Source organism: Leucoraja erinacea, chromosome 19 (genome assembly GCF_028641065.1).
Source record: "Leucoraja erinacea ecotype New England chromosome 19, Leri_hhj_1, whole genome shotgun sequence".
NCBI lineage: Eukaryota > Metazoa > Chordata > Chondrichthyes > Rajiformes > Rajidae > Leucoraja > Leucoraja erinaceus.
In genome coordinates, this window is record NC_073395.1 from 30251967 (window position 1) to 30316674 (window position 64708).

General features: G+C 41.3%; 1 protein-coding gene across 1 annotated transcript; it reads right to left on the reverse strand.

Moving 5' to 3' along the window:
- Positions 1-20086: 20086 nt before the first annotated feature.
- nts (neurotensin) lies at positions 20087-36033 on the reverse strand. Its single transcript, XM_055650753.1, has 3 exons — positions 35547-36033; positions 27997-28064; positions 20087-20862 (listed from the first exon to the last, which is right to left on the reverse strand). Exons 1-3 carry the CDS (start codon positions 35602-35604, stop codon positions 20698-20700), a joined length of 291 nt encoding a protein of 96 aa, XP_055506728.1. The 5' UTR covers positions 35605-36033; the 3' UTR covers positions 20087-20697.
- Positions 36034-64708: the final 28675 nt, after the last annotated feature.

The window sequence follows — 64708 nt, forward strand, 5'->3', positions numbered from 1 at the left end:
TGTGGATAAATGTGAGGTTATCCACTTTGGAGGCAAAAACAGGAAAGTAAATTATTATCTGAATGGTGGCCGATTAAGAAAGGGGGAGATGCAATGAGACCTGGGTGTCATGGTACACCAGTCATTAAAAGTAGGCATGCAGGTGCAGCAGGCAGTGAAGAAGGCGAATGGTATGTTAGCATTCATAGCAAAAGGATTTGAGTATAGGAGCAGGGAGGTTCTACTGCAGTTGTACAGGGTCTTGGTGAGACCACACCTGGAGTATTGCGTACAGTTTTGGTCTCCTAATCTGAGGAAAGACATTCTTGCCATAGAGGGAGTACAGAGAAGGTTTACCAGAATGATTCCTGGGATGTCAGGACTTTCATATGAAGAAAGACTGGATAGACTCGGTTTGTACTCACTAGAATTTAGAAGATTGAGGGGGGGGATCTTATAGAAACTTACAAAATTCTTAAGGGGTTGGACAGGCTAGATGCAGGAAGATTGTTCCCGATGTTGGGGAAGTCCAGAACAAGGGGTCACAGTTTAAGGATAAGGGGGAAATCTTTTAGGACCAAGATGAGGAAAGCTGTTTTTACACAGAGAGTGGTGAATCTCTGGAATTCTCTGCCGCAGAAGGTAGTTGAGGCCAGTTCATTGGCTATATTTAAGAGGGAGTTAGGTGTGGCCCTTGTGGCTTAAAGGGATCAGGGGGTATGGAGAGAAGGCAGGTACAGGATACTGAGTTGGATGATCGGCCATGATCATATTAAATGGCGGTGCAGGCTCGAAGGGCCGAATGGCCTACTCCTGCACCTATTTTCTATGTTTCTATGTTTCTATGTTTCTATGATTGAGCTCCACCAATCAGAACCATAATCAATAATTTATAATTTATTTCTGTATATTATAATCAAACGAATGCTGTATTTATCCTCTTACTATCAGCTTTTGGTTTGCAAGAACCTATTAAATAAGAAATATACGATGCCACTGGTAAATAGTATTGGTATATTATTGTCACAGTGTGCCAAGATAGTGAAGAACTTTATTTGTATGCTATCTGGTCAAATCATAATATACATCAGTACATTCAACCCGTACATATGTACAATAGGTACTGCAAAGAGAAATATACTGGAGTGTAGAATATAATATCATTGTTTTATTGAGTTACAGCTATGGAGAAAGTGCAGACAAACAAAAGTGCAAGGCTTCAATGAGGTAGTTTGGGAGATCAAGTATACACCCTTAGTTTATTAGAGGACCATTCAATAGTCCAAAACCAGCAGGAAAAAAACAGTTGGTGAATCTAGTGGTACATGCTATCAAGCATTTGTGTATTCTGCACGATGAAAGAGGGAAAATGAGGGGATGACCAGGGTGTAAATAGTTGTTGATTATGTTGATGGATTTCCTGAGGAAGGATGAAGTGCAGATGGAGTTGATGGGCGAGGGGTGGGGGGACTGGGAGGCAGTTTTTTGTGATGGACTGGGCTACATCCACAAAATTGCTGCGAAAGACAGTGAAAAGTTGCTTCTGTTGAAGAAAGGCAAAAGCAAGAACGAACTGAGATTTCTTCCAGCAAGAATTTTCTTTTGACTTACTTTCACTCCGCATCACCCATCCTCTGAGGAATCGAATCATCACTTCATTTTCAGAGTTTGTGCAATAAATATGAAGTGAAGCTTGAGCAGGAGATGGATTTCAGCCTTGCATGGCTGGTCCCAGGCTACACTTGCGATAAAGCATCAAAAAGACCTTTGAGGCCTTTTGGAAGGCAAGGCTAGATTGGCTGGATGTTTATCAAACAGCCCAACTGCAACATGAATTACCATAACCTCACAAAAATCCACCACAGATGAAATAATGTTGCCACTCTCACAGGGGTCCTTCTGTCGTGAAAGCAGAATATATATATATCTATGGAGAGAACAACATTCTCAACACCATTAGCGATTATCTGAACGTGACACCTATAGCACCAAATTCCAGTCTCACCCTGACATAAACTCATGTACACGTTTCTGGAATAAATAGCTGGCACTCTGTGTGATATTTCACAAGAGATTTTTATTCTAACTATAACTTTCTCACTGTTGCCTCGTTCATGATTCAGTGACTGCATTTCCCCCTTTTCGATACAGCTTAGAGTTTCAATTAATGTGTTGACTGCATCAATTAATATGTTGAATGCAATTAACATTGACTGCATCATTGCAGTGGTTAATTAATTAATTGCCGCAGCAATAAATAATTCCCTAGATTAGGTTTATTTCATGCAAGGCTATAAATTATTCTACAGATGAAAACCATTACAATATAAACTGTTGTTTATTTTCTCTTAGCTCGGTTTCTTATTATTAAAGTTCGTTGAATGGTCTCTTCTTCATTTTAGATACAGAATCAGAACATTTTTAACTTAGAGTTAATTGAGTTTATTTCTCCATCTAAATTTGTTTTTGAATTTAAAATAATAGTACTTAGTCTCAAAACATTACCATTTTAATTCGTTTTTGCTCTCACGCTAAATATTCCACAAGCATTCCCTCTCTTTCCTACAATTCTTACCTAAGATACAAAGGATACAAAGGACATTTATTATCACATACACCAATTGGTGTAGTGAAATTTGACTTGCCATTGCAGCACACGAATAAAGATAAGACACAACATTAAAGAATTTAACAATCAACATAATAATAATAAAATAATAAACTTTATTACGGACTCAAGGTCCAGACAAGGGGCAACATTACATAAAAAATGCAATGCATATTAAATATCATAAAATACATATAAAATCTTAGTATATCACATAAAAACATCATAATTTATATATTAAATAAAACCCACAATACATAAGTTAAAAATCCAGATTAAAAGAATGATCAATGTCCTACAAGGAGACAATGATACCAGTGTCTCCACAGCTGGGATTCGTAGCGTGTAGTGCTAACCCTTATGTTTGACAAGGCCACAATAAGCACATTTTTAGAGTTATTTATCCTGCAAATGAATAAAAACATCCCCCCACAATGGTTCCCACTGTGGAGGAAGGCAGCAAAGTCCAGTCATGTCTCCTGTTCACCCATAGTCGGGCCTATTGTGGCCTCCGTAGTCGCCGCTACGGCAGCCCGATGCTTCAAGCCCTCTTGCCAGGAAGATGGAACTCCGGCGTTGGGTGAACACTCGGGTGAACACTCCTCAGCGGCTTGGAATCTCTGCAGCGGCTGCTTCCTCCCCGGAGACCTCCCCGAAGTCCTCAGGCCGCGCTGGTTGGAGCTCCGACTCTGGTGAACTCGGATCCCAGGCTCCGTGGTGTTTTAAATCCAGCCCCGCCCGTGGCTGGACACTCGCAGCCACAGCTCCTCGATGTTGGAGTCGGTGGTCACAGTCGGAGCCTACCGCACAGCGACCCAGGTAAGGCATCGCCCGCTCCACGATGGTGTTTCAGCACTGTGCCGCCACCGGACCTGGGGTTCTGGACAGTCCCGACAGGAAACGCCGCTCCAGTCCGATGGTAGGCCGCGAGACAACACTTTATTACAGAGAATGTCCATTTGTGTTCAATAATTAGCAAGTTTCACAAATAGTAAGACGACTGGATTTTAATCCAAAGGACATGAATAATGAACCAACAGCATGAGTTTGAATCCCACCCTGACCTTTAAGAAAATTATGTTCATATTTTAATAAATCTGGGGAAAAAACTGGCATCAGTGATAGTAACGATGAAACTACTCATCTTATGTAAAAACCCAATTTGTTCCCTGACAAAATATATGACAAAGGAATATACTATCTGTATCCAAGATGTCTTATATGGGACTTGGGCCCCACTAATGTAATTAACTGCTCTTTGAAGTGGCCACTCATTCCAGTATGCATTTAGGGATAGACACCAGCTTTTCACATCCTCTTATGTTTCTAGAATACACTCGCTGCTATTTCATTTATGCTGCTTTTACCACATGTAGCTAAAGGTCATTTTTTGATTGCTTAAATTAATTACAAATAAACAATTAATTTTCCATTATATCTCTCTCTACATTTATTAACGTGTACAGAGAGAGTGCAGGAAAGTTTGTAAATAGATTAGCAAAGAGCTTTCTAATTAATGTTTCAAACTAATAATAAGTTTGTAACATTTTCGGGTTTGCAGCCAACAAGATTCAATGTCATGTGGTAACAGATAGTCCATTATGCAGGTTGTAATATTCTTTCTTTTAAAAATATTACATTTTCATGAGTAGAAAAGGTCTGGCATTGCCTTCTGGATTCAAAACCAATCTTACAACAATCTTACAAATGTCATAGATTCATAGATTAATACAGTGTGGAAACAGGTCCTTCACTCTAATTTGCCCACACCAGTCAACATGTCCCAGCTACACTAGTCCCGCCTGCCGGTGTTTGATCCATATCCCTCCAAACCTGTCCTATCCATGTAGCTGTCCAACTGTTTCTTAAATGTTGGGATAGTCCCAGCCTCAACTACCTCCTCTGACAGCTTGTTCCATACCCCCAACACCCTTTGTGGTGGTGCCCCTCAGCTACTTCTCAGATTCCAATTCAATCATTTCCCCTTCACAAACCTAGCTCTGGTCTTCGATTCACCTTCTCTGGGCAAGAGACTGTGCATCTATCTACCTGATCTATTCCTCTCATGATTTGATACACCTCTATAAGATCACCCCTCATCCTCCTGTGCTCCAGGGAATAGAGTCCCAGCCTACTCAAACTCTCCCTATAGCTCAGACCCTCTAGTCCTGGCAACATTCTTGTAAATCTTCTCTGTGCCCTTTCCAGCTTGACAACATCTTTCCTATAACATGGTGCCCAGAACTGAACACAAATGTCTCAAGAATGACTGCAATATCTGAACTGTAATTGACATTTTAATTACAAGCATCTGTCAAGCCACAGATGGAGATTAAGCAATTCGTAACGAGTAGAATTGGCTTTGAATTGTGTGTGAAAGCTGTTCCAATGTTCATTAAATGCCAGGCAATGAAATTCTTCAGAATTTCATTACAAGTAGACAATAATTTTATTATAACCTAAGTGCTAAATTGTTTAGTTAATTGTTTGTGAACACAAGTGCTGTCATTTGTTTTTCATCCTGAAGTGTTATTTTAATTTTTGTAATGGTGTAGAGATTTTGATATTGGCAATAAATCAGAAAGACATAAAACGGAGAAATTTATGACATAGAATAATTTATAGAGATAATATTTGAGTTAGGTAAGTTGGAAAGGTATTCAGGTATTGGAGCATAGTCTAATACCCTCCAATTTTTAAGTTTTACAAGATGAAGTTTCTTAAGAAAAAATGTTTTTATTTGCCCATGTATTTTGGCAATGGTGCGTAAATGAGTTAAGAAGTGTTTCTACAAATCTTTTATTGGATGTGTTAATCTGTTTAAAATTATTCTGACATAAAATTTACTAATGGCATTAAAGTCCCAACAAATCTTTCCCAGGCAAGTTCATTAAGTTAATAAACAGCTTTCCCTCCAGCTCTTCATCATTACCACCTTAAACCGAGTAGTGAGATGTGGGGTAAGAACATTTTCACTGAATTAGCTATTCAATTTATAGCTGAACTGTGTCTTCAGTACTTATATAGAATGGAATTATGGAGCTAGAGATTCAGCAGTTTAGAGAAAATCTAGGATTAGTAATGGATCAGTGCAGAAAATAACCAGTGTATATTGGACTGTGAGGGACCAATAAGATCAGAAATCTCTCCATGTGAGAATATTTCAGAAATAAAATGTTTCATTGTAGGCAACAACAGATGAGGCGCAGCAAGGGATGGAAAAACCAAGATCAGGGGTTCTGAAGGAGGAGTACCTTTGCCCACGGAGAACACTGCACTTGCCTTTTAGACTTTGGACTTTAGATTTTAGAGATACAACACAGAACCAGGCCCTTCGCACCATAGAGTCCGCACCGACCAGCGATCACCCCACAAACTAACACTATCCCACACACTGAGGCCAATTTACAATTTTTACCCAAGTCAATGATCCTGCAAATCTGTACATCTTTGGAGTGTGGGAGGAAACCGGAGCACCCGGAGAAAATGCACGCAGACATGGGGAGAACAGAAAAACTCTGTACAGACAGCAACCGTGGTCAGGATTGAATCTGGATTTCTGGCGCTGTAAGGCAGCAATTTTACCGCTGCACCATTGTGCTGCCATGGCCCCAGGGTACACTGACCTCAAGACTGTTGAGAGTTGGCATTGTTGTTGACCCAGAGGCTTACTGCTACTGTGCCAGATATTAGTTGAACAAATGGCACGGTGACAGAAATACTAATTGCCTGATCGATGGAAACACTTGCCATTCTCCTGCTTCATTACAACACCTTTACATCACGGAGCAGCATTATAATGCTTTCAGAGATCTGAGTGACAGCTGACAGTCAGTGCACAATGTTTCAGAGGCCATTTCTTATTTGTGCCACATATCTCTCCAAAGTAGGGCACATGTTTCCACAGAGAATCAACAAGGCAGTTAAATGAAACCTGTTTTGAGTTTTGGTCAATACTTGTGTTAATTCTGGCCAAATTGGAGATGCCAGAACACTAAAATTGAGTAAAGGCTTCTGGGCTGCTCAGCCATTTGGTCAACTTAAATGTGCCTTCTGCAGAAATGGGACAAGCTGCAGAATGGTGCAAGTTTGTCTAGAGACTAGATAAGAGCTGCAGGAAGAGAATGGAACATTTGCAGATTCTGACATTTAGGTGTAAATTGCATGGATCGGATTGGGTGAATGCAAACTGGACTTATAAATTGTAAATATTGTTGCAAAGCATTACTTTGCTAGATGTTGATTGGGTTAAATGTTGAGCCTTGTCTGGGTTGCATGAATATCTAGGCACATGTTGCATAATTCATCTCTCTTAAGTTGCATCTCAAAACTTTGTCAGATACATCGTATTAGTCACTGTATTATTCGGTTAGGGAAATGTCTATCATGTACTGTGTTAATCAATATCTGTTATTGGACTGCATAGAGACCACTCCCATGTGGTTCGGCCTCTCAAGGTTCGGGGATCTATAAAAGGCCGCACCAATGAGGTCCTGTGTCGATCTTTTGGGAGAACGCTTAGGACTGTGTGACCTTCTGGAGTGCCTCTGCTTGAACGAGGCTAGGAGGGCTTGGCCGGGCAGATATGAGGATTGAACCCACGGTGGTTAGGTATAGTAGTGGGAAGTGTTAGTGTGTTTTCCAAAATAAAGTTTAGATGCACAAGTGCTTGACTCAGTATTTTATTGACAGAAACTAGACTGGGGGGAAGTTTAGAACGAGCTATTTACATTGGGGGCTCATCCGGGATCTCAACTGACCCCCAAATACAAGTTTGCGATCAATGAGTGTTGAGCTGTTTTGATCGCGAGTGCAGAAATCAGGCTCACTGTGCAGTTTTCGCATTGATTTTCGGCACTTCGCTAGTCGGAGCAGATCGATCATTCACTGGGCTTGGGAAAGAGTCCCAGCGAGATCATAGAACAGAGTCTAGCTAGCACGGGTTTGTGGATAGCACTCCTTTGGGATAGGGCCCATAAAACAGGGCGAGAATTGGCCCAAAAACTAGGTCGTAGTTGGCAGGCTGCAGCTACTTAACGAGAGCCTCACGTGCTTCGAGGGCGAGGGGTGGCCCACTGATGCAGATTTGGTATCCAATTGGTGGGGTATTGAAATACAAGTCTGGCTTACATACTAAGCAGTGAAGCATTTGACTTGTCGTTGCTGAGAGCGCTAATTGGAAAGATGCGTTCCGATAACCGGCATCGACTGCCAGCGTGAAGAGGCTAGGCGCTGAACCCCCGGTGCCAAGCAGAGAGAGGTGTCTGTGTGAAGATATCTGAGTCCCAAGTGATGGACGAGAAATCTCGTAAAGGCAGTGGGCTCAGTGACTAGCGTATAAATTGGTTGGGAATACTCTAGACCATTCGAGATTTCATTGGGTAATTTAATTTGAATTCGAGAGCCCGCATATGTGGTGGGATACGCACCAAAACTAATTGGTCTGAGAACGAGTCTAGATTTGCAGAATCAAATGTCTAAATACAAAATTTCACATTGAAGTTCAGCCCGTACGGTAGAATTTGAATGCTGTGTAGATAGAACTTCTGATTTTGTGCATGTTTGAGTTTGATTCCGAAAAGTGGCTGATCAACAGTGAATAGTAACCCTCTGATTGTTGATTAGTACCTGTTAGCGAAGAGTAACTGAGAGATGGGAGGTACACAAAAATACTGGAGAAACTCAGCGGGTGCAACAGCATCTATGCAGCAAAGGAAATAGGTGACGTTTCAGGCCAAAACCCTTCTTGAGAGATGGGAACCTGGTTTACTTGGTGAAAAGTACCCGGATGTGAGAGGTACCCCTAATTCTGTAGAACTTAGAGAGGAGGGATAGAGGTCCCCCTATAGAAGCCCACTTAGCAGGGGAAAGTAACATTTAGGAGGAAAAGTAGTCCGTTTAAGAATTAGTTCCCCTCAGCAAAGAGTACCTTAGGAAGGGGAAAATCTTCGGTATCAGAGGGAGAGGTCCACTGATTGATACCAACGTGAAGCGACATTAAGATCGAGTGTTTGTAAACTGTGTGCTAGCGTGTAGGAAGATGAAGTCGCTAAACTTGGAACAGAACTGAAAGAAGATCGACCTCCAGGCAGTAGGAAGGGCAGGAATGGAGATGAAGGGAAACACACGGAACAGGGAAAAATATTTGGCAGATCTAGTGCAACCGCTAGAGTATTTCTGTGAGCCACAACCTAGACAGATTACATGAGTAATAAGAAAGAGGAACAATTTATTTGGACAGTATCGGGAAACCCCTAGCGAAAGGGAAATTCATCTGAGGGTGAGACAGTGATTGATGATACTGAGATAGATTTTGATGTAACTGAAAGTTTACAAATTAAACAGATATTCCATAGGCAGTTCCCAGTAAGGGAAGGGCTGTGTACGGCAGATGTGATCAGCGCAGTAAGTATGAATAATTCCCATGCCACAGACATCCATACTCCGTGGAAGCCCCATGAAATAATGGCAGTACTAAACAGAATCCCTGATAGGAAGAAGTCACCTGCTGCTTTTATAGATTATTTAAGAACCACAATGCGTGCATATCATGCAGATTCCCGGGATTTGTGGGAGACCATACAACAGATAATTACTCCAGCTGAAAATACCAAATTTCTAGTAGCCCTAGGACACCCAACTTACGAAGCCTTGGCAAACGTAGTAACATATAACATATAACAATTACAGCACGGAAACAGGCCATCTCGGCCCTACAAGTCCGTGCCGACTAGTGGGTGACAGTACAATAGAAGAGGCTGTTTTAATGGCCCTTGCAAACACGTTTCAGAAACCAAGTGATTTAAAACGAATTCTGAAAATAAAACCAGAAAAGGGTGAGGGAGCAGACAAATTTTTAGACCGTTTTTCAAAATTATATATGGACCAATCAGGTGACTTAGACTATCAGGAGCAAGTTCCCCACAGTATTGTGCTATCTTATTGATATTGTCTCCCCAATAAAGTAGCGGATTCAATTAAGACTGATAAAGGGCCCGTCCCACATACGTGTCCTTGGCATGCAAATTGCGAGACCTCGTCGTCGCGTTGAGGCGCACGGGCATCGTGTGGCCGTGCGGGGCCGGTCCCACTGAGAAGAGCGGAGGGGTATGTAGTTGTGCGCGATATCGCGTGGCGCTCTGAAATTTTGTACCAAACTAAATCTTTGCGCGCCAACGGCCTGTCGCATAACTGACGGCCAAAGTGGGACACGCGCAAGACACTGGTGCGACGCAACGTCTCACCTCCAACAGCAGCAGAAGCAGGCTAACGATCGCCGAACTCGGCCTGGGGCTCACGGCTGTTGCGGTCCGGTTCCGCCCCCATTCCTACTCGCAGAGCGGGGGCAAGAAAATTGAAGATAGACACAAAATGCTGGAGTAACTCAGCGGGACCGGCAGCATCTCTGGGGAGAAGCAATGGGTGACTTTTCGGGTCAAGCCCCTTCTTTCAGACCGAAGAAGAGTCTCGACACGAAACATCACCCATTCCTTCTCTCCAGAGATGCTGCCGGTCCCACTGAGTTACTCCAGCATTTTGTGTCCATCTTCAAATGATGTCACGTGCTCCAGACAGCTGTGCAGGCGCATGAAATCGCGCACAACCTTCGCGGCACCGTTGCGCCACAACGCGACCATGAGGTCGCGTAATTAGCATGCCAAGGACACATAAGTGGGACAGGGGCTTAACAGGGACTGGTCTGAGAACCAAGTCAGTCAAATGGCCAGAGCTGTAAGGCATTATTGGAATGAGGGTAGGAAACAGGAAAATTATCGTGTAACTAGAAGAGAAATTGAACGTATAGCCAAGAAAGGTGCCAAAATCTAACTCTGAACCATGGACCCCCAGAGTCATATCTGTACACAATTAGGTAATTGGAGCAAGGAGTGCCCAGCGAGAAGACAGAATATAGCTGAACGGTAGAAAAATCAAGGGGCAATAAAGAAAGTAAGAAAAGGAATCCAGTAGCTGATGTCAGAAGAAATGGGAACTAAGGAGAACTGAAATGGCACCTGGAAGAGGTTTGTAACAGGATGGACTCGAAAAGGAGAGGCTAGGGTGAGAAAAAACAAACTTATTGTGCATGAAATACGGGAGTGGGGAAAGGAGCTATTGTACTAACTTGTTACTAAGTTTGTGCCTGCCAGACAGTATAATTGACAACATATTATCTGAGTAGTGAGGTAAAGAATATACAGGTCCCTCGAAGACGGGTAGATAATTACAGCTCAGGTAATGTAGCTCCCCAGAAACAGAGACCAACAACAAGGAGGAAATGATAGTCATTTGGAAATGGTACTTTAAGACACATCTGGGAAGGCCAACAGATAGAAAAGGCTGCTCCTCAGTATCCCTACTCCTTTGAAACTAACATCAAGGAAGAAGAAGACACATACCATAGTGCCCAACTTTAATATCATCTAGCTTTTGACACCAGTGAAGGAAAGGAAGCTAAAACCATCCAATCTTTCCTAAGAAAAGGCACTGACAACCTACGACAACCATTGGGCGAGCTCCACTTTAAAGAATTGAATTTGAATTTGAAAATAGACATTCCTCTGTGGTTTGGTGCAAAACACCTACTTTGTGTCTAAATTATGATTATTAGAAATAAATTGATAACATTTTGAATTCGGTCTCTAAATTGTATGGTAATGAATTGGGGGAACTTTAAAGTTTGAGATTTGGAACCGCGTGAGATTTAGTTTAGGAATATTTAAAGTTTGATTATTACTTTGGTATTGTTATTGTCTCATCCACAGAGAGGCAGCCAAAGATGGGAAGGATTATTCGAGAACATCAGGAAAGGATGAAACTTGGGAACATCTGGTAACATGGAAATTATTCAGGGTACATGAGAGTTGGAATTGGAAATAGTCAAAAGAGGAACTGTGAACAGCAAGACTTCCCTTTAAGAGGCTGGGAAAATACTCAGTATTTAGGAAACTAGTTATAAGAGAGAACCCCTATGGACTGAGAGCTAAGCCAACATACTAAGGAATAAGTACTGGGGGAGTAGTCTATTGAATTAGAAGGAGACACTTAAATGGGTGCTGAGATATCAGAGTCGATGTATTTGACAGATGGATCTAAATTATTTAACCCTTGATAGTAAAGTGGCTTATATTATCTAGGTAGAAAGAAATTGTCCCTAGATTTGTCATTCTTAATTTGATTTATGATAAAATTGACAAAATATGGAAATCGATTAAATTTGAACAGCTGGGAATTCCACGGGAATTGGAATGGAATTGTGTTATCGACCATAAAGCTGTGGAATGAGAAGGGTGAGACGGACCCTGAAATTCAAAATATTAAATTAAAAGACTGAGACTGAATTTGGTTGAATTTTTCATGGTTTGCTCTAAATAAGAGTCATGCCTGTAGGGAAATTTGGACTGAACCAAGCTGAAATTTGTATGAGAAACCGTCATCAGATATACATTAAGGAACATTGTGTGAAGACGAAGAGAGCTGATTAGTGTTGATCCTAGGATAGTAAAGAGTATGTTATAGAACAGAATAGTAATAGGAATACAATGATAGAGCAGAATATAGTAGAGATAGTTATAGTTAAATGGAAAAGGGATAGTATTAACAGAACAGAAATACAGTGAATTTATGGGAAAGTATTAGTACATGAATGGTAACTTGCTTTGTCCCAAGTTTTTCAGGAATTACAGGTTATAGTTTTGACTATGGAAAGGGATGAAAGAATGGGCAACAACACAGATGGAGGGAATTCGTGCACACAAAAACTCGGGAGGTGAAGACTCATCAGACGGAAATTGTGAAACTACACCCATGAAAACACGGGAAGCTTGATAAGATTCTGGGAAGAAACATCATCATCTTGTTGTTGTTAATAGATGGAGAATATAATAGACACAAATGTATATCTAGTTATCTGATTATCTGATTATTGGGTTATAATAAATGATGGTTTATCATATATGATAAAAGGAAGGAATGTTAATTCTGGCCAAATTGGAGATGCCAGGCCACTAAAATTGAGTAAAGGCTTCTGGGCTGCTAGGCCATTTGGTCAATTTAAATGTGCTTTCTGCAGAAATGGGACAAGCTGCAGAATGGTGCCAGTTTGTCTAGAGCCTAGATAAGAACTGCAGGAAGAGAATTGAACATCTGCAGATTCTGACAATTAGCTGCATGAAATGGATTGGGTGAATGCAAACCAGACATATACATTGCAAAGCTTTACTTTGCTAGATGTTGATTGGGTTAAATGTTGAACCTTGTCTGGGTTTCCTGAATATCTAGGCACATGTTGCATAATTCATCTCTGTTAAGTTGCATCTAAAAACTTCGGCAGATTAGTCACTGTATTATTGGGTTAGAGAAATGTCTATCGTGTACTGTGTAAATCAATATCTGTTATTGGACTGTATAGAGACCACCCTCATGTGGTTCAGCCCCTCAAGGTTCGGGGACCTATAAAAGGTCGCTCCCATGAGGTCCTTTGTCGATCTTCTGGGGGAACGCTTAGGACAGCGTGACCTTCTGGCGTGTCTCTGCTTGAACGAGGCCTAGAAGGGCTTGGCCAGGCAGATACAAGGATCGAACCCGCGGTGGTTAGGTATAGTAGTGGGAACTGTTATTGTGTTTTTCCAAAATAAAGTTTAGATGTGCAAGTGCTTGACTCAGTATTTTATTGACTGAAACTAGACTGGGCGGGAAGCTTAGAATGAGCTATTTACACTTGAACATTAAAATAATCTGGAAATATTTCTTTGAATGATGGTAAATTTCTATTCTCACTACGCTAACAAAAGTACACAGGGTAAAGAATGGAGAATGAGAGCCTCCAGGGAGAATTATACCAGAGGTGGTAAAAATGTTATACCATGGAAATTAAACCATTGATTTCAGCTACTGAAAATATTTGCTGTAAGTCATGGATATATTGTCTTTGAGTCATACAGCGTAGAAACAGGCCCTTCAGTCCAACTTGTCCTTACTGACCAGGATACCCCTTCTAAACTAGTCCCATTTGACTGCATTTGGACCATATCCCTCTAAACCTTTCCTATCCATGCACTTGTCTAAGTGTATTTTAAATGTTCTTATTGTACTTGCTGCAACTACCTCCACTGGCAGCACATTCCATATACACACACCTCCCTTTCAGTGAAAATGTTGCCCCTCAGGTTCCTATTAAATCTTTATCTGCTCACCTTAAACCTATGTCATCTGGTTCCTGATCCCCTTCCCTGGGTAAAAGACTGTGCATTCACCCTGGCAATTGCCCTCATGATTTTATACACCTTTATAAGATCGGTCAGTGTCCATACTGACCCTATTGCTGGGAAATTACTTGAGGCATTATCCCTTCACTTCTAACCATAAAGATCATGCAACAGAACTGTGCAAGAACCTGCCCAAAGAACCTCATGGCACATATTTGTTGTAGGAATCACAAAATCACCTGCAGATGTAGGGTAAAATGTCCATTTTACTTCGGAGTCACGTGAGTGACTACGTGAAGACCCCGTCCAGTACGCATGCATGACATATCGTCTATCACATTGCGTGACGACTGGCAAGGTGAACGTGATTCCCCTGCCAGCAACAGACCTGAGGTAAGTTTTTTTTTTTTTAACTTTCAGGTTAAATCTTCTTGCAGGAACCTCTACTTAGAGGTCCTGCTAAAAGTCCGGGGCTAAGTCGTGATGGAGGGGAAACCCCAGTCTCGAACTTCAGGGAACCCCGGTCATGGGGAATCCGGCCCAAGCACAGAATGCGGGTAGCGAGTGGCGGCAAATTCACCTTTGAGCCGCTGGCAGTAGAACCAGCGGCTTCATATTGGTGGAGAACCCGCTCGGGAGACCGCGGGAAGCGGAGCGGACGGCGGTAGATTCGCCTTCGAGCCGCTGGCTGTGGAGCCAACGGCTTCATATTGGTGCCGGGGGCACCTGGACAGCCGCTCCGGAGACCGTGGAATACGGGGAGCGACCTGAGAACCCGCTCCGTAGACTGCGGGATGCGAGGAGCGGACGGCAGTAAGTACTGTGCCGCTGGCAGTTAAACCAGCGGCTTCATATACACCCCCCCACCCCCCCCGACTTTGTAAATCGTGGCTATCCCTTTGATAGGGAATGTGGGGATATCCCGGCAGCAGATACTGCGGGGTACCCAAATCGGGGGGAGGGGGGGAAAGAAAGCCCCGACTGGAGAACACCATGGAGAAGCCCTGTGATAAGGGACCGCGGAGAAAAAGCTCGGGGGAGAAATAACCCGCAATGGAAGTGTTTCTATCAAGGACCACAGAGGAACCCCAGCTGTAACAAACCACGACCACGTGACCAGGCTCGGGAGGAGCATTGCCCCGCAGCAGAAGGTTTAAAAAGGACATGCAGGTAAATTCTTTACTCGAAGGCCGGTTTGTGCTATTTTGTGAGAATATGTTACAGGAATGGACCGCATCCAGACTGACTGCGGAGGACCGTGGAATTACGGGCAGTCAGCAGTTGTAGACTGCACCTGGATCGCTATTGATCAGCAGTCTCCGACCTGGCACCTGCACAGTCGGAATCAACACTTCAGACTGGTGAGAAAGCCAAGCAGAAGTCGGACAGGCCGAAGACTTGGACGGCTCAGGCTGTGAAGACTCACCGCCGGCGGGAGCAACTGTGATCGCATATCCCGCATGGAGCGGTTGATGGATCAGAAGCTCCAATGTGACATGCTCTGGTATATGGAGCCTAGTCACCAGGGTGTCCTGGGACGCCCATGGCAGCACCTTATTGAGGGCTGCATAATGCATCTCCCTCAACAGAGGGGAGCATTAGGAGTCACTTCTGGGCTGACTCTGAAGACAGGGGTTTGGCTGAAGAAACCACGTGTGCAGGGGGTGCAGGAACAACACTACCAGTAGCAGGAGCTCGACGAGTGGCCGTCAGTTTCAGGAAGGCCACATCATCATGCAAGAACTCACATCTTCGACGGCAGCACCCCTACGCACCCACCAGCAAACCACGATGAACTGAAGCTGATGAAAGCTTGAAGGCCGTATAACCAGGCCAAAGGTCTTTTTTTAGGCCACAGCCCAGAACGGCCTTGCTGGAAGATGCATCAACCTTGTACTTGAGCTTCTCTACCTCCCAGGAGCAGATGTAAAATCATGCGCACATGTTTGAGGCAGCTCCTGGGTCGGGTTGCATTAATCCTCCCATTCGGATAAAGGTATGGAACCTCATCGATGATGTCTCCTATCATGGATACAAGTTGGTAATATTAAACTGGTTTGAATATTTACACTGGTTTGGGATAACACTAGATTAGTTTATACTGCGCACAGGTATGGTTGAGTTGCCTTTCAAGACAAGGCTCACAAGAATGGGATGTGGACTGATCATTGTCAACAGCCTCAACCCGCATGTGCAGTATAGACATTTCTGAATAACTTCCATGTGATCATTTCCGCTCACAGGGTTGAAGATATTTGAAATTTAACTGGATGAGGCAACAATACACTCAGTAGCGTTGCAAAATGTGCTAACTCCAGTTTCCAGATTATTTACCAAATCACTACTATCAGTGCTCAGCTACACAGAGCTAACAAATAAGTAGCATGACCAATCTGGATGATATTGAACATACTCTATTTTACTAAATTAGCCTTATCAGCCACATAGCTATATTTGAGGAATTGGTTCTCACCCGTCCAGTTAAATTTAAATTAAGTTGATACCAACTGAAACTATAGATTGTTGGGATACAATCATCCATTTATTGGTCTGGGATCAGCTCTGAGACAAAAAATTAGACCTCTGCTATTTTTAGCTGAAACAATCAAAGTCACAAGGATGGACAGCTTTGCTCCACTAAAACCTCTTATCCGTAAATCTTCAGTCATTTCCAAACTAATGCTATTGCCCAAAGATGGGTAATTTACAAATACCATCTCTAGTTATGGAGGCAGATGGGATTAGCATGAGTTATCAAGTGTTCAGTCATGGTATCAACTGCCAATGGACACCAGGTGCATTCTGTGCATTAAAGGGTGTGTGGATATGCATATACGGCATGCACAAGTCCAAGGTGATACACTTTGGTGGTGGTGGTATATGTTAATCACAAAGGTACAATCAAATCAAAGTATCCGGTGATAGTTTTACCAAACCGCATTTAGCACTGGTGTATTATTATGCAAAATCAATGACAACACAGAATGAATGTGTGATCACAAAGTATTTAATGACAATGGATTGATAGAACACTAACTATTGAGTTGCTTGCATCCAGTTTCAACCAACAGTGAATGAGGCATACAGTGGCGAAGGGTGCATTCTCGCTACACTAGGAAGGAATGTTCTTTTATGTCCATCCATTTGGCCTCAATAGACGGGTCTTGCAAAATTCAGCAAGATTCCCGCTTCCGGGTTTTCATAGTGCCTGCCTGGGTTATACACCTATGGCTCCTGCTGAGGCGAAGAATGAACATAAAACCTTACATGGTTAATTCCAGATAAAAAGATGCTGGTTCAGTTGTGATGTTGAAACCACCCTCTGCATGATATAATCAATCATAGACTTACAGACTCTGAGAGATCGTTTCTGCGGCTCGGGCTGTCAAACCATAAGCGTTAAGAGTGCTCACTACAGATTGCAGGGATAGCACCAAATAGCAGCAATCTGCATAGGAGATGGGAAGCATTGTTTATGCCTCCTTACGTTTAACTCGGCATGGATGACTGACACATTAAAGTTCAGTTTTATGGGATTATAACATTAAGTTGCTATTCCATTACTGTGCCTTAAGTACCTCCTAATCATTTGGCTGATGAGTACATAAACCACTCTGTCCGGTCTCACCCTCTGATATCCAGAGAATGAAGGTATCGTCAGCTTAAAACCTCCCAGGCTTAGGGACGCAGAGATATGGGTTGTTAACATTGTACTACGTCACTTCACCGATAGGCACTAGCAACATCCCTGCCCATGGTCATACTCACGTACTAGTGATTACGCCATGGCACTGAGTACAGCGCTATGGGTCCAGTCATTGCAACACTGGATAGGATGATCATATCTGCGGGCTATAATAACATGTTTTGTTTATGATTAATCAAGCAGATTAGACAGGGACACAAGACCAAACTAGAGTTGCATATCCCATGGACCTTGGGTTGCGTGTGATCACGCATTTACACCAGTATGTCAAGGTTCCTAAGAGCCTTATAGACTGACAGCAATATTATTAGTTACATAAAATCTTGTTAGAAGGAATCACTACGAACCTTCTCCAGATGGTTATATGGGTCTGGCATATACAGGAGTGTACATTGACATTGAGTCTCACTCCACCAGGACCGCTATACCTCAGCAGCAGGGATGGACCACACCCTAGTCGTTGCAGGATGGTCAAACTATTGATCTGTCCAAATATTCAGTATAAACCTATTGCCAGATCTGGGGTATTTGCCAACTCTATGTTAGGTATGGTTCATACTTCCTCCAGGTTGAGGGAGGTTACTATTGCCACTATTATTCATTAATAGCATCAACATGTCTATATCTATTTCATGTCTGAATGCATTCTTAATGTTCACTCATCATTTGCCTACTGATGCAGTGTATGACGCCTGGACTCGGTTCCTCGGCATGAAATCACAGAGCTTTAAAATCTTCACGTAGTCACTCACGTGACTGCGAAGTAAAATAGTAAGATTAAACGAGAAATTACCAGTTTGAAGTTTGATCTTTACTTTATGAGGAGTAACGTTGAGGGATTACGTGCCCTCCGCTCCCAGCTCTCTATCATAAAGTTCAACTGGTATTATGGTTCTCTTATCTTACTATGTTCAGTTCAACAACTGTTATCTGTGATTTCACACCGCTGCTTTGAAGATTGACACACATGCGTACTGGACGGGGTCTTCACGTAATCCCTCAACGTTACTCCTCATAAAATAAAGATCAAACTTCAAACTGGTAAGTTCTCGTTTAATCTTGCTATTTTTACCTAGAATTGGCATGTTCAGAAATACTTATGCTTTGGATTCTAGCTCATTGGGTACTGTTTACCACAGTGCCTTGAAACTTACCAGGACTGCTTTCTGTGCTCCCTTCACACTGATTAGCATCTTACATACTGCACTCCCTTTAAACCCACTGGCACCCTGTTACAACACTGCCTTTAATCTCACTGTTCCTGTGTCCCATGCTCCCTTTGAACTCCAAGGCATTTTTTCCTTCTCTCCCTGTAAATTTAACAGGTTCAGCAGTGTTGGAGTAATATCCAATGGTCCAGGAAATCGGCCTGTCTTATACCACCAAAGTCTAGTGGAGCTAAGTTATTGTTTCACCCTAGTCAATATTAAAATTAATATTTATTCGGATGTTATTTTAACAATGATAATGGTTAATCTTACTATTGTTATTCTGAAAGTATAATGACACACTTTGAAATGCAATCCAATTTCTTCACTTTAAATGGTTATTACAGAATCTTCATCTATAGAAATGGAAAGATATCCAGGCATGTTAGTGTGGCACAGTGGCACAATGGTAGGGTTGCTGCATTACAGCGCCAGAGACCGAGGTTCAATCCTGCTACTGAAAACAGCGTGAACATTGAATTCTCAAATTTTAGGTAACTTCCACAAATACCTCCCTCCGTCCTCCCCCCTCCCCCGTTTTTTTTCCCACTTTCCCCCACCTTCCCCCACTCGTAGGGGCAGCATGGTGTTGTAGTGGTAGAACTACTGTCTTACAGCGCCAGAGACCCATGTCCGGTCCTGTCTGCATGGAGTTTGTACGTTTTCCCCGTGACCAGTGTCGGTTTTCTCTGAGAACTTCGGTTTCCTCCCACTCTCCAAAGATGTACATCTTTGTAGATTAATTGGCTTGGTATAAATGTAAAATTGTCCCTAGTGTGTGTAGGGTAGTGGTAGTGTGCGGGGATCACTAGTTGGTGTGGACACGGTGGGCTGAAAGGCCTGTTTCCGTGCTGTATCTCTAAGCTAAACTAAACTAAACTATACTAAACTAAACTAAAAGCCAGTTAACTAGTTCCAGAGTTTGCACCGATGTAACCCTCTTGTTCTCACACTTGTCTCTAGCCAAGAGGCAACCTACCAGGGAACCTCCTTGCCTGAGGCCATCAGTCGTCCGCCCCGATTTGTCCTCCACTTTTTAATTGCGGTTTTCTCCACACTACCCAATCAGTCTGAAGGAGGGTCTCGGCCTGAAAAGTCATCTTTCCATTTTCTCCAGAGAAGCTGCCTGACCCACTGAGTTATTCCAGCATTTTGTGTCTATCTTTAGTTTAGTGTTGCCATACACTGCGGGAACAACCTCAAACCCTAGCCTTGTATATTCAATGTTTAGCAAGCCTTGAGTAACCTCGCATTTACTACAAAGTATTGAGGAGGAAACTTTCCAGTTTGTATGATGTAGTTGAAAAGATAACTGCAGGGACAAAAAAAACATTTTCACTAAATGCAAAACAGCAAAGGAACATTGGACCACCCATGCAAGTTAATGGAAGTTTATTTAATATTTTCAAAGTATTTGACATAGATTTACGATAATGTTGTTGAGTACAATTTGATGTTAGAAAATATGGAAAAGATTAGGTAAACACATTACATTCTGGCCCTAAACTGAGATGAATATCATGCAGAATATTGAGATGTTCACAGTTGACTTTCATATCATTGATTGTGCAAGTTACTCTATTAGGATACCAAATTACATTAATGGAAATGCTGCAATATCTAGCTTACTGTGAATTTGTGTTGAGAAATGCATTCTTTAATCCTCTCCATGTCCTCCATTTTTTACTTTGATGGCAAAAGACTCCAGGACAAGGATCCTCACTTACACTCTAAGAAGCGCAGTATGTAAAGTTCTAAAAACTCTCCAACTAAAAATAGAATTGGAGTACCTATGCTATGGAAACATAAATTATCTTTTGATATACTGAAAAATCTAGGAATCAAGTTAAACCTGTTTCTGTAGAGTTTTGATATTCTTTGCACTAAGATATTAAATTCATTGAACATTTGATATGACACATGCTAATCTATGTGGGACTGTAGGCAGAAGGATTCATACGTTTACTTGAAAAGTTGTCAATTGATGAGATATCAATTCATTAAGAAGACAGAATTCCGCTTAAGTATATAAGGCCTTCGAGATTTTCCAACACGTGCTTGTCTCTTCAAAATGTATGGGTATCTTCTTTTCATTTGATTCTCTTTCTCGTATTTTGAATCTTCATAGTCAGCATAATCTTGGTCTGCCTGAAACAACTGCAAAACAAGTCCTCATTACTATTACAGTTCAGACAGTATGTGTCAGGCAAACATTTAAAATAATAAATTGTCTATAGGCTTGCGTTAATGAATGTGCTACCCTTCGGATTCACCATTACGTAAATACTAATCCAAACTTACAACACAATCCTCACAAAAAAAACAAGTACATCAAAACTATAAACAGAAACTGGTTAGCACTGGGCAGGAAAGAGGAGATTGTAATATGTGAAAACTCAAAAGAATGGTGAAGGTGGTGTCATTAGAATGGGACCAAAATTGGCACCTTCTGCAACAGACTGGTTCCAACCAAGATGCAGCACAGAACGCCCCTGGTGATTCTTCTTCCCTGTAGCTATCAAACTGTACAACTCCTTCTCCTTCTGTCATGGGGTAGACTGACTACCCCCGCCCCCCTGATCTTTGTGCATCCTAAATCCTGGACTTTCCACTCGTCACTTTAATTTCATGTTTCATGTATTAGGTATGTTACAAAACCTACCTGAATCGTCCTTGAGAATCTGTCCCAGCCCCGTGTGTGTGATTTTGGAGCTGTTTAGAGGGGGCGGGTTTAAAACGCGATTTTTACTAGCCTGTTGCAATCGAAAATGTTCAGCCTAGTAAATCATTAATGGAGAATCGCTGAAAGACCCTGTCGCAAAAGGTATTATTAGTTTTTATGGCCTTGTATAATAGTTATAGTAGTTTAAAAATCATTCTCTAAACCCGCGACCTCTCGCAGCCCCAGGGTTTTATAAAGCAAACAATTAAAGGTATGTGCCTTATTTTTACATTAAAATGGGCTTCTTAAGAACCCTGTATATAAAGTTTTCTATAGCAAATAGTTCATTTTGGGCTCTTTATATCCCGCAGTATTTTTCTGGGCATTTGGGGGCACAAATCCACTGCAATGTGAACGTTCTAAACCAGCGCGTTCACAGGAACCCACTAGAAAGCCGATTTAAATTGACTTTAATTTACAGCAATTGAACACTAAATTCCTTCCATTTGGCCTATAAATTGATGTAAATGAGATTTTAAAATCATGTTTTATTGTGAATTATTTGTGAATATTATTTGGACACTTATGCTATTTAAAAATGTTAATCATTTATTAAGAAATGGATAAATGTTTAGATCTAGTAATTGAAGTTTGAAATTAGCTACAATTGGGTAACTAACTAATTATATGCTTTAATTTCAGGTCCTCCAAGTAAGATTATTTTATATTTATTTCAGAATGGTTCAATCTATGATAACTGAAAATTTCATTCAGTTCTCTTAATTTTTAAGAAGGTTATGGGCTTTTGACTGTCCTCGATCACAGCTTTTTTGTTATGTCCATAGAAAATCAATAGGGAACAAGATGCTAATTTCCGAGTATGAAAATGGCCATAACTTTTTTATTACTTGAGATATGAAAGTGAATTAGGTGTCAAATTAAACTTATTGTTATGCTTTATCTGATGGGATAAATTGCAGACTTGATTTTTTAAATCTCAAAATTTTGTAACATTGCTACATGTAACTTGTGTTTTATGACTGCTGGTAGACCAATTTCCTCTTGGGATGAATAAAGTTCTATTGTATCATATCATAAAAATCCTTTCATGTAGTGTTGGAATAATATTTTTAATTCAGATCTGAAAACAGGTATACCGTTTGCTGTTAAGGCTTGGGTTGCATTAAGAAATAAAGAAAATGTCAAATTTACCAGCAAAGAGATTTTATTACATACTGGACCAAGTGGGACCCGTTGGGTCCCTGTCACAAAGGAGGCCTGGTCCCCCAATGCCACCCATTCCCCTAACGCAATATTCAACCACTCACCCATTGCCGCAACGGGAGGCCTGGTCCTCCAACGCAACCCATTCCACAATGTAACATTCCACCACTCACCTGTTCCCACAATGCAACCTGTTGCCCCAACGCAATATTCCACCACTCAGCTATGGCCCCCAACTGTGCAGGCCGGCTTATTTCCCCCTATTCACCCTCGCTCATTTTAAACATTTTTTTTTAAATGCAATTGCACTTGCTAAAGGACTCAGTGTACTGGGATAGCAACATTGTAGCAGGTAGTGATACAATCCAATTGTGACTTCAAAGCTGGCAACTGCAAGTGCAGATTGGAAACAATGTTTCTCAAAGTGGGGTTTTGTAAACTTAAAAATGTGATTACTTGTAAATTATAACATCATTCTGAATGAAACATGTTGAAAACACACCACAGGACTATTGTGCGAAAGGTGGTGAAAAAATTGTTGCGCTATCGTGTACCGTTTTGGCGTAATTTCAGGATCTCACTCACTCGCTCACTCACTCACAGACAGACAGACATCCAAACAAACAAGATGAGAGCTTTAGTAATATACTAGACTAAGTGGGACCCGTTGGATCCCAAATTAAAACACGGGAGGGCTGGTCACCAACGCAATATTCCACCTCTCTACCAAATCCAATATTGCTCGCCAGTGGGGGGGGGCTGTCTGTTGCGCTGGAATGGGTGTTGCGGGCCGAAGGTACTGGTTTCCAGAGGGCTAGTATAGGCATTGTGGGCCGAATGGATCCTAGGGCTGGCATCCAACTGTTGCAATAATTTTAAAAGAAAAGGCGAGGCAAACAATTGGGCAGCAGCCACTTTGCAGCCACATCGAGGGGACTCACCGTGGAGTAGACGTGCGTTCAGTGTTATTTGCAGCTCAGAGAGCCATGACCCTCTCACTTCCTAGGTCTGGCAGAGACTGAGTGAGGGACTACCCTTCCTGGTTTTATAGTCCCTCCCTCCTGCCGCCAGCGGGGGCAGCAGAGAGAATGGCAAATTTTTTAAAAACATTAATATCTCTCTGATTTTTCATCGATGGGAAAAATCCTCTGGTCCCGGAAGGCGGAGGGGGGCTGTGAGTGAGGTGGCCAAAAATGACGGCTGTAGGTGGCGCCGTTCTCTCAGAAATCGCAGCACAGTGGGCCAAAAGATCAGATCAGACTTTTAGTAATATAGATAGACAGCAGCATTGCCTCATTCTGGAATTATGAATTCAAAACTTGAATTTATAACCAGCTATTGATTATTCCTGACTTGATCATTAGAGGGAATCTTTATCTGTAGATTCACTGTACATTCACAGCTAGATTAAATGCTTATCGGCAAAGGAATATTCCAAGTCTTAATTGTTTATGGGTTTGTAGGTTAATTAGCTTGGTATAAGTTTAAATTGTCCCTAGTTTGTGTAGGATAGTGTTAATATGCGGGGATCACTGTTCAATGCAGACTCGGTGAGCTGAAGGGCCTGTTTCTGCACTGTATCTTTAAACTAAACTAAACTAAATCACATTTACATTGAAACCCTGTACAGGGTTTACTGCCCAAAATGTCTACACACTTCAAAACCTCTATTATATGTATTTAAGAATCTGGGAGATCTTCCTACACTTTGACTTGCACATGTGTGGGTGCGGAAAGATCAGAATTTATTGACCATACTTACTTGCCACAACAGTGCGTCTGGAAATGCATAAAGACAGGTAATGGTACTGGAAGACATTAGTTCAGATTTTACAACAATTTCTGGTTTTCTGGTCTCTGTAGTTGAGATCAGCATTTGATATGATTCCAGGAGCATTTATTTATTTATATTTAAATACCCTGGTAACTGAGGTAAGGTTCAAAGGCACAGATTTACTGTTCACTGGGAAGTGCTGATCTTCCACTGTCACTCCTGTCCCCATTTCCGACCAGATTCCTACTTTTTCAGACATCTTATATGAACTTTTGCTGGTCAAATTGACCTTTTTTTAAGTAGAAACACTCTTTTTCACATACGGTAACTCAGTTGTGGTGTTAATATGCCTACTGTCTTTTTCAGTATTGCTAATGAGGGAGATGAGAGGAATGTTTTGTTTATGAACCAGGGGAAGTCTAGCAGTGACAGAATCAAAATCAATAACCCTACTCTCACCATCGACGGCACCACTGTCTCCCCATCTGCCCAGGCCCGCAACCTTGGCGTGATCTTTGATTCCACCCTCTCCCTTGAGCCTCACATCCGTCATGTCATTAAAACCTCCTTCTTTCATCTCCGCAACATCGCCAAACTCAGACCCTCTCTCACATCGCCCGCTGCTGAAAGACTCATCCATGCCTTAATCTCCTCCACCTACATCAACCGACTCCAACTGGTCCAGAACGCAGCTGCCCGACTCATCACCCACACCAAATCCTGGCATCACATCACTCCAGTCCTCAAACAACTTCACTGGCTTCCCATCTCCCACCGGATCACCTACAAAATCCTGATCCTCACCTACAAAGCCCTCCACCATCTGCCCCCCCCCCCCCCCCCCCCCCCCATATTTCACTGACCTCCTCTCCCCCTACCAACCCTCACGGTCCCTCAGATCCACATCAGCCGGTCTCCTCTCCATCCACAAGTCCAACCTCCGTAGTTTTGTGGACAGAGCCTTCTCCAGGGCAGCTCCCAGGCTCTGGAACTCCCTCCCCCAACTGATCCACAATTCCGTGTCCCTCACCATCTTCCAGTCCCGCCTCAAGACCCATCTCTTCACCTCTGCCTATCCTTAGCCCCACGTCCCCCTCCCTTTTCATCTGTGCATTAATTGCCTCGTATTGTGTTTTGTATTGAATTCTGTCTTTACTTTGTATACTAGTCATGACTCTACTATTTATTTCATTCCCCTTACATGTTTTTCCTCTACCTGCTAAATTTTTGTAAGGTGTCCTTGAGACTCTTGAAAGGAGCCCATAAATAAAATGTATTATTATTATTATTATTAGAATAACCCAGTCCATCAAGTTCAAGTCAGAGATTTAGATACAAATGGAGGAAAGACTTGCTGGCAACCTTCTCAATTCCTGCAATAGTGTCATCCAATTTCCTTTCTGCTGCAATTTCTTGTGATGAAACGAGTACAAAAGAAGGATCATGGATCTCTGGTTGCATTTTGATCTCCAATTATCTGACAAGGTCTTTTGAAAGTTGTCCTCCAGCTTTTCTTAATATTACTTGGAAAAAAAGCAAAAGCATGAAAGTTGACCAAATTATCAAAGGGAAATACCAAAGGTTCATTTGGATGTGCCAACATTCAGTTTTCAAAATGTTCCAGCAATTTGCTGAGTTGTGATTCTGGCCACAGGCATTAACGTGAATCATAAGCTTTCTACTTAAAGGAAAGCCAGAGACTTTATTATCTGTAACCATCTATTATCTCCTAACCACTCAAAGACCCTCTACCATCAATAGGGTTCAGATCAACAGTGAGCTGTGCTGGTAGTAAACTACAAGTAGAACTTGATGAATACCTAAACATAAATAACTTTACAATCATACTTAAAAGGTAGACAAAAATGCTGGAGAAACTCAGCGGTTGAGGCAGCATCTATGGAGCGAAGGAATAGGTGATGTTTCGGGTCGAGACCCTTCTTCAGACTGATCAGTCTGATTACAATCTTGCTTTATGACCATTCAACCTGTTTTTCACTGATTGAGAATCAAATGACTGCAAATGCTGGAATATGGTGTAAAGAAATGCTGGGGGAACTCAGTGGGACAAGCAGCATCTATGGAGGGAAAGGATTATCAACATTTCAGGTCAAAAGCCTTCATCGAGACTAAAGGAGTAAGGCAGAGATGGTTAGTATAAAAAGGTGAGCGGAGGTGGGCCGAGAGCTGACAAGTGCTGGGTGGATCCAGATGAGGAGGGGTGGATCAGCAGGTAGAAACTATTTGGAGTATTTTTTACCCTTGGAAGTCCATGTTTTGAAGGTGCTCACACAATGTTGTTAGAGAGATACCATATTTTGGCTGAAAGACTACAAAGAAAAGAGTGCTCCAGTCATGTTAGGACGGTGTCTTGGAGAATAGGTTGTTGGTGACGGTTTCCCCATGCAACTAGTGCCTGCATTCTTCAAGGTAGTGCAATTAGCAGGTGTATGATGTATTCTGTTATCTTAGTGCTGTTAATGTGTTTTTTCTCCTCACATACACCTTGTGTTCAATCCACATTGTAAAGCCTATTCAAAAATGTATCTTTTCCACCAAGCTTGCATCCTCCTTCTAATCTCCTCCTTGAACTATTGATCGAAACTTTACATTGTTATGAGCCCAGGAATTATTTTATTTTGGTAAATGGAGTAACTAAATGCAAGGTGTATTTGAGTAGTTTGCTACTGATACCAAATGTAAATGTCATCCAATGTCTACTGGTAATAGCGAAGACATTTTCTTTGCTGTTATTCTTTCTGTGTCAGAACCTACAATACAGAGGGTTTACAATCTGCTATATCAGCCATGGCTCAATAGCAATGGTCTGAAGAAGGGTCTCGAACTGAAACATCACCTATTCCTTTGCTCCATAGGTGCTGTCAGACCCGCTGAATTACTTGAGCTCTTTATGTCAATCTGCGATTCCTTCCTGCACATAAGCAAAACTAACACATTGGATATGAAGAGTCATACACTTCAATTCAACTTCAAAGAATTGATTGCAAAATTGTGGTCGTAGATTAGGTTTTGAACTGAGGTTCAAGCAATTCTCTAAGGGAGACATAAATAATACCAGTGCATAGTTTTGAAGGAAACCATGAGAGATATCCCGAGAACAAAAACCAACTTGTATCTTTTATTCAACATCATTAGAACAGATTGTCCGGTTATTTTTTCATAGCTATTTGTTGGAGCTCAGTGTAGGAAAGTTAGCTGCCACAGGTCTTAGGTAAAAATTGTAAATTGTCCCTAGTTTGTGTAGGATAGTGTTGATGTGTGGAGATCGCTGTTCGGCGTGTACTCGGTGGTCCAAAGTGCCTATTTCCACGCTGTTTCTCCAAGTTAAACTAAACTAAACTGTACACCTATTTAAAAAGAGGCATAAATGTTCCACATCGAAAGGCAATGGCCAATACAGCCTTCGTAAAGAGTCAGCACCATCCCAAAGGAACTGTTGCATCTTCCTACTTATTCCCTCCTCAGTGATCGATGCTTTTAAATTTACCCCCATGTTGATGCAAGGCACATTAAGATTACATGTCTGCTTCAAGAAAAGTTTGCATTGCAGGAGTATAAGAACAGAAGAAATAAGAGGAGCATAACATTACTTTTAACACAGCTGTCCTACCTTCAAGGTGTACAGGTGATCCAGAAGTTCGCCATCTAATGGGATTATTTCTGTGTCCTCCGAAGATGCTGAAAACCAATCATTGCAAAAATGTTAGCATTCTCTCACGTAAAAAGCTGGCCCTTTAAACTTCGTATCATTTTCTTTCACACATCTGCTTTTCACCGCAATCTCTGTTATTTTAATATCTGAACGCATCCTGTCATTTTGGACTATATCTTGTAAATATGTGTCCCTCATAGAGGTATGAAAACTGAAATGGGGAATGGGGAAGTGGCTAAAATATTAAACAATCTTTGCATCTGGAGTCATGGTCAAAAGTACAAATCATTCTCAAAACTTGAGGAATCAATGGCCTATCGAGAATGACGAAAGTGAGAATAATAAATGTCGTAGGTAATTTGAAATATTCATGGAGAAATAAATGGGAATAAAAGATGACCAAACCCTTTATATGATGCATTATATCCATTCCAGAATGTAGACTGGATGTCCCAGACGCCAGCAGAGGAAAAAATATGATTCAGATTGGGATTATTTTATGATTTAGAGACATAATAATAGAAGTTTACAATTTAGAGATGCTGCTCGTCCCATTCAATCCCCCAAACCAGCAATCACGCCATACACTAGCATTATCCTACATGCTAGGGACAATTTACAATAATACTGAAGCCAATTAACCTACAATACTGTATGTCTTTGGAATGTGGAATCAGAGCACATGGAGAAAACCTACATGGTCACAGGAAAAATGTATATACTTTGTATAGACAACACCTGTAGGTTTGTTCAGGATCGAACCTTGGTCTCTCGTGTTGTAAAGCAACAACCATACCAAATATCATTTGGAAAATCATATTTTATTTGGACATGATTTTTCTTTAGTTATACTATGTGGTCATTAGTTTAATTAAACATATGATGCTTAACAAATCTGTTTGATAAGGAAGAATCACAGAAATGGTTCATTTGGATTATCAAAACAAATTTGATAAAGTGTTGCATATGAAGTAATTGGATAAGACTAGTCGTTTAACATGGTTTGAGGTTAGATTTAGTAGGATAGAAAAAAAATGTAATAAAAAGGTAGTTTTTAGACCAGGCAGAATTATGGAAGGAAGTATGGCAAGGATTATTACATGGACATTTGCTAATATAATTGCCATCAGTGACATAGGTCAGAAAACCAAATGCAGCTTAGTTTTCTGACTACCCATAGTTGTGAGGCAAAGAAAATTGTAATGAGATCTTATGTGTCTGCAAAGGAACACCAACAGATTAAGTCAGTGATAAAGGAACATAACATGGAAAATTGTTGAATTAACGACTCTTGTGAAGATCGGAGTAGTAGAATACATTTTAACAGACTTCAAATGGTGCCAATTTTTGGATTTCTCCCTGCAATCAATAGACATGCTTAGATGATACAGGAGAGAATGCATTAGCTCTTCGGGATAAAGGAATCAAGAATATGGGGAAAAAGCAGGAACGGGGTACTGATTTTAGATGTTCAGCCATGATCATATTGAATATGAAAGCTGGCTCGAAGGGCCAAATGGCCTACTCCTGCACCTATTTTTCTATGTTTCGATGTCTTGAGGTATTGGGACTAATTTTGAAAGAATTAGACCTGATAAGATTGCACGTGGCACGAGCATAAGACAGTCACGGTGGCGCAGCAGTAGAGTTGTTGCCTTATAGCGAATGCAGCGCTGTAGACCCGGGTGTTGTCTGTACGTTCACCCCGTGACCTGAATGGGTTTTCTCCGAGATCTTCGGTTTCCTCCCACACTCCAAAGACGTACAGGTTTGTAGCTTAATTGGCTTGGTAAATGTAAAAAATGTCCCTAGTGGGTGTAGGATAGTGTTAATGTGTGGGGGTCGCTGGTCGGCGCGGACTCGGTGGGCTAGAGGGCCTGTTTCTGCGCTGTATCTCTAAAACTAAAATTAAAACCATAACAGGCTAAGGCAATGTCAGCACAGGGAGATTTATTCATACAAGTTTGCTCGTGAAGGGTTTGTTAGCTTGGAAAGTGGATCAGAAACTGGCTTTAAAATCATAAGGAAGGGAAACAAGGCTCTTAAAGAGAAGACTGGGATCCAGTAACCAAATTTAGCAATCTATATAGAAAAAATCTATATAGAAAATATATTGCCGGAGTTTAATGCAAGCAATTGAGTAAATAAGTTAGAAAACTAAATGTACTGATATAGATACATGAATGTCTCATGTCAGTGCAATTATTGAAACATGGGTTACGGATGAACAGGAGTGAATGTTCATGGTCACAGGTTTTCATATGACATAGAGGAAGGATTCAGAACAAAAGTAGACAGGGTTACTGCATAAGGAAACAATCATAGTTGTGAGAACAGATGAGGCACTTGGGGAATCATTAGTTGTGGACCTATGAGTTAAACTGATGAAAATAAAATAATAATTGTGCCTCTGAGAGTTTTCTATAGATCCTTAAATAGTCAAGGAGACAGAAGAGCTAATATGTACACTAATTTCTGAGGTGCAAAATCAATAGGGAAGTGATGGGAAAGGATTTCAACAATCCATATTAACTAGGAAATAATCAGCATGAAAAGTGCAGGGAACATTAAATATTTCAAATGCACTGAGGGGGAATATTTCAAACGCACTGAATGTTGTGAGTCTGTATGAGGCAAAGCCAACAAGCAAATCATCAGTTCTGGGCACGATTTCAGGGAATGAAGCTAGCAGTTGGAAGCTGCATGAGATGGATTCAATTCAATTTTAGAAATCTTGGAAATTAGGGAGAAAGACAGAGATAGACCAGCAATAAAATTTCTGGACTGGGGAGCAGCCAGTTTTATCAAGTTGTGAAGTGATTTACCAATATTGGATCAGAAAAAGTTCTGCGAATATAAATCAATTTTAGGCATTTAAGGAACAAGTAAAAACAACTTCCCATAAAAAAAAATGATGGTGTCTCCTGGATGTCAAAAGGAACATACATGGCAAGGCTAAAAAGAAAATCTCGCATCAGATGTAAAGAGCTTAAAACTACACAGAGGCCAACGAGGCATAAACACATATAAATGGAAAATGGCAAAAATGGACTGAGGAAAAATATTGGTAAATAAAATTAGGGAAGATCCAATGATGTTTTATAATATATAGTAAGGTTCCCCCACCACCCACACCCCCCCTCCCCGCTTCCACACCCCTACCGCCCAACCCCACACTCCACCCCTGCCCACACACCCCCCTCCCACCACCCACACCCCCTCCCCCCCACCCACACACACCCTCCCCCACGCCCACACGCATCCCCTCCCCCACACACCCCACTTACCTCCTCCTCTCCCACACATGAAGAGGAGGGGGAGGGCGTGCTGTGGTTGAGGGGAAATGAGCCATACCTGTACAGTTACGGGCTATGGGTGAGTGGTGGAATATTGCGTTGGGGGAACGGGTTGCGTTGAGGGAATGGGTGAGTGGTAGAATATTGCATTGTGGAATGGGTTGCGTTGGGGGACCAGGCCTCCCATGTGACAGGGACCCAACGGGTCCCAGTTAGTCTAGTATATACTATATATATAAAATAACCTATATATAGGTGTACAAAATTGTGAGGGATAGGTAGGGTGGGCAGTCAGAAGCATAGCTTTACGGTCAAATTGGGAAAGTTTACATGGGATGTGAGGGACAAGTTTTTTATACTGAGGGGGGTAGATGCCTGAATTCACTGCCAGTGGTGGTGGATGCAGATGTGATAGTGGTGTTTAAGAGGTTTTAGACATGCACAATGTAATGCTGGGAATGGAGGGATATTGATCACATGCAGGCAGAAGAGATTAGTTTAATTTATACATCAGGTTCAGCACAGACATTATGGGCTGAAGGACCCGTGTGTGCAGTACTGTTTCCTGGTCTAAATACAATCTAAAGAGCAAGAGAATGACCAGGGATAATGCTGATGCTATCACAGACCATAAAAGTAAACTGATGCAAAAAGAGAAACAACTTTGTACCTGTCAGGATGAGATAGTGAGATCAATACAGACCCTGTGGGTGAGACCAGAGCACAAGAAAGAGAAAGGAATAGACTAGCAATTCCATCAGGTCTGCCTTGCCATTCAATATGAATTTGGTTTAGCTATGCTGGCCTCAACTCCTCCTACATGCCAGTTCCCCATGAACTTCAAATCCTCGATCTTCCAAATATTCTCAACCATAAATATATCTAATGATCTGGCTTCCATCACCCTCTGAGGGATAGACTTTCAGAGATTGACCATTTTTTGAACTCTATGCACCTCAGTTTTAAATGACCAGCCCTTCATAATGTAGCTGTGTTCCCTTATTTGTGTCTCTCCCCTTCAGTGAAAACATCTCAACATCTATCCTAAGTCCCCTGAGAATCTTGTATGTTTAGATAAAGTCACACCTCATTCTTCTAAACTCTATGGAGTACAAACCCTGAACATCTAGCCTCAGTTAATGGGACAAACCTCTCATCCAACGAATGACTGCAATGTTAATATGTCTTTTTTTTGGTTAGGTGGGCGAAAAGTGTGCAACATATTAGAAACAGAGAAACATAGAAAATAGGTGCAGGAGTAGGCCATTTGGCCCTTCGAGCCATTCAATATGATCATGGCTGGTCATCGAAAATCAGTAACCCGTTCTTGCTTTTTCCCCATATCCCTTGATTCCATTATCCCTTTGAGCTAAATTAACAGTGTGACCTCATGAATTAGGTCCAGTTACCTAATATAACTGATAATTTTTTGCATTCTTGTTTATTGTATATTTTTTGTTGTGTTGTTGCATTAACGTGCTTGTAAAGCAGCAATAAATAAGTATCTCATTGGTTCTTTTCCGGTGCATATGACAATCAAATACGTGCGACTCTCTTAACTAGCACCTGTAAAAACTCCCTATTCTTAATATGAAACACTTTTGCAATAAAAGCCAAAATGTTTGACAAAATAACTTTATAATCCCAATTCAAATACTAGAGAGCCTCGGTTTAAATTGAGAGAGGCAAAGTTTGAAGGAGATGTGGGGGACAAGATATATAGATCTAGAGTGGTGAATGCCTGGAACACACTGACAGGATTGGTGGTTCAGCATTGAGGAGGCTTTTAAACTGGCGTATGGATCTGCAGGGAATGAAGGGTTATACATTTTAGAATCCAGCATTGAAAATCAAAAAAGCTCATGAGAAGGGAGAGTTGAGTTTTCTCAATTAAGCACAGGTCTTTGCGTGGTTCTCCACGATATGGCAAAGGACCTGTCCTTGTGGTTGTAATGTACTGTGTTCTATAGACGATATTCCATGTTAATCAATTAAAAATCAACGTGGATTCACAATCCATTGGATAATATGTGTAAATATAGTGTGATCCTCAATAGGCAAAGAAATAGGCTTCCATTTCCATAGGACCTTTCATGATTTCAGAATATCTCAAACTGCTTCACAATCAATGAACTAATTTAGAGATTGTTATAGTTTAGTGCAGACCACCAAGTCCCAGCTATTTGTCTGCTTAGAAACCCTTGATTTTCTTTTATACTCCTTGCGATTGGGACATTTACAAGTTCCTCTCTGTTGTTTGAAATTAGCTGGCGTGTTATCGCAGTGATATTTTCAGTGCCTGCCACTATGAAAACCAATACAAATCATTGATTAAACATATCTGCCTTTTATTTTGTTTCTTGTGATTGATTCACCAGTCTCGTTCCATAACGCTGGCAGACTTAACTTACACACCCTTTTCCAATTTATATCTTCATGGAGATTCTTGCCGCAGGCATTGATATTGCATGCTAACTTTCTGTCAAAACTCAATTACTTCCCTTCTCATCAGCTTTTTTGTTTTTCACTGCTGGATCTTAAAATGTTCCCTGTCCACTGGCCCATCACCAGCCTTTGTCAGTTTTCAGTTCTACTTTTCAGCTCTAGTTTTCAGTTTGGCATTGGGCTTGAACAACAGATTATGTCGTTTTCTGATGGAATTTTGTAAGTGTTATTAGTACTTTGTTATTGGCATACATTCTTGCTGAATATGATCATTAAGGAAAAAACGCTTCTTTTGTTTGGATCTCATCCATTCATCCTCATTTAATCACAGATCCCCATCAAAGCACACTGCAATTAGAGTCATAGAGTCATACAGCACAGAATCAGGCCCTTCGGCCCAACTTGTCTATACTGACCAAGATACCCATCTGCATTAGTCTCCTTTGCCCATATTTGACCCATATCTTTCCTACCTATATTCCTGCCCAAATGACAGTTAACTGTTTTTAATGTACCTGCCACAACCATTTCCTCTGTTGCCAAACCTATTTTGGCAGTATCCACGCAGTCCATAGAGGAGATTCCAATTTAGAAAGTTCCCAGGACTGGAAAACTTTTAAATCTAATGAAAGGTTACGACTGGATTAATTTTGTTTAAATCAAAGGACATTGAGGAATTCAAATGAGATGGATGGAATTAGAAAGAGGTAAAGATAGGATAGATAGGAAATTAAAAAAAAATCAATGAACAGTGGTCAAAGGATTAAAGTAATTTCAATCAGGGCTACAATAAAGATGGAAAACGTTCCATCCAAGGGTGGAAAAGGCTCTATCACTCCCAAGTAGAGTGGGAGTGATAGAGCCTTTTAAAACAAGATTTGAAATATCATAACCAACAAAGCAATTGACCTAGACCTCGAAATGGGGATACCCCTAAAAACACCATTCCTAACGGCATGTTCTGCTATACATTTACAACAGACAAAAAAAACCCATGGGAATTAAGCCATATAAACTGTCTTTTTTTAAATATATTTTCCTAGTTAACCTGCCATAATTTCAAACTGAACCCATTTCTTTCCAGTTTAATTGTTTAGTGGATTATTTTGCAGTCGATAGATTGATATGAAGTAGTTAACTCCAGTAGCGCACTGCACTTCTGCAGACAAACTTTGAAAGAACCTTTTCAGGATCTTACGATCAGAAATCTAGCCACTGCATCAAAGTGGAACATTGGATACCCCGTTCGATATTAAATAAATCGTAATTCAATAATTAATTAATTGATTCTAATTAAACATCAGTTACTTGTGTATTTTTGCCAGGTTTATTGTTCCAGTGGGGAAAATTGTTACTTTCTGTATTAATTGGTTTTTTTTTCTTTAAACGATTCCTTATGATCATTACTTGTAGAATCGATGATTAGTGTTGCTCAGCCTCGGATCAAAACCTGCTGAGGAGAAGGCATACTTTCAGCAACAAACACGATGGGCTAATTTGAAAATTCGGGTATGTTTTTACATTGCTGAACATACTTGCCAACAAACCCACTAATCCATTTCGCCACAAACAGTGTGACTCTTAGATCTTGCTCGCTGTAAACGTCTCCCGTTAATTTACGCACAGTGAAAGAAATAAGTTTCCTAATCCCGTTGCTTGAAATTTAAGCAGTAAATGAAATAAATAGTTGACGTCAAACAAAACAAAATATGAACTTTCTTGGCTATTTCCGATGTGTGAGTGTGTTGGTTAAATGGCCCTACTCACCTGAACATATGTTGTAATAACTGAGGAGCAGTAGCAAAGATATCGTCTGACTTTTCATTCTTCCAGCGTTGAATGCTCACTCCACTACAATCGAGAGTCCATGAAAATTGGAAACGATCGGGCAGCTGGGCTGTAATGCTCCTCGGTGGGTCTTGTCTTTGCTCTCTGTCTGTCACACAAGTGTCAGCGCTGACTTTAATATTTCCAGGCTGCCTTGACGTCAAGAGAGCTCTTTCCCTCCACTTCACTGAAGTGTGTGAGACAGCGGAGCCCGTGTCCCAACGGTGCATCAATTATTGACGCTGCTTTGGGACTGCTGCGTCTTGATCTGATGCTGCCATCCTTTAGAGTATTCGGATAATTAATTTTAAATCGTTATTTCAAAGGCGTTCAGAAGTTAAAATGATCAGAGGCTTCATCCTTTTGCTTACGTATCAGTGAGATATTCGCAATGAAATGCAAATTCTCTCACTGTTCGCAGATCCTGTCTCTATGCCGTTCTTAGCAAGTCACACTGTGTGTGTATTGAGATTTGATTTATCTGTCCAGTGAATGTACAACTATCAGCTAAAAAGAAAGCCTCGGGAGCTTAATAAAGCAAGAATAGAACTTGAGCAGTTTCTTTAAGCCCAGATACAGTTTCCTGATCTTTAAAAGTTTCACTGGTCTATAGGTTACTCAGTAATTTAGGCGTTTTATGACTGACTCAATACCAGTATCTCTCTCCTAGACAGCAGTTCATGGGTTCAAGCTGCATTCCAAGATTTGAGAATAAGATATAGCTTGAAGAGAATATTTAAGGGCCTGTCCCACTTAGGTGACTTTTTAGGAGACTCTTCTCCCCCCCTTCTCCCCTCTCCTCCCCCCCCCGCCTTTTTTTTAAAGGACTTACCATACTAGCCGTCTTAACCTTCCTGTTCATCGCGGTGTGTGTCTGTAACACCTTGGCTTTGCACCATGTGAATTTCAGACAACGCTCCCCCGCTTTCCCTGGCCCCTGCCTTTGCGATGTGTTTGTGTGTGTGTTCCACTCTGACAGTCGCCATTTCAGTTCCCGGTTTTTCAGGCGAGTGCCGCGTACTTGACAGATGCCGACAGTCCGCTGAATAATTGCCTAAGTAGGACATGCCCTAGGATTGTCCAAATGTGTGCTTTTAGACAAGGATTGGAATTCAGATTTGAAGGGTACAAGATGGTGCCTAAAACTTGGCGACTCTTCTGTACAAACTCGGTGTGGTCCACTGTCTTACACTCTTATAATTAGTGTGATTGCACCTCATGAGATTGTCACTGACCTGTATGCAAAAGTTTTTTTAAATAATTGTGCATGTGACAATACAGTATAATTGAACATTTAGACCATTGAACAATTCCTCTCTCACAGTATATGCCAAAGCTTGTTTGATAAAGTATCCCCCAATTTGGTAACAATTATGCCATTGTTGATTAGACAGTGTTTTGCAGTTTATTAGAAGGGGGAGTTACAACCCATTCTCAGGGATACATTTTTAAAAATGGCGCAGTCTGGGTATGGGGACTGCAGAATCCTCGTTGCAATCCCTGCCTCAGGAAATCTTTGAAAATAACCCTAGTAAATCTGTTGCAGTACCAAGATTAGCAAACAGATAGTGGTTTTCCCAGTCCAGAGTGTCTCTCAACCATCATTTTGGCATCATTATACCCAACTAGATTCTTGCAGCACATTTTGGATATCATACCAAGGCAAAAGTACGACCAACTTCTCAGATGAAGATCTAGCAACATGTTATGGAAAATAAATTCAGCCTCCTGAATCACAATCTTTCTTTTTGTCAAAATGAACACCAGCATTGGTCATGCTGTCTGCAGGGAGCTGATACTGTCAATATGATTCGTAGCAAACTGGACCAATTAGTATTGCCAAATGACAACAGTTGCATAGTAAATAGTAGGGCCCAGTGAATGTTGTGGAACATAATTTGACACATAATTCGATGAACTGCTAATATATGTAGAGTAATGAAGAAGACATTTGACACACTGGTCTTAATGAAGTACAAGAGTTGAGACATCATATTAGAGCTGTACAGTCGTTGGTAAGGCCACATTATGTGAAGTTCACCATGTGAAGTTCTGCTCCTCCTGCTATAGGAAGGATTCCATTGCAGAAAAGATTTCCAAACATGTTACCAAGTGTGGAGGATTTCAGTTGGACGGAGATAGTGGATAGGCTGGGACTTCTTTCCCTGGAACACAGGAGCTGAGGTGCTGAGATACAGAGGTTTATAAAATCATGGTGGACATAGGTAAGGTCTTAGAGAAGATTGGTTTAAATGAGCGAGGAAAGATTTAAAAGGGACCTAACAGGGAAGTTTTCCACACAGAGGGTGGTGCATATTAGGAACAACCTGCCAGAGGAAATGGTGGAACCGGGTATAATTATGACTTTGAGAAGACATTTGCACATATAAATGGATAGGAATGGGTTGGAGGGATATGGACTATGATTAGCTAAGTGAGATTAGCTTAGTTAGAAAATGGTGTGCATGGATGAAATTGATGAAAGGCTTGTTAACATCACTATTCTAGTACCCACATTCCATTTCCATTTCTCCTGCCTCATCTCTCCTTTTACAATTGCCATAAACATTTTCATTGATGACTTTTTAATTAACATCCATTGTATTAATTTTGTAAAAAAATGAATGTTTGGTTTCAAATAAAGTATCATTGAAACGTTAACTCTATTTCTTGCTCCCTACCTACTCCCTGACATGCTGAGTATTTAACAATGTTTTTTTTATTTCACCTTTTCAATGAAGATCAAATATGGATCATGCATTAATGATTCATTATTTTGAGGGAATGTTTTAAAGATACTTCCCTACATACATGATCACCACCAATCCACCAATCCTCACTTACTGGAGGAGCTCAGTGGAGGAGCCAGGGGGAGCTGTCAGACCACGTTGTATGTTTATTCCAACTGAGGGAATAACATTACCTAAGAAACCTCAATACACTTGTTCCCGAGAATGTTATGAATATGCATCAATAATTCATGGCAGAATGCTTCAAATGTGAAAAGTTTTTGTTTGCGAACTTTAAGTATGTTTCCATGGCTGTTTAAACTGGCAGCTTCTTATTAGTTCTCATCAATATGGGTTTTACAAGTACTCTTTAAACAGGAAATTTGCCATGGATTCGGTACAGAGTGAACTTGGTTCAAGCATGGAGGAACGATCTTCATTATCAAATATGGATTCTTTTTGGATTTACATTTGTTAATTAAAGCTGATCATTTCTAACAGAAACCCAGAGGCCATCTGGTATTTAAACAGAAAAGTTGTAATATGTATCTAAAAGGGAGAGATTACTGATTGGCCTTCAAACAATTTCTTTGCAGATGATTAAAACTGAATTCAGCTAAGAAGACTTGTTTATTTTTGTCAAGACGATACAGCATGCCTAATAAGCATTGATCGCCAAACAGTTACCATAGATACTTGGCTTCATTTTGTTTGAGGAGAGCATTTGGGGAATCTATTACAGCCTATCAGTTGTTGAGGGGAATGGATTGATCTTTGCAAGTTGCAGGAAGCTGGCTAAATGCAAATCAAAAATATGTCACACACACTGATTTATATTTCTTTTGAAATCAATTAAAAAGTAAATCAGACACTTTGCAAAATGGTCAAGGAAACAATTTGAGCAGCCCTTTCCTCGACTCGTTTTATTTGCAGAATTCATTCAATCATCATGATCGTGTTTGTTTCTGAGAATGTTGGAAACAATCCAGACAATGGGATGATTATAAATCAAATGGACACAGGACAATTTGGATCAGAATAAAATTGCGTACAGCAGTATCACTGGATGCAGATTTTCAATCAATTGACATCCAAGAAACAAACTATGCCGCAGCAATAACATACAAGGTCGCAAATAGTGTAAATTCATTGACTAATTTTGAACAGTACAAATTATTGTTGCCAACTTTTCAATTAAACTAACAATTATGAAAACAATGATGTATTTATATTACGTGAAAATAATTGGTTTTCTGAGAACATTTGCTTATATATTCTTTAATGACCCAAAGAGAGCTAACTTCTATTTTTACGTCGGTGACAGAATTGCATAAATGTCATAATGAAAAGCCAAGAATGACAATTGTTGATGCTGAATCCCAAATTCTGTGGTTTGTTTTTGAGTAAAACATCCAATGCGATAATACAGTCTGAAGAAGTGCCTCGAGTAAACAATTTAATGACAACAGGCCTTTAATTGGTGGTTGGAAGGTTGGAAATGCTTAATGCTTTTGCTGCAATTACTCAACAGTTTATCCAAGGTGAAGAAGCTCAGCATTTACAGCAGTGTTGAGGTGCTGTGGTAGGATCTTCGGGCGAAGGGCAGAGACAAATTCAATAAGGTAAGCAGGGGAAGAATTGAAGTAATAGTCTGCACGTTTAGTTTAATTTAGTCTAGTTTAGAGATGCAAAATGGATATTCGACCCACTGTGTCCACGTCAACCATCAATCAACTGTTCACACGAGGTCTATGTTATCCCACTTTTGCATCCCTAAAGTAGTGACCAATTAACCTACACACCCATTTGTCTTTTGGATGTGGGAAGAAACCGGAGTACCTGGAGGAAACCCACGCATTTACAGGGAGAGTGTATCAACTCCACACAGACTGTACCTGAGCTCAGGATCTAATCTGGGCCTCTGGCGCTGTGAGGCAGCAGATCTACAAGATGCACCACTGTGTCACAAGTGGACTCAGCATTTTGATCTCCTGGATCAGCAGGTTGACGTTCCCAGACCAGGTGTTGGCAGGTCTTTGCAGCTTCCTAGAAAGTGTATACAATCATGAGAGGAATAGATCGGGTGGATGCACAGAGTGTCTTGCCCAGACTAGGTTTAAGATGAAGGGGAAAAGATTTAATAGGAATCTGAGGGGTAACTTTTTCACACAAAGGGTGGTAGGTGTATGGAGCAAACTGCCAGAGGAGGTAGATGAGGCAGGGATATCCCAACATTTAAGAAAGTTAGACATAGGATAGGACAAGTTGGAGGGATATGGATCAAATGCGGGCAGGTGGGACTAGTGTAGCTGCAACATGTTGGCTGGTGTGGGAAAGTCGGGCCAACGAGCCTGTTTCAATGCCATATATCACTCTATGATTCAATGACTCTAAAATGACCTGTAACCTCTTGGACTTGAATTTGATCAATGGCTCGGAAAGTTTTTAAACTAAATTATTTTCTCCCTTTCCCAGTTTTAACAAAGGTCTTCTGCTTGCTTTACCAACCACAGATCGTTCCTGACTCACGGAGTGTATCGAGCATTTTTAGATTTTGCATCTGCTATATTTTATTTTATTTCCACTCCCCTGAACAATTTATGGATGTTCAAACTGCTACCGTTGGAACGTTTCTGCACACACTGACATAACAGCAGATATTGAATTTAAAAAGTCATCCGATGCTGCAAAGCGCTTTGGTACAACTTGAGGTGGCAAAGGAGTTATATTGACATTAGTCTATCTTTCATAAGGTTTGAGGTGAAATCAATAGAATGAATTTCAGAGGTGAGCACAACATGTTTTAGATTCTCTATAGTATGTACAGCATCATTGACTGAGAAGAATTTTCCAAGCAAACAATTTTACCTGATAAGGTTGGTCGTAAAACAAACTGTTGGATAAACTCAGTGCACCAAGAAGCAGTTGTTGAAGCTAGTGGATAGTCAACATTGAGACCCTGCATCAGGACCGAGAGTGGAGGGAGGCGATGGCCAGTGTAAAGAGGTGTGAGGTAGAGGGGAGGCAGGGGCTGGCCGGAGATATGAGGAGTAAAACAATGGGCAGATGGAGCCAGTTGGGGGAGAGGGAGGGTTGGAGTCGGGACACAGTAGCTAATGGGTGACGGGTAGAGACAGATTTTTAAAAATAGATTAAAGGAGGCAGATAGAGCTAGGTGGGGGGAGAGAACAGATGTATCATCCTTTCTTTATCTGGTTGCACATCAACTGGCTGACCTTTCAGATTCCAACATCTCTTGCCTTTTGTTTCCACTTACCACCATCCAGCCTCTATCTCTACTTCCTCCCTCTCCACTCCCCATCTGTACCTTTTTTCTCTCTCCTTATCTATCTCTACCCATCACCCACTGTCTCTTAACTCCACCACCTCCCTCCCCAAGCTGGCTCCATCTGTCCATCATCTTTCTCATCACCTGGTTCCACCTTTCACCGACCAGTCTGCCTCACCCCTTCCTCTCTCCTCTTTATACTGGCCTTCGCCCCTCTACACTCTCAGTCCTGATGCAGGGTCCCAACCTGAAACATCTGCAATTCCTTTGCCTCCACAAAATCTGCATGACAAATGAGTGCCTCCAACACTGGTTTTTATTCCAGATTACAACACCTGCAGTCTCTTGTATCTCTATACTCAGTCATAAAACCACTTGTAACCAAAACTGGGAGGGGTCATGGGGGAGGTGAAAAGGCTTAATGATCCTGCTGTTCACTCTCAAGTGAGATCCACGTTTTTCTTTCCCCATTTTTACATCAGAAAAGCAGTATTGCTTTTTGCCCTTGTTCTCCAAGCAGCCTTCAACTTCCAATGGTATACAGGTACTGTTCTTTCAAATAGAACTAAGATCAAACCATGCAAATACTTATTATCCCCACAAAGTACTTGCAGATGCAAAACCTGAAGTCAATATTCATTGCTTCAATTGTTACTATGGCAGATTTTGACATTGACTTGATTTATCGCAAACAATTTTTCTCTCTACTTGGAAGCCTTTAATATTAGACTCTGCCTTTTAATCATCAAGGAAACTGATACTGATCTTGCTTTCCTATTTAGCAACATAGGTGATTTTATCTGTAGCTTCCTGCTTTTAAGAAAATTATAAATGGACTTCAAATATGAATGTGAGCTATCTTATCCGTTACGTTAATTAATAAACAAAAAATATTTCCATTTCACTATCCTTCTTTAACTAAATGCAGTGAGTCAAGGTAATGTATATCTACATGGAATGAGACACCGCGCTGGCATGTCTTGCCTGTTAAGTGCGGGATCTGTCTCCTGTCTGGTAATGTGAGATAGTAACGTTGAGGTTTGATATTCCTTTCAAAGCTAAATGTTTATGTACTAACCTAGTTGGGTGCATGGAGGACAGATGTACACATTGTTTCAGAGATCAGAAAGGTCACAGAAATGGAATGAGGCAAATGGAATTTCTTTCAAATTAAAAGAACCTCTTCAAATTGTAGTGCAAGTACATTTTCTGTAACAGAAATAGCAGTGAGTCTGAATGCTCTGATCATGGCTTCTGCTTCTGATCACCACCCACATTAGCTCAGTGCAGCCGCACTAAATGTTAATTGGTGTGTTCGTCCTAATGTCCTGCCATCATCACCATGGCCCTTCCTTTCCAATGAGGTGCATTGGGCTTTGAGCAACCACCAAGTCACAGGTATTGGGAACTTAAGGCAATGTTTACAGAATCCCCAGTGGCCTTTTGATGATCAGAGACATTGGAAATCAGCTAAAAAATAATTAAGTGCATAAATGGATCAATGAATAGACAGATAAATGAATAAATAAACAGATAGATAGACAGATAAGTAAATAAACAAATGGATGGGTAGATGAGTGGACATTCAGGTAAATATACAGGTAGAAAGATAATTTAAAAGTAATAGAATAAAAACTGGTTATATATTTAAAATATGTAAATTTATAATTAATTAATGAAAGCTGAATATACTTTAAAATAAAGATTTTTTTTTAACCTAGCATTGCTTTTAATTAAGTTTAATGATCTAATTCAAATAAATGGAGCTGAGCTGAATGAATCAACTATGGTCAGAGTTAAATTGAAGGTCCAATGCAAAGTATCCTCTTGCTTAGTAACATACTGAGAAAAATGGAAAGTGCTGGAGGAACTCAGAGGGTCAGGCAGCATCTGTGGAGGGCATGGACAGACAATATTTCAGGTCTGGACTGAAGAAGTGCTGTCTGCCTATTCCCTCCACAGTCGCTGGCTTTCCTGCTGAGTTTCTCCAGCTCTTTGTGTTTTGCTCAAGATTCCAGCATCTGAAGAGCCTTGTGTCTCCAACTTACATATGTAAGATAATTCCCTTGGATTCACTGGTACATCCAACAGAAGAGCAAGACAAGGGTGTCCACTCTCCTCTTTGTTTGTGGTTCATTGAATCCTTCGCTGAAGTCATCAGGAAGGACAGGGGCATAAGATGGGTGATGATGCCGGGTAGTGAGGGCGTTCAGGTCAAAGTCTCTTTGTACACAGCCAATGTCACCATCCTTCTGCTTGGATCCAACGTCGGTCAGCTTGGATCTATTGGCATCTGCAACCATTTTAAGCTAGCCATAGTCAGCCACTGGAAGAGGGAGGCCATTCTCTTCAGCAACTGGTCCATCTAGCCCACTGAATACTTCACCATCAAGTCATGTCACCTAAAGGTACTAGGAATCTGGTACGGAGGGTACAACAACAAAAAAACTGATCAGATAGCCAAGGTTAAACAAAAATGGGACTGTTGTTCCTTCTCGATAGTGGACAAGAAGCAATTATCAGATATGAGGTGCTCTCAATGTTGTTGTACATATTCTGCTTCTGCCCTGTTGCACTCACCTAAGCCATTTTCAATTTCACATGGTGATTTTTGATGAAGCTTGTCTGATGGGTCACGATGCACATCCCCAGAAAATTGGGGGGGAAATTATACCAAATGACCTAACCTAATGGCCAACTTTGTGTGTGCATAGATCCAAGATATGTAAGCAATAAGCTAACATATACTATGTGCTGATGTCCTACTTCTCCTCAGTTCCATTAGACAGTGGTCCTGCAGGTCATGTGGGAGAAGGTCACAATGGACTGAACGGGATGGTTTCCTGATCAGACTGTCGAAACCATTTGGCAGAATCGCTCAATGCCAGACCCTACCATAAAGCACCAAAACCCCAATTGGCTGACAATGGGAGATCCCTCTGATCCCTCCCCTTCAAATTCTTTAAACACAGTTGGCATCTCACCCACAGTGAATGTACTGCAGCTTGGTGGTGTCAATGCAAAGGCAAGTGTTGCCTGGAGATATTGAGGGACTAAGTCCTGTGTAAAACCTCTTCAACGCGTGATCTGTGTATCATTCAACCAGGGTCTCTGGCATTGTAAGGCAACAACTCTGCCACTGCACCATTGTGCTGCTCTATTTCTTGTATTTGTTATATATTTTTGAATATTGCTTACTTTTAAAATTGAGAAAACGCATATGTGCAGATGTGTACACATCTCCAGTGTACTCCTGGTATTTTAACAGGGCTGCACAAGTGCAGTATCATGGAACACCCAGCTGCACACATGCATCCAGCCGCATGTTTTCAAAGAGCTGCTGTCTGACCTTCAGCCTGTTCCTGTCCAACAATACAAAATTCCAATTTTTCAGATGCTATTATCAGGAATCTGATGATCTCACTCAAATCATTAAAGTTGCTTCTTTGTCTATTGGTGTTGCTGAATGTTTCCAATATATTTTTGTTTCTAGTTAATATCTCCAGCATGAACAATATTTAACTTTTACATGCTAACCGACTATTTGAAATAGAAAATTGACTGCTACATGAAGCGGCAGTCAACAAACTTCCAGTGACACAAAATTATCATTTAAATGTCATGTTTGTAATGGATGAACAATATGCGTAGACCTGGGAACAGATGGTGATGAATCTCAATACATAAATTATTTGTGATTCGTTCCTTACACGATGGTGGTGCAGCTTGGTGACATGAGATGACTTACTTCCTAAACATAAACTCTCAAATAATGCCCTCCTTAAATACCCCCTTTCTTCCTCTCAATCTAAATACAGTACAAGCATGAAACAATTAACTGTTGAAATTCTATGCCTTGGAGTGGTTAATAATCTACAGGATACTGTAGGCTAACTATGAACATGTACTGTGATGGTGATTTTGATCCTAAGATTGAAAACATGAATACTTTGATCAACTGAATAGCATTACTAATTGCTGTCCTCTTTTCTCAATTAACGTACATTTAGATTATCTTGATATTAGTATTTTAGGGCTTAGTATGATTGTAAGAAAGAGGCATCTTTGCACAAATGCCTTTTGCTTTCTTATGAAAACCATGATTTTTCTTCAAATAGGTGTTTTTTGGATATGTAAGCTCAGATGCAAGCATTATGCAAAACTTACAATATTGTTAGATGAGAGAAATTAATTTATATATTTATCTTCTTACACTGAATAAAGAAATGTTCTGTTTCAGAATGATAACTTCCTCCATTGCATGGAAATAAAGTCAGTACAGAATCACCTGCTTTCTGAAACCACTTTACCCTGCCGTGTTCCATGTTAACCTGATCATTTGAGACACCTGACCAAGGGAGATGAGGTCCAACTTTAGATATGCAGATAATGTTATCGTCTTGATCCACAACTTCAATCTGATGGCTGAGCGGGGAATGGTATGGAATACTTTATCGTCACATGTGACAAAGCACAGTGAAATTATTTGCTTGCATACCCAATGTATACGAATAGCGGCCATCTACGGCGTTGACAAAGTACGCCAGCTCCTCCTCTGTTCCTCGCTCCCCTCCCCCACAGCGGATCCCCCCACGCCAGGTCTCCTTTGTCCATTCTTCTCCCCCCATCACTCCCTATTTTCCACTTCTCCCTCATCGTGGTCGACCGACACCGGGTGCTCTATTGTTCGTCCCCTCCCCCCTCACGGTGGTCCCCCACGCTCTCATCGACTGTCGACTGCGGGAAGTCTGAGATTGTAGGGTGGAGACTGAGTGGTCAGTGATAGCTGATCTAAATCAGTCCCTTATTAACTGTCAAGGTCCAGCATTTTTGCCATGGAAATATACACTCGTGACCAGGGCTGGATTTACGTACGAGAGGGGAAGAGGGAGAGAGAGATGGGGAGGGAGAAAGAGGTGGAGGGAGAGGGAGGGGGAAGGAAGTGGGGGGAGAGGGAAAGGGGGATTATCTTTAGTGAGATTGCAAAATCAAGGTAGGTTTTATATTTAAAAATATAATTATATTTTCTCCTCCATATGAATAATATCAAACACTTGGAACTGCTTTATTTTCCTTGATAACAATACTGAAAAATATGTATTCCATAGTTTGCGACTTTCATTTTGCATCATATTTTTAATGTGCACACACTAATACAGTCGAACAGTAACATGCAATCAAATCAACACACAAAACATTTTCTAAAAAAAGGTTTTATTTTCTGCAAAAACTTACAGTATTTTATTTGCATTGTTTGCATGCTCCTTAATAACATTTTACATAACATTTTACAGTACAACTTGATTATTAAAACAAGGACAGCTTCAATTCTTGATTTAAAAAAATGTATACAACAATGATCCCAATCATCCCATTCCAACCACTCATTATTCTTGACTCTACCAAAATTATTTCTGAAATATTGGTCATAAATTTGGTGCAAAAATGCTCCAAAATAAGGCTCAGAATGCACCAGAGAGCATCTAAACCCCCAGAGCTTCCAGGGCCCTTAAGTGGGCCAAGGACCCCAGCCGCAAGGGTCTTTGAGCTTCGCGCTTGAGATATGCGCTGCTGGCACTTATTTCACATAAATTTTTTGTAATCGTGCCATGCCACCCCCCTTTTTGAAAAGCTTCGTACAGGCCTGGTGTATAATATTTTTGACTGTCATAGGCCTTACTTACATATGCTGTCACACCACACTGTATTCACTAAACACCACTTCAGTAATTTTCCTTGCCCTCCATTTCAGAATAATAGTGTTTTAAGCCAATAACTCGACACTAGCACTGGCAATAAATAAAAAGGTGCAACTTTCCAGACCTTATCTCATTGGCCACACTCGGCTGCACATCAGTATCAATCTGGTGGACTCTTCCATCTTCCTCTCGTCGTGAGGGTGGGGGATTGGGAGGGGCCTCACAAGTGGAATAGCCTAGGGCCTCTCTTCATCTAAATCCAGCCCCGCTCGTGACCACCACTAAATAGGCAATTTCCTTATCATGAGAATTTGGTCCCTTTTCTCACTTCTCAGGCCAGAAGAAACAACCTCTCAGCTCCCATCCAGTCAATCCCTTTCCGAATGATGTGTTTAAACTACTGAGCAAAGGTAAGCTTCCATCTGCATGGTCTTTCCACCACTATAATAATGAGTAAACTTAAAGTAATAATTGATGCCTTATTAATAAGCTAGTGTAAAAGCTGCTTATGCACTTACCGTGAGTTTTGGAAGGAACTGTAAAGGAGTGATGGGGATGCATTCAGTGTGCGTGACACAATGACATAACTTATTTGCTGGTGTGTTTATCAAATAAAATTAGGCTTGGCAGAATTCAGTCTTTATTTGTCAGAACATGTTGTCAGTATTTTCATTTGTGTTCATATCATACACAAAACCATGAAATTATAAAACATAATGATGCATACTTTAATGGATTATATAAGGTTTCAAGATCTGCCCTTTCTCCCCTTTAGCTTAAAACTTCCTAAAAAGGAGAAAACCTGAATATATTTTCAAACACCTAAAAAAGTATTTTAATGAAGTTGAAATCCTGAGATGGGAGTAGAAATTGAGGCATTAATGCGGTTCATATATTAGATTTTACAAAAATAAACAAAAACTATTTACTTGCCAGTTTCTGTCCAAATCTCAGATAAATTGCTTCACAACTGTTCTGATGGCAAATGAAAACCAAAATAAGTTTAATTTGGAAATATACTTGCTCCATTAAACACAGTCCATTCTTTTTGTTAGAATGTAAACTGAGTACAATTATTCCTGAAATATCTGAGACTTTTGTTGTCAAATTGGTTCGAAACTATTGCATTTAATTCCCAACTGTGTGTAACTTACAAACCATATGATTGCCTTATTTTATTGTGAATAATTTGAAACATTACAATAAGCTGCTTACTTAGATGATCTTTCATCTTGAGTTTGGCTTGTTCTGAATGTAAAAATAATTAAGTATCATCTGGGAATAGCAATAAAAGGGTACATGGTAATCATTATTCTACTTGATGGAATTTGAGGATTGGATGCTGGAATTCGTATTTTTTTTAATAGTTTTTTTAATAATGATTCATTAGAAGCCAGCAACATTTGAAAAGTTAATTTATTTGGTGTCAAAATAGTGAGGAATGAGCTTGTATAGAATGGTGTTGTCTGGGCTTGGCAGAACGAGAGGCGATCTCATTGAACATAAAACATTTTAAAGAGGTTGACATGGTGGATGCAGTTTGGGTATTATTGCTGGTTGGTGGGACCTGAATCAGAATGCATTATCTTCAAAATAGGATCAATCAATCAAGATTGAGAGGGGGCAAAATTCCATCTCTCAGAGGACTATCATTCTCTGAATATAGAAACAAAGAACTGCAGATGCTGCTTTATAACCAAAGACATATAAAAAAATTGCTGGAGTAACTTAGCAGGTCAGGCAGCATCTCACGAGAAAACGGATAACGTGACGTTTCGGGTCAGGGCCCTTCTTCAGAAACATCTGAAGAAAGGTGCCAACCCGAGACATCGCATATCCTTTATCTCCAGAGGTGCTGCTCAGTTACTCCAGCACATTGTGTCTATCTAGAAGTATTTGAAGTTCTCTGCTTCAGGATAGATCCTTAGTTGTTTAGTATATTAATAGCTAAGATTGATTCCCTTGGTGTCCAAAAATGTATCAAAGGATAGTGCATAAAATTAAATTCAAAATGGAGGATGAGGTATAATATTGAATATTGGAAATAACTTTATGGAATTCAACCAGAAAGATAAATGCAAGGCATGTTGAGTCTCTGTGCATTGAGTCACAAGTACAATGAATTTGTTGCTTTCAGTGGCAAATCAGACAACATACAAAAACATAAATTGCACGTAAATTCTACAAGAAACTGGAAAGAAAAAGATCATATAAAAAAAAAAATTATGCAAAGAGAAACAGTTAGAATACAGGTCCATGCAGTGCAAGAGATGGTCCGTATTGTCTTGCTGTAAAAGTAGGATTAGGGTTCAGCATGACAATTCAAGAACCCAATAGTTGAAAAAAAGGGTGGTGGAGGTGGGGTGTGGGAGGGGGGGGGGGACTTGTACCCCATAATGGATCACACCCTTTGCTCTCCTGTGCATTAGAATTACCATGCCAGACTATGACACAATGAGTCAGGAGACACTCTGCAGAGCAACTGTGCAAGTTTGCTGAGGTATTCAGTGACATGCCAATTTTTGTTAAACTTCTAAGAAATTAGAGCCACTGATGTGCCTTCTTATTCCTTGAATCTCTGTGTTTTGCCCTATATAACCCCCCAAACCAAAATGATGCTACCATGCCAATGGGTACTTCAAAAGCTATAATTAGTATTCACATTAATGATGTAGTTGAAGAGATAATAACCGCATTTGTTGATGATGGAAAGAAATGTGAGAAAACAGGAAGTATAAAAGGGATGAAAAGTGATTCAAATTGTTTTAATGAATAGGCTAAAGTTTGGCTGATGGTATGCTGCGAATAATTTTGGCAAGAAAATAAGCCGTTCCTTTAAAGGGAGGAAGACCACAGATTGGTTCTAGACAGAAGAAATATGAGTGTCCTCAATCAGAGAAAGTTGGCATTGTTAGTAACTTTCATCATGAACATATTAGTCCTGCAGGAGGGACAGACACGATTCAAAGAAGAATTGCAGTATAAATGGATGATTGGAAATAATGGTATGGCAGAAGAGAAAGAAGGATCAATTGCAAGTTAACTCATTAGTTAAATTAACATATTAATGTTTGATTCATTAATTCACAACCACTTCCCGTAGATCTTTCTAAACTTCAGTTCCCAAAAATGCCCCTGTTAAGAATGATATTAGCATGCAGAATTTCATACTTTGGTGTGATTAGCAGAGAGCAGTTATCATAGATGAATTCCATGAATGCCTTGTTTGATGAAAATATTAACTGTGTGCGAAAAATTCCAATTCTCTTCTTGAAAATGTAATGAATATCTCCCCCCCCCAATATTATTTCTGTTGCAACTAATTTGTTTCAAGATTTAAGGTGCTCAATACAGAAATAACCAATTAGATTGGACGATGATCAAAATTTAATTCGAAGTAAATAATAAAAGATCCAACTCTGTTATTATCCAGAGGAAATTAATTCAAATATATTTTAGATAATCCATGTGAAAATTGGATTTGGATTTGATCCCAGATGATATTGTCTTGAGAATATTTTGTGCTAACATGAATGCTGTTACTAAAAGACATGCCTGAGATTCAGCATCTTTGTATAATTAATTTACTGCAAAGAACTGTGTAAGCATCTATCCACATATCATATTTTATGACTTATAGTGTTACAGTACAAGAACTAATCTATAATTTAAAAACATGATATCAATTAATCATACAAGCCCGTTGGGTTTATTGATGCTGTTCAAATGTACTGAGCCAAAGCTCTTCAACCCACTGAGTCTACGATCCCCACACATTAACACTATCCTAAACACACTAGGGACTATTTATATTTATACCAAGCCAATTAACCTACAAACTGCACATCTTTGAAGAGTGTGAGGAAACCGAAGATCTCAGAGAAAAACCCATGCAGGTCACGGGGGGAACATACAAACTCTGTACAGACAGCACATTAGTCAGGATCGAACCTGGGTCTCTGGTGCTGTAAGTCAGCTGCTCTATCGTTGAGCCACTGTGCCGCCCTATATGACATCAGTGCAGAATTAGGCCATTCGGCCTATCGGGTCTGCTCTGGCATTCGATTATGGCTGAGGGAGAATGTACAAACTCTGTTCAGACATCACCAGGAGTCAAGATCAAACCCAGGTCTCTGGCATTGTAAGGCAGCAACTCTACTGCTGCGCCACCATGCCGTCTCTCCTCTCATTATCAATTGTGCAATTCTATCAGCATAACACTTCACTGCCTTAATTTTCATATATTTCTATAGCCTCTCCCTATGTATATCTACATTTTTTAAATCTCAATTACTCCCTGCAATGATAAATTCTGCATCCTGGCATTTGATGAAATAACTTCTTCAGACTATCATGTATCATTCCTTGGTATCTGCAGTTTGTGATTGTGATATATATTGAGTATATATCCATCTTTATGAACTATACGTAACATGTGAAATGACTTTAAAAACTGTGCATCAGCTGCTCCTGTTAGTTGAGTCTGAATAAGGGTCTCAATCCAAAACGTCACCCATCCAGTCTGAAGAAGGTTCTCGACACATCCCTTCTCTCTGGAGATGCTGTTTGTCTCGCTGAGGTACTCCAGCATTCTGTATCGAGCTTTAGTTTACACCAGCATCTGCAGTTCCTTCCTACACACCTGTTATTTGACTGTTGATCACTTTTAATAAAGAATTCTATGGTCAGAAGGTCGACTTTCCTTATTTTACAAAATGCAGAGGAATCCGAGACTGCACTTGGTAATGGATCTGGGATGGTGCAGCAAGGAAATATTCAAGTGCAAGATGGACTGAATGAGGTCCTCTAAGGTAGAATGTTAATGATGGCAGAAGTGGACTTGACAAATACTGTATGTTGGTGAGCTGGAAATGTTTGCTAGGGAACAGTCATCTGGAAGATGTAGCAATGGACCTGGTAGCTAATGATACTGAACCCTTAGTGAGAATATAAATTGGAAAGATGCGGACATATGGGAGAGGAGACTGGCTATTACTAGTAGTAGAAGTCTAACTTCATGTGTAAACAGCAGCAGCATTTTGCCGATGTGTTCTTGGGAGGTCCTGCAAATATAGGGTGAATTGGTACAAGGATGTAGTGAGGAAGATCAAATGATTGTGGCAATTTTCAAGAAATAGCCAATACTGCTGGGCTGGGAAATGACTGGTCAGATGCACCACAGGTTGCTGGGCAGAGATCTATAGCATTGGCAAGGCACAAATTATGGTCTGAAGAAGGGTTTCGGCCCGAAATGTTGCCTATTTCCTTCGCTCCATAGATGCTGCTGCACCCGCTGAGTTTCTCCAGCATTTTGTGCACCTTCGATTTTCCAGCATCTGCAGTTCCTTCTTAAACGAATTATGGTTGACCAGGCAACTTCAATAATTGGGTGGTCCCACAAGCTGACAAGATGGTGCACTCATGGAGAGGCTGCAAGGTCTGAACAGCTGTTGATTATAAACAGTATCTAATATCCACATAGGAGAGTATAGCACTAGAGCAGGGCCCTTGGCCCACAATGTCTGTACCCAACATTAAGCCAAGAACCACTTCTTGCAGATGCTTGCACATAATCCATATCCCTCTATTCCATACATATCCATATACCTATCTTAAAGTATTATTGATATCATTATTATATCTTCCTCAACCATGCCCCATGGCAGCGTGTTCCAGGCACTCACCATCCTCTGTGTAAAATACTTACCCCACTCATCTTCTTTAAACTTTGCCCATCTTACATTAAAACTATGCCCTCTATTATTTAATTGTTCCATTTATGCCTCTCATTATAAATATCAGGTCTCCCAGTAACCTTTGGCATTCCAGAGATAACAATCGCTCTGTCCAACTGGAGCAGATAGCCTTGCAACCTTCACGTGGTCCGCCGTGTTTCGACAAATGCAATCAACCTAAAGGTGCACGCCATACACAAGAGAGCTAATAGCCTCCAATCCAGGCTTCACTGTGGTAAATCTCCACTCTTTGCAAAGCCTTTGTAGAATTTGCTTCCATAGCTGTAGTGTTCTCAATATTTTAGAAAGCTTACCTGTGGATTCAGAAGCATTCATATCAAGTACATGTCACTATATACTTGCGTCCGAGTATCTACACATAATTCAGTTGGACCCAATAGGATATACAAAGAAATGCAAGGAATCCCCAAAATGAGCTTCTAGGCAACTTAATCTGGTTTATTTGGGCTTTTACATTGGCTTAAATGGATAGAGACTTGTTCAGCAGAAAATGGTGACCATATTGGATGTCACAAATAAATTATTATTGAACTTTGCACCTGTCAGTACTACTTGTAAATTGTGTTGGATTTGCCTACCTTATTTAATCCTGTTTATAAGGTGTAATTTAAACAGGAGGCTAAATTTTAGGCAGAGGTTTAATAACAGGCATATAAACCATGTCAAGTCAAGTCAAGTTTATTTGTCACATACACATACGAGATGTGCAGTGCAATGAAAGTGGCAATGCTCGCGGACTTTTGTGCAAAAGACAAACAACAAAACAACCAAACAAATTATAAACACAATCATAACACACATATTCTTTTACATAATAAATAATGGAAGGAAAAACGTTCAGTAGAGTTAGTCCCTGGTGAGATAGGCGTTTACAGTCCGAATTGCCTCTGGGAAGAAACTCCTTCTCAACCTCTCCGTTCTCACCGCATGGCAACGGAGGCGTTTGCCTGACCGTAGCAGCTGGAACAGTCCGTTGCAGGGGTGGAAGGGGTCTCCCATGATTTTATTTGCTCTGGAGTTGCACCTTCAGTTGTATAGTTCCAGCAGGGGGGCGAGTGAAGTTCCCATAGTGCGTTCGGCTGAATGCACTACTCTCTGCAGAGCCTTCTTGTCCTTGGCAGAGCAATTCCCAAACCAGATGGTAATGTTCCCGGACAAGATGCTTTCCACCGCCGCTGCGTAGAAGCACTGGAGAATCCTCGGAGACACTCTGAAATTCCTCAATTGCCTGAGGTGGTAAAGGCGCTGCCTTGCCTTACTCACGAGTGCTGAGGCGTGTGATGCCCATGTCATATCCTCGGAGATGTGGACTCCCAGATATTTAAAACAGTTCACCCTATCCACAGGATCCCCATTTATCCTCATGGAGTGTACGTCCTCGGATGATATGCCCTCCTAAAGTCCATGATCAGCTCCTTCGTTTTTTTGATGTTCATGAGGAGGCTGTTATCCTGGCACCAGAGTGCTAGATCAGCCACCTCCTCCCGGTAGGCCTTCTCATCGTTGTCTGAGATCAGGCCCACCACCACAGTGTCATCAGCAAACTTAATTATTGAATTGGAGCTGAACCTAGCCACACAGTCATGTGTGTACAGGGAGTACAATAGGGGGCTGACGCAACTCTGGGGCGATCCTGTGCTCAGGGTGAGGGACTTCGATGTATTCCCTCCCATCTTGACTACCTGGGGCCTGGCGGTGAGAAAGTCCAGGACCCAGGCACATAGGGAGGTGTTGAGCCCCAATTCCATTAGCTTCCCGGCCAGTCTGGTGGGGACTATCGTGTTGAAGGCTGAACTGTAGTCTATGAACAGCATCCTCACGTAGCCCCCCTTCTGGCTGTCCAGATGGGAGAGAGCGGTGTGCAAGACCTGGGAGACCGCATCGTCCGTGGACCTGTTCGGACGATATGCGAACTGCAACGGGTCCATGTTCCGAGGGAGGAAGGGAGCAGATGTGATTCTTCACCAGCCTCTCAAAGCATTTCATGACTACCGAGGTAAGGGCCACCGGACGGTAGTCATTCAGACAGGCTGGGGAGGCATTTTTTGGTACCGGTACAATGATGGTTTTTTGAAGCAGGCAGGGACCACGGACTTGTCCAGGGAGAGGTTGAATAATGTAGTGAGCACTGGAGCTAGCTGCGTAGCACAGGACTTGAGTACTCGCCCCGAGATGCCATCGGGGCCTGCAGCTTTTCTCGTGTTCACCCGTGTCAGAGCCCTCCTCATGTCGTGCTCGGACAGCGAGAATGCGTGCACATTCCTCCCCTCAGCTTCAGTAATCAGCCCGCTGGCAGTATTGTCGATAGTCGGCAGACCTGGAGTGGTGTTGCCCCTCTCGAAACGAGCGTAAAAGGAGTTCAGGTCGTCAGCTAGGGAGGTGCCGGCACATGCGGATGAGGGAGCGGTGCTCCGGTAGTTGGTTACAATCCGTAACCCCTGCCACAGGCTTCTGGTGTCCTGCTGCTCCATCTGTAACTCCATCTTGTCCCTGTACTTCTCTTTGCGTCCTTCACCGCCCTTCGCAGTCGGCAGGACTCTGCCTTGTAGACGTCCATGTTTCCTGAAGCCAGGCCCGAGTTGTAGGCAGCGGTGCGAGCATTCAGGGCCACATGAACAGACCTGTCTATCTAGGGTTTTTGGTTCGGAAAGGTGCTTACCCTTACCGTGGGGACGATGTTGTCGGTTATTGTTGGGATAAATTCCGTGACTGCTTCCGCGAACTCACTGACATCACTGGAACTTGCTTCGAACATATTCCAGTCAACATCACTCAGTGCATCTTGCAGCATGGCCTTTGACTGGTCGGACCACAGCTAAGCAAAGACTGGCAGCAAATGTTTGCTAGATCATTACAATTTACCCAAACCGTTACCAGCTGTTGCATGGAACAATTATGTTATAATTGTGTTGTAATTCGTTCATTTATGAGATTTATGAGGTGGGTGAGTTATCAATTCCGTTTGGCCCCATGCATTATTTCTAGGGAGAAAAATTATACTCACATTAAAAAGGCTTATGGAGAGGATGCAGAAGAGTTTTACCAAAATGATGTCCAAATTAGAGAATATTACTTATAAAGCGAGGTTGGATTATTTTCTTTGGAATGCCAGAATTTGAAGAGAGACTTGATTGAAGTATGTAGAATCATGAGAGGCATAGATAATGCAGACAGTCAGTTCCTGTTTCCAAGGGTGAAAATGTCAAGGTCTTGTGGACATAGCTTTAAGGTGAGCGTGGAATGTTTAGAGGAGATTTGTGGGGCAGTTTTTTTATACAGAGAGAGGTGGGTGGCTGGAATGTGCTGCCAGGGGTGGTGATGGAGGCAGGTGTGATTTAAGTGGCATTTAGGAGGCTTTTCAAATGGATAAATGGATCACATGTTTAACTTGGCATTATGAATTGTTCCAATGCTGTATGTCTATGTTTACCACACTTAATGTTTGTGGGAGGTTGTGGGAGATGATTGTGTACAATTAATGGAGTGGGAACATTTGCTGCACTTTTCACACGACACTTCAAAACAAATATTTATTTCGATTTTGAAAATCATGAAATGAATGAAAGCTCTTTTAATTTCAATCAGTTTAACAAGTTGTTGTTCTCAAAATTCCTTGTTGTCAAATATTCTTACTTTGGACTGTTTTTCTGCTACATAATGCACAACAACATTAAAGGAAATTGGTTAATTTATCTTCATTTAATAATGACTTTGCTTCGGCAATGTGCTTACTACTTCATGCCTGAAAATTTATAACTGCATTTATTTTAAAAACTGTTTGGTGAATAAAAATTCTAATTGTACAGCAAACTATTCCTCCTTCAGTAGATATTTGCTTATAATGAAAAACAAAGTAAGTAATGGACTTAGTAAAGTGCTCATTTGACTCGTGTTGTAATTATACTGTGGTGCCGTTTTCTGCTTCTTAGCCATAACTCACACTGACCCCAAGTGTAATGGTTAACATCAAATTAGTTTGCTCGTTTCCTAATGAAGAATAAGCAGCAAAAACAAGTTTAAGATTGCAGTTTTTCCGCACAATAATCCCATCAGCAAACAATAACCAAAATCAGCATCATTAAACGGCTGGCACAGTGGTTCAACGGTAGAGTTGCTGCCTTGCAGTACCAGAGACCCGGATTTTATCCTGACTATTGGTGTTATCTGTATAGAGTTTGTACATTCTCCCTGTGACAGCGTGGGTTTTCCCCGGGTACTCCAGTTTCCTCCCACACTACAAAGACGTAGGTTCATTGGCTTCAGCAAAGATTGTAAATTTTCCCAAGTTTACAATTTTCCCAAACTAAACTAAAATAAAATGGAAAACAAACAAAACTACAGATGCTGGAATTTGAAATAATGTGGAAATGCTGGAAGATCCCAGCCAGTCAAGCGGTATCTGTGGGAAAAAAAAACTGTTCGCATTTCCGGTCAGGAATAATTCCTCAGAAGTGTTTCTAAGGAGTGGAACCTGACCCGAAATATTGACTAGTTTCTCTTTCCACATGATTGACCAAAATAATTGTTGGCTGCATTTATTCAATAAATGTTTTTCATCCATAAGGTACTGTTTTCCCTATCTTATCCGATATTTGCAATGATGAAGAAAAGATGTGACCAAAACTCAAGGGACAGGGACATGTAGGAGGATGCATAATCCTCACCTTTGCCACATGAGAAATATGGTCAAACTGTTATTTGTTTTTAAATAAGAATGGTAACAGCATCATATTTGCATTGCTGAAGTTAATGCATGGAATGTTAAGTGTTGTTGTTGCTCAACCTTACGAATGTAATCCAAAACATTTGGGCAGACTGCAAGCAGAAAACAGTCACACATCATCATTTCTGTCAGTTCAGTTACATCCTAGACACCTTGTCCCATAGGCACAAGGACAAAAAATAATCATTACTTACTGGATTCGAATGGTTGGGGCACGCATATTTATGGGAAATATATAAAACTTACTGTTTGATATGCTCATGTAGATTCTTCAAAGGATTCCTTTGATCTCAGCATTCAACGAACACATTTTTTAGATATCTTTTCTTGTACCAGCTGGCTCCACCTGCACCTTGTTGTTATAGTTTATGTATTCTTTTAAACGTCCTTGCATTTTGAAAGTCTACTGGATCAAATGCTGGTTGCACGCGGTATCTTCTAGTTTCAGATTAAAATGTCAGGGAGCTATAGTCAATTTAGACATGTTTTTGGTTATCAGTGGTGAAGATGAAAGTGTGGAAGAAGCTGGTATAATCTTTGCTATCAATTGAAGATATTGCTCTCTGGAACATTACATAAAGTCTATGATTCCGAGTTCCATGTCAAAGCTGTATTTGCCTTTCCATGGGTACGATAACTTTAGAATTTCCATAAATTGTATGCAAGTACAAGTGTAAATAAATACTACGTAATCAAAAAAGGAACTGCAGATGCTGGTTCGTACCAAAGATATACACAAAATGCTGCAGTAACTCAGCGGGTCAGACAGCATCTCTGGAGAAAATGGATAGGTGATGTTTCAGGTCAGGACCCTTCTTCAGACAGTTATGGGGGGGGGGGGGGGGGGGGGGGGGGGGGGGGAAGCTGGAAGCAATAAAAAAAAAAAAGGACAAATCGGGCAGGCACCAAATCACCTCAGGCTGGGAGGTTCCCTGATAGGCTGATTGTTGACTAGAGATGGTGTGATACCAAGAAGGATACATCGTTGTGAACAGGTTAACTGACTTTTAGTAAAGGAAGGGGAGAGCGGAGAGGGGAGGGGAGTGTTTGTAGAAATTACCTACAATTACAGAATTCAACGTTCATATTGCTAGGTTGTAAGCTACCCAAGCAAAATATGGCTTAAATGATGCCTCATTCTGGCAATGGATAAGGCCCAGGAAAGAAAGGTAATGATGGGAATGGAAAGTGGAGTTAAATTGGTTAGAAACCGGTGTTGGGATTGTTGCAAAGTGAGCAGAGGGCTTTGCGATCAGAGCGGGTGAGATTGGAGTGGGTAAGGGATTGTAAATAAATAATGCCTGGTGCTCTCATGATTCTTAAGGAAGATGTATCTTCTCTCTTCATTCATAAGCATATGTGGATACGCTGCATCAGCCATACTCATTTCCTTTGCAGGAAATGTAGCCATAGAAGTAGGTACAGCCCATAGTGCTCATGTCGCCACTTTGAAAGTGTACTTCAATTAATCTCACTTCCCTGCTCTTTGTTACTTATTTCCAATTCAAAATTCTTTCCTTTCAAATGTCTCCTTAAGTTGCTCTCAAAGCTGTTTCCATGTCCTCCCAGGTGGTGTCTAATTGTGCATCAGAATAACTGTATTTTTACGCTTAAGAAGGCACGGCAATGCAAGAGACGCAATTAATAAATTAATACCTCAACATGATTTTGGGAAATTTCCAGCAAAGCAGCTCTTATTGTATGTTCATAATTGTCTATGAGAATGTGGTAATGAGCATTATTTGCTTTTGCATGACCATGGGCTTGGTTGGGCTCAGATTCTTGCAACTACGTCCTACAAGAGAAACAGTTTTTCTTTAAAACTGATGCAACCTCCAGTAAGAACATAGGTGCAGGTTACTTAGAGAAAGACAGATGACCATACTAAAGATAGACACAAAAAGATGGAGTAAAACTATTTTTGCCGATCTTTGGATTAAACCAGCACCTGCAGTTCCTTCCTATACAGATGACCATACTATATGTATATGTTAATAATATGTTTGACTGAAGAAGGGTCACGACCTGAAATTTCATCCATTCCTTCCCTCCAGAGATGCTGCCTGTCCCGTTGAGTTACTCCATCATTGTGTGTCTATTTTAGTAATTGAGACATTTTGTAAATGAGTAATGACTAAGGACAGTACATTGATGAAAGAAAAAGCTCTCAATAGTGTAATAATTAACAATGAGATAGCAAAGATGATAATGACATCAATAATACAGATCAATAATTCAAATTAGATGAAAGCCTGTCTTGTCATTAATATAATGCTGCAGTAATACCAAAAGCCATCTTCCTTTGATTGCTCATTAATACACTGTTTGCTCCTTTTCCTTTATATATATTCAAAAACCACAGGCCTAATAGTCTAACCACCTATGAGAAAAGGATCATGTTTTTAGATAGAACACCTGAATTATCATGAGAATTCAATTCTGAAGAAATTGCTCTGGGATCTTGCATCCCTTAAAGAATGCAGGTTTAATGCTGTGCATACACAAATATATGATTTTCTCAGTGTGTTCATAATGGTCAGCAGAGATTTATCCCAGATTGAGAGGGACCCTAGGAGAATTCTAACCCATCCATGGTTCACAAACAAGGTCAACGAAAATATTAAATCAAAGACTAAAACATATGTAGTGGGAAAAGCTCATGAGACACGTGAGGACTGGGAATGTTACAAGAACCAGCAACGGGAGACTAAAAAAGTTAAATAGGAAGAAAATAGCTAATTATGTGAGAAAACTGGTAATATCTAAACTAACAGCATGAGTGTTATGTATAAAGGTAGCTAGGATACAAATGGGGCCCCACATAGTGAGATTGAGTTGGTAATAGTAGGAAACAAGGAAATGGCAGATAAGTTAAATCAATAATTTCCATCTCTCTTCAAGACAGAGGATATTGCAAACATCCCAAATATAACTGACGGGCTAGATTCAAGCACTAAGGAAGAGTTTATGGCAATTGTTATTGCCAGGTCTTTGGAAAAATAATGAGCATAAAGGTAGCCATATCACATATTCAGAAAGCACTTGAGAAGTTGCCACATAAAAGGTTGGTGCACAAGGAATGCATGGTATTAAGGGAAGTGTGTTATATTGGCATGGATTGAAGATTGGTTAGTGTTTAAAAGATAGAGTTGGAATAAACAGGTCTTTTTTTAGGATGGAAGCTTGCAACTCGTGGAAAACCTTAAGGATCAGTTCTAGGCTCCCATTTATTTATGACTTACATGGATGCATAGTGGAAATTCAGTTCCTATTAACAGCTTAAATATAAGATGCTTTGGGTTCAAGTACGGCATCAAATTCGCAACCATTCCAGTTCAGACAAAAGCAAAGAAGAAAATCTACTCCAGCTTTTGAAATTGACAATTTTACAAAGAAATGCTGGAAGTGTTCAGCAGGTCAAGCGATATGAGATAGAGTTAATATTCAAGTCAATAGCCTGAAAGTTATCAGCATGAAAGACCATCAGTATTTCTATGTCTGCTGATCCTACCTAAGCTGTTGACTATTTCCAGCTTTGGCAACTTTCAGGTTAAACTCAGACAGATGCCAAGAAGCATTTGGAGATAGCGATTTGTTGCAGGGACAGGAACAATTATGTCAGTTGTGTCGAAATCTAATCAGAAGAAATGTATGCTAATAAATGCCTGGATATTATTAAATTAGTCAATTGACATAATTAGTCAATTGATCAGATATTATTCAAGTAGTCTGACAAAACTGTTATGGAAAAAGATTATGGTGTGAGAAGAGTTTTAAAATTCCATTATATTTGCAAGTAAACTGCAATGGGAAAGTCACGTCAAGTCAACTTTATTTGTCACATACACATACAAGATGTACAGTGAAATGAAAGTGCCAATGCTTGTGGAATTGTGCAAAACAACAGAACAGAACCAGTATATACATTAAAAAAAGAGGACACGACAGTATTTATGCCGTGGTTAGATTGTAATAGGGTGATTTCACTAAAGGTCACTGGAGCATAGATCCGCACCCACGTGACAAAAAATATCAAGTGGAGGACATGCTAGACTTTCCCACCCGTTAAAAACATAGAAAACGGCCAGGTTTTGATCTGCAATTTATTGTGCCAGCTAGATTTTTTCTGTAAATCTAGGTAGCTAGCTGTACCTCACGGTCACCCCGACTGGCACAATAAATTGCAGATCAAAACCTGGCCGTTTTCTATGTTTTTAACGGGTGGGAAAGTGCGTGTTTTCCCATCCACTAACATGCACCATCCACTAACATACACCTCCATCCCCCACCACGATGGTCTCACAGCCCTCCGGTTCTTCCTCGACCAGAGAAGCAACCCATACCCAGCCACTGACACTCTCCTCCGCCTAGCGGAGCTGGTCCTTACCCTCAATAACTTCGAGTTCGACTCCTCCCACTTCCTCCAAATACAAGGCGTAGCTATGGGCACACGCATGGGCCCCAGCTATGCCTGCCTATTTGTAGGTTACGTCGAACAATCCTTGTTCCATACATACCAGGGCCCCATCCCCAACCTCTACCTCCGCTACATCGACGACTGCTTTGGTGCCACCTCCTGCACCCGCACACAACTGACTGACTTCATCCACTTCACCACTAATTTCCACCCGGCACTGAAATACACCTGGACCATCTCCGACACTTCCCTACCATTCCTTGACCTCACTATCTCCATTGCAGGTGATAGACTTCTAACCGACATACACTATAAACCCACTGACTCCCATGGCTATCTGGACTACACTTCTTCCCACCCTGCTTCCTGTAAGGACTCCATCCCCTACTCCCAATTCCTCCGTCTACGCCGTATCTGCTCCACGGATGAGGCGTTCCACACCAGGACATCTGAAATGTCCAATTCAGGGAACGGGGGTTCCCCTCCTCCACCATAAATGAGGCTCGCACCAGGGTCTCTTCCATACCCCGCAACACTGCTCTCTCTCCCCATCCCCGCCCTCGCAACAAGGGCCGAGTCCCCCTAGTCCTCCCCTTTCACCCCACCAGCCATCACATACAAAAAATAATCCTCCGTCAGTTTCGCCACCTCCAACGTGCCCCCACCACTGGCCACATCTTCCCATCTCCCCCCATATCTGCCTTCCGCAAAGACCGCTCCCTCCATAACTCCCTTGTCAATTCTTCCCTTCCCTCTCGGTCCACCCCCTCCCCGGGCACTTTCCCTTGCGGCCGCAGCAGATGCAACACTTGTCCCTTTACCTCCCCCCTCAACTCCTTTCAGGGACCCAAGCAATCGTTCCAGGTGCGACAGAGGTTTACCTGCATCTCTTCCAACCTCATCTATTGCGTCCGCTGCTCTAGATGTCAGCAGATCTATATCGGTGAGACCAAGCGGAGGTTGGGCGATCGTTTCGCCGAACACCTCCACTCGGTCCGCAATAACCTAGCTGACCTCCCGGTGGCTCAGCACTTCAACTCCCCCTCCCACTCCGTCTCCGACCTCTCTGTCCTGGGTCTCCTCCATGGCCACAGCGAGCAGCACCGGAAATTGGAGGAACAGCACCTCATATTCCGTTTGGGGAGTCTGCACCCCGGGGGCATGAACATCGACTTCTCCCAATTCTGTTAGTCCTTGCTGTCTCCTCCCCTTCCTCAGCTCCCCTGCTGTCTCCTCCCACCCTCCAGCCTTCCGGCTACTCCTCCTTTTCCCTTTCTTGTCCCCACCCACCCCCACCCCTGATCAGTCTGAAGAAGGGTTTCGGCCCGAAACGTTGCCTATTTCCTTCGCTCCATAGATGCTGCTGCACCCGCTGAGTTTCTCCAGCTTTTCTGTGTAACATGCACCAGAAGTCTAGCATGTCCTCCACTTGAGATTTTTGGTCACGTGGGTGCGAATCTACGCTCCAGTGACCTTTAGTGAAATCACCCTATTCCGGTTCTAATCCTCCCCCCCTTGTCTGGTCCCCCGCTGAATATGAAGCATTGGTAATCAACTCTCTTTATTATCTAACACCAATACAATACCTAGTCCAATACCACGAGTCCAATCCTTGGCTCTACCTGCTCAAACTTTTCAGCCTTGCGCGAATAGAACAACTCCAGAAGATCAGCACACTTCCATGTGCTATCCCAGAAGATCGGCACACCACATTGTGCTCTCCCCTCTTTTATACCCTCACGGACCCTTGGCGTGAAATACATGGGGGGTTGACCCCTACAAGCCAATTATCAATAAGGATTACAAAATACATTGAAGGACAGCTCCCTAACCCAATCACAAAATATCACATAACATAGTTTCGATAGAAAGCACTTAGTGGGAAACAGTTCCATTAAGCAAAGAAACATTCTACCAGGTAAACTAAACAATTTGGGCAAAGCCCCTCTTCTTGACCTACCCTCCACGAGTAACGGCGCAAAGACCGTGCAACATAGTTAGCAACAATATTATAATCCATCATTTCCCAACCAAGCCTGAGCATGCATTTGCAGCAGGACCTAGCTCCCTCTGCAAAACCTCATACATATTAACAATTAAAGGCCATCTGGATATCAACCTCAACCTCTTCCCAGGCCACAGACACTCTGGAGCCATAATCCTCATGGTCTTTGCAGCTTTTGCAAAAATGTCAAGCAGGCTTTACAAAAGCAAAAATCCTCCATTTTGTCGGGTACCCAAAATGCCCAATATTATCAAGATCAGATTTTAGAGTCCTGATGGCCTGTGGGACGAAATTCCGTCTCAGCCTCTGTTTTTGCTGCGTGACAGCAGAGGTGCCTGCCTGACCGCAGCAGCTGGAATAGTTGTTGCTGGGGTGGTAGGGGGGCCATCATGATACTGCAGGCTCTGGATCTGCACCTTCTGGTGTATAGATCCTGCAAAGGCGGGGGGGGGGTAGTTCCCGTGGTGTCTTGGGCAGAGCTGTT

What these genes read in the sequence shown, in the direction of transcription:
- nts (XM_055650753.1), bottom strand. Translation starts at nt 35,604, where the DNA reads ATGAAAAGTCAGACGATATCTTTGCTACTGCTCCTCAGTTATTACAAC. An exon ending in TTATTACAACATATGTTCAG is followed by an intron (nt 28,065 to 35,546) that starts GTGAGTAGGGCC and finishes ATTGGTTTTCAG; the next exon opens with CATCTTCGGAGGACACAGAA. An exon ending in ATCACCTGTACACCTTGAAG is followed by an intron (nt 20,863 to 27,996) that starts GTAGGACAGCTG and finishes CTTGTTTTGCAG; the next exon opens with TTGTTTCAGGCAGACCAAGA.